Below are 72,089 nucleotides of genomic sequence, written 5' to 3'. Positions count from 1 at the left end.
GGCTACTGTATACTGTAATACCGGTGGTGACCACACCGGTATATAAGTGCTGTGTAAGGATTTATTGGGCAGTTCCGCCCTGACCTTCAACCAGTAAAGTCCTGTTAAAGTTTACTCTTGTGGTCTGTGTAGTAATTCGCAATATAACGCACAGACTTAACAGTGGCGACGAGTTCGATCTTACCCTGCGGCTGAGATACATCCAAGGCAGTTAACGGGCGTCGAGAAGAGGCATCCGCCCTCGTTATTCTGCTGAGAGAAGACTCGGGTCTGCAGAGCAAGGAAGAAGGAAGAATTCTGACACAAAGCCTTCCATCAGCAACAGGCAGTGATCGTCCCTTCTATCACGGTGGTGGGTGAGCTGATCAGCGACGAAAAGCAAGTCAGCCACGTTGACTGTGAGTAGGGGAGAAAATAAAAAAAAAACGGAGGATATAAGGGCGGAGAACTCGACCACGGCCGGGGGGAAAAGAGCCGGACAGAAGTCGGGGCCAGAGGCGCTGAGACTGGGGCAGCGTAAGGCACGGAAGCCGCGGTGCAGGCAAACGCAGCCGGTGTGAGAGACCGGGCTGCAAGCGGGCTGGGAGACGCAACGGCGTCGAGAGCAAGCTCGACCGCGACCGGTAAACAAGGCCGGGCAGCTACCGAGGCCGCGAGGTGCAGCGATCGAGAACCGCTTGCGCGGGAGAAAATAAAACAAATAAAAGAAAACCGCGGAGAACTCAGCCGCAGCCGGGGGGGAAAGGACCGGACTGCAAGAGGGGCTGGGAGGCGCGATTGAAAACCGCTGGGGAGGGCGAACGCAGCAATACGGCAATCACCATCACAGCCAGCGGGAAAGACAGAGCCCGAGCGAGCGGGAGAGACAGACTGAGCGAGCAAGGGAGAACGAGACCGAGCGAGCGAGGGAGAACGAGACCGAGCGAGCGAGGGAGACCGTGCGAGCGTGGGAAACCGCCATTTTCAGAGGCGGGGAAGAAGACAAGCGCGGGAAACCGCCATTTTCGGAGGCGGGGAAGAAGGCAAGCGCGGGAAACCGCCATTTTTGAAAAAAAAAGAAAGTTAAAGAAAAATTTCGTTGTTGTTTCTCAAAAAGATTGCGAAGATGCCTGAGCGTGGTAACATCAACGATTTTGATTCCGAGGTGGAAGATTGGGCCACGTATGTAGAACGCATAGAGATATATTGTAAGGCAAATAACATATCAAATGATGATAAAGCACTAACCTTACTAAACTCAATGGGTGCAAAGACATACGGGCTATTGAAGCATCTTCTATCACCAGCTAAACCGACGGATCAGACTTTCGCTAATATTGTTGCTGTCCTGAAGGATCATTTGAACCCCACACCGCTGATGTTAGCGGAACGATTTAAATTTTATGTGAGAACGCAACTGAAAGAGGAAAGCAACGCGGAGTATTTGGTTGAACTGCGTAGGCTAGCAAAATAGTCAGTTTGGGGAAAATCTGACAGAGGCACTGAGAGACAAGTTCGTGTGTGGGTTGTCGAAGGAAAGAACACAAAAGCGACTGCTCGAAGAGAATGATCTTACACTTGATAAGGCTGTCACTATTGCAGCATCGCACGAAGCCGCAGCGAGAGGCACTGCGGAAATGCAGCTGAAGGCAGCGGTACTCAGCGTAGATCAAATGGCTTCGGGTACAACGAAATGTTATCGTTGTGGGAAGACAACACATGATCAGAACCAATGCTGGTTTAAAAACCAGGAATGTAGAAAATGTGGCAAGCTTGGTCACATAGCTAAAGTATGCCGGTCAGGAAAGAAGACCAGCAACAAAAAGTCACCGCAGAAAAAGTACAGAAAGGTACATAAGGTGGCTGTGAAGAGTTCGGATGAACAGAATTCGGATTCAGACTCCAACAGCAAGGAACTGGGTAGTCTGAGAATTCACAATGTGAGTAAGGAAACTGACCGACAAACTATCTGGGTCACACTGCAGATTGCAAAAGTCCAAGTGAAGATGAAATTGGACACCGGATCGGCGTTGAAGGTCATGAATAAGCAAGATTACAAAAAGTTATTCAAACATATTCCCCTACGGGATACGAAGATAGTATTGCAGACATACACGGGGCAAAAAGTATACCCCATTGGAAAGATAAAAGTCAAGGGCCTAGATTTTCAGTATAGACAGTTTTGGGGCGCTAACCTTAGCGCCCGCCCGAAGTTAGCGCCCGCCCCAAAGTAGCGCCCCGTTGCCGGAAATTCAGTGGCTTCGCCCTAAGAGGTTGGTGGAGCGCTAAAAGAGGCGTTCCACTACTATCTTTAGGCGCTAAGCCGGCGGTGCAGAGCGCTGCGCACGGCAGACACTCTGGTGCCAGTGAGCTCTTAAAGGGGAAGGGTGCATGTGTTTTTTGCAAAGGCAGAGTCTGGGGGGGAAAAGACGAAGAAGAAGAAGATGGGAGGAGGAGGAGGAGGAGGAGGAGGAGGAGGAGGAGGCCGGAAACATAAATACACCATTCACAACACACTGGTTCCTTCCATTATAGTGCAGGAGGAGGGCCCTTTAATTTGCGCTCCCCAGGGTGTGTTGCGTTCCATTTTACAAACGCACTGGACGCCAGCCGCACAATCGGGCGGTCCGACTGAAGTTTGGATTCGGGGCGGCCAAAGGGCGTTGCACGAGGATGTGACGTCATTTTCTGCGCGCGCATCCGGGCGGCCGCTAAACTTTGCGCCGGCGCTAACGGGCAACTTAATTTGGGGCGGGGCGCAAACTGCGCTGCGCCCGGGCGCTACACGCATAGCGCCCGAAAATCACTTCTCTTAAGGCGCTAACTGCTGGCGCAAGCAACTGAAAATCTAGCCCAAGGTGTTACACAAGGGCAAAGAACACCAAGGAATGGACTTATATGTACTACCTGAGGGAGGTCCACCACTTCTGGGACGGGAGTGGATCAGGAAAATAAATATGGACTGGCACTCCCTAAACACAATAACGGTAGATCCCGGAAAGAAAGATGTCAAACCTGAACGATTGTCCAGAATATTGGATGAGGCTAAAGAGGTATTCCAACAGGGACTGGGAACACTGAGAGGAATTAAGGCAAAAATCAAGATTGCGGAACATGCAAACCCAAAATTTTTCAAAGCCAGACCGGTACCTTATGCGATATGACCTGCTGTGGAGGCTGAACTGGAAGAGCTTGAACGTTCAGGGGTACTGTCTAAGGTGGACTGGAGTGAGTGGGCCACGCCCATTGTTCCCGTCATGAAGCATTCATCAAGTAACAAGCCAGGGGAACCGGGGAAGGTCCGCATCTGTGGAGACTTCAAGATCACAGTTAATCCGGTGCTTCACACGGTGCAATATCCGCTTCCGCGGATTGAGGATATCTTTGCTTCATTGTCTGGCGGGAAACACTTCACCAAGATAGACCTGGCGCAAGCGTACTTACAGATGGAAGTTGAGGAAGAGTCGCGCCAGTATCTCACAATCAACACGCACAGAGGCTTGTATCGATATAATAGACTGGTTTTTGGAGTGGCTTCGGCTCCAGCAATTTGGCAGAGGGCCATGGAGCAGGTCTTACAGGGAATTCCAAGCACTCAGTGTTACTTGGACGATATCCTAATTACAGGAGAGGACGAGGAGGAACACCTCGCAAATTTGGAACTGGTGCTCACCAGGTTGAAGGAATATGGCCTTCGAGTTAATCGCCAGAAATGTGAGTTCTTTCAGAAACGGATCTCGTACTGTGGTCATGTCATTGACCAGGAGGGGCTGCACAAGTCACCTGACAAGATCGAAGCTGTTGTGAAGGCCCCCGCTCCGGAAAATGTATCCCAGTTGAGGTCGTTCCTAGGGTTGGTTAACTATTACCATAAGTTTCTGCCAAATCTATCCACGGTGCTGCACCCGCTGAATGCTCTGTTGCGGAAAGAAGTACCATGGAAGTGGAGCGAGGACTGTAAGAAGGCCTTTCGCAAAAGCAAGGCATTGATCACCTCAGAGGAAGTGTTGGCTCACTTCAACCCAACGCTACCTATTCGTCTAGCTTGTGATGCTTCCCCTTATGGTATTGGAGCAGTACTCTCACACAAGTTGCCAAATGGCTCGGAAAGGCCAGTCGCATTTGCATCCAGATCATTGACCTCCGCTGAGCGCAACTATGCTCAGATAGATAGGGAGGCTCTCAGCCTTGTGTGGGGAGTAAAGAAATTCAATCATTACCTGCAGGGCAAGAAGTTTACACTGCTGACAGACCACCAGCCGTTGGTATCTATATTCAACCCTAAAAAGAGTGGCCTAGAAATTGAGTGCCCTTAGCGCCGATTTTGCGGCGCTAGAGGGCCTAGCGCTGCATTTGGCGCCGGCGCCGAAATTGCCTGGGGCCCTTACGCCGCGGTAGACCGGTAGCGCTGCGCCGGCACCAATGACGTCATCGGTGTGCGCAGCGTCCCGGTTGCCATGCCGACGGGCCCCAGCGCCGAAATTCAGTTGCGGCCGCCTCGCCCGTGGCAGCCGCAACTAAGACTCTGGCAACCGAGTCTTCCCCGAGTTAGCGCCGGCGCATTAAGGTCGCGCGGCGGCCGGCCGCTTTCCCGTCGGCTGCCTGCCCGCACCTCCCTCCCCGGACTCCTCCACCCCCCCCCCGCGGAACAGATGCGTCTGGCCTGCAAGCCCGGCACTTGTCCGAGGTGCCGGGCTCATTTTTTCAATATTTGAACGGACAGCGGGCGGGTGCAGGCAGCTCCTCCTTAACTGAAGGAGGAGGCCTGCACTTCCCCAGCCTGCCGCACCGCATCGGGTGCCGCAGCGCCGGATTAGCGCCGCAATTCGGCACTCAGCGCCCATTGGGAGGCGCTCACGCCCGCCAGTAGCGCCGGCAGCCGTCTGGGCGCGGCGCTACTGAATTTTTGGCGCGCGCAAGGGAATTAGCGCCGGCGCTAAATTTCCGGCGCTAAAGCCCTGGCGCGGCGTCAACTCAATTTCTAGGCCAGTGTTTCCAGTATGACAGCGCAAAGGCTACAGAGGTGGTCCATTTTCCTAGGGGCACACCAATATGACATCGAATACAAAGGGTCAAAACAGCATGGGAATGCTGACGGGTTATCGCGCCTACCGTTGCCAACGGTAGAAGAGGCGCCTACAGTGGACCCAGTGGAGATGTTCCACTCAACCATAGTGGAATGTCTACCAGTAACAAATTCTACGATCGAAAAGGAAACAAGAAATGACCCGACTCTCTCACGAGTCTACGATTTAACGGTTAAGGGATGGCCAGCACATGGCGAACCAATGCTGCCAGCATTTTCGCAAGGAAGAGAACAGCTGTCAGTGTGCCGAGGAACTTTGATGTGTGGATCCAGAGTGGTGATTCCACCCAAACTCCAGCATAAAGTGCTAAAGGAGCTTCACGAGGGGCATCTGGGTGGAGTGAAAATGAAGAACCTAGCCAGAGCGTTTGTGTGGTGGCCAGGTATCGATGGAGACATCGAAGAAATGACCAAGAGCTGTCTAGGATGCCAGAAGGTCCAAAACGCCCCACCACAAGCTCCTCTGCATCCATGGGAGTGGCCCTCATCTCCATGGCAGAGGGTACATATCGACTTTGCTGGTCCATTTATGGACTCAATGTTCTTAATCGCGGTGGATGCACACTCCAAGTGGCCGGAGGTAATAAAGATGTCCTCCACCGCCACGGAAAAAACCATCACAGTATTAAGGACCATATTTGCCAGGAACGGGCTGCCGGAACAGATCTGTTCTGATAATGGACCGCAATTTGTGTCCGAAGAATTCAGGAAGTTCTTAAAAAACAATGGGGTTAAGCACTACACGTCCGCCCCATACCATCCCGCCACCAATGGATTAGCTGAAAGGTTTGTCCAGACCTTCAAGAAGGCCATAAAGGCCATGGGTAATGAAGACATAAATCTACAACATAAGGTAGATAACTTCTTGTTGGCGTACAGGAATGCAACACATGCGGTCACAAACCAAACTCCCGCCATGATGTTTTTCAATAGAAGACTAAGATGCCGGCTGGATTTGATCAAGCCAAACATCAGAAGGGACGTAGAGAACCGGCAATTTCAAGGCATGAATGAAAGGCCAACTAGAACCTTCCAGATAGGTCAACAAGTTTTGGCCCGGGACTACCGTACCGAGAAATGGCAGCCTGGAACCATTTGCAAATGACTAGGACCGCTGATGTATACCGTGGACATTGGTGAAAGCATAATAAGGCGCCATGTTGACCAGATCATAGAGTCATCCGAAAAGTGCCAACCTACTCCACAACTCTATACGCCTAATGTTGAAGCAGAGATACCCATAGCATCTACCTCCGATCCGGTAATACTGGAATCAGATGAACCTGACACTGGCCTTCAAGCCGAATCGACCTTGCCAGAAGAACCTACTACACCACCGAAAACTACTACACCACCGAGGCGTTATCCGGACCGAGTCAGGAAGCCTCCAGAGAGACTGAATCTGTGAACTGTTTTTACATGAAGTTGTGTATATATGTTATGATGTTATGTTTAATGGGAATATATACTGTTAACCTAAAAAGGGAGGATTGTAGTGTATGTAACGTTCCACCTTTAAGAGAACTATTTTAAGGGTTGCACTGCTTTATCTTGGCTACTGTATACTGTAATACCGGTGGTGACCACACCGGTATATATGTGCTGTGTAAGGATTTATTGGGCAGTTCCGCCCTGACCTTCAACTAGTAAAGTCCTGTTAAAGTTTACTCTTGTGGTCTGTGTAGTAATTTGCAATATAACGCACAGACTTAACACTGTGAATGTTCTCCCACATCTCTCTTTAATGAGAAAGCTAATCAGAATGGCGGGTAAAAGAAAGCACAGAAGCGGGTTAACCCATTCAGGATTGTGCTCGTGCCTCACCATAGAATCATAAAATCTTAACGCACAGAAGGAGGCTATTCATCCCATCATGCCCGTGCTGGCTGTTTGAAGCAGCTGTCCAATTTAGTCCCACACCCAGCTTTTTCCCCATAGCCCTGAAAATTCGTCCTCTTCAAGTACATGTCCAATTGCCTTTTGAAAGTTCCTATGGAATCTGTTTCCACCACCCTTTTCAGGTAGTGCATTCCAGATCTTAGCAGCCATCTACCCAAATTATTGCAAGACAATTATCAAGGGCAGTATCCTATAGAGAGAGGATACGAGTATAGCAGAAGATACTACATGAGTCAGAAAGTCATGGTTTGAAGACCCACTTCAGAAACTTGAGCACATAATCTAGGTGACACTCCAGTGCAGTAATGAGGGAGTGCTGCACTGTCAGAAGAGCTGTCTTTCTTTCTTTCTACAAAGGAACTTAATGTAAATGCGTTAACCTGTGCACTACCAAGAGGAAATTAAACCTTTTAATGTTTTACACCTGCACGTTTCCCTACATTACAACAGCGACTACACTTCAAAAGTACTTCATGGTTTCTTCCGATTAGGCACTTTACAGCCTTCCGGACTCAATATCGAGTTCAACAATTTCAGATCATAACCTCGGCCCCTATTACATTTTTACTTATATTTTTTATCCACCCCTTTGTTTTGGTTTTTCCCTCCCCCCCCACTTTCCTTTTTTTTCTCTCTCCCACATGGCAGCTGCCTCCCATTCTGCCAGCGCTTTTCACACCTAATCTAGAGCTGTCTTTTGTCTCCACTGGTCCTATCACCATCTCATCTCATTTTGAATACCTCTTAATGTCTCTTCTCTTTTGTTCCCTCCCAGCTCGGCCTCTTAATCTATTTCATTCCCTGTGCCTCTTTAGTCTTGATAAAGGGTTCACCAGAAACGTTGACTCTAATTTCTCTCCACGGATGTTGCCTGGCCTGCTGAGTTTTTCCAGCATTTTCTGTTGTTATTTCATGGTTTGCAAAGTGCTTTGGAGCATCATGAGGATGTCAAAAGCTCTATATAAATGAAAATTCCTTCTTTCTCTCCATTACATCTACTAAAGCCTCCCCATCATTTTGCTGTTTCTTCCTACTATTTTCTGCATCAGAGTTAATGACCTCATAACATTATGAGAGTGACCACCTAGGATGGGAATTTTCTAGCACAATATTTCAGGGGTACAAGCATTCCCCACATCCTGCTGTGAAAAATGTCCTGAAAAAGTCTTGATTGGCTATTTGCAAATAAGGAACAAATTGAAAGTTCACGTACCTTTGCCCTTGTTTGAATACTTGAGTGGTCCACTTCCACTCAGCAAACTAAAATGGTTCAGGGTATCACTATATTGGCAGCATTTCAAAATGAGATGCAAATGATATCTGCTGATCTCCGCCACAGTGTAAGGATTAAATCTGCAGTGTAATCACTGCTCTTTGTGAGGCCATGAAGAACATTGAATACAACTTTAGCACCTGAAGCTGCACTTGCAGTTTGCAAAAATAAATGGTCAATATAATTCAATCAAACGCATCTTAAAACAAAATAAAATGTACCTCTCAGTGATTTCCTCAGTGGCTCTGGTTACACCAGAATTCTGGCATATAGCCCTAGAATGGTCATGATGAGTTTTGCCATTTCTCAGCCAGATGACATGCCTCGGGGAAAGCATTTTCCAAATGGAAATGGGGCATGGAGGAAAACCTCACACGGCTATCTTTGACAGTGGTCATAGTGAATGGTAGACTGGGCTTCGTCCGTCCTACTTGGTTGCAGGTTCTGTTCTTCTTATTGCAAAAACACAGAGAAAGATCATTGGAAATAATACCAGAGTTTTGCACTATTGCCATCCCATTGTGTCATGACAGCTAAAGCAGTTGCCAATTGAAGTCACTGAAGACCAGAAGAAGGCAGTTATATTCATTAGTTCCATCTTCGATGTGCAATATCGCTGCAATTAATACATTTCCAAAGGTTAAGTAAAAGTTAAGCCATTTGAAAGGCTTCTGTATGGTATTCTCTTTAACTGAAGTGTCATCCGAAGATCAAACAGCATGTGCTTGTATTATTTCTGGACTTTGTGCATTGCTAGCTTCACCACACTTCCCATTTATTCCAGAAAGTCATTGTTCAAGAACTCCAATACTTATTTACTCTTCCTAGTGGAACTAGCATGCAACAAAGAAGGTCAGTAAGGTATCTGGATACTTTCTTCCATTTACTAAATATTCTATTTCCCCATAATCTTTATGAAGTTTCTATATATATATGTATCTACATTATAAGAGGCCAATATGATCTGCTCAGATTTCAATGCGAGTAAGGGTATCTAATTGAAAATGCTTCCAAATTGGACCTAATCCAGTAGAACAGTGTGATCTGTCTTTGCAGTCAGACATAAGATTGGCAAGTGGAGTGGGCAGTCTACTTGTTGAATAACACAATACTTCCTTTTTACTTTAGTGTTTACTAGTGGAACTTCAGAAGATATTCCTACATAATTTAAACAGGCATTCTCACTCAATTATAGGAACATATAAAGATGAATCTTCCAGGCTCGTAGTGCCTCTAACATGATTACATAGGATTACATTGGATATACGGCACAGAAACAGGCCATTCAGTCCAACCAGTCCATGCCGGCATTTATGCTCCACTCAAGCCTCCTCCCGTCTTTCCTCATCTAACTCTATCAGCATCATCCTCTATTCCCCTCTCCCTCGTGTGCTTGTCCAGCCTCCCCTTAAATGCATCTATACTATTCGCTTCAACCACTCTTTGGGTAAAGAAGTTTCTTCTGAGTTCCCTATTGGATTTCTTGGTGACTATCTTATATTGATGGCCTCTAGTTATGCTCTTCCCCACAAGTGGAAACATTCTCTCTGTATCCACTCTATCAAAACCTTTCATAATTTTAAAGACCTCTATTAGGTCACCCCTCAACCTTCTTTTTTCAAGAGAAAAGAGACCCAGCCTGTTCATCCTTTCCTGATAGGTATACCCTTGCATTTCTGGTATCATCCTTGTAAATCTTCTCTGCACCCTCTCCAGTGCCTCTATATCCTTTTTATAATATGGCGACCAGAACTGTACGCAGAACTCTAAGTGTGGTCTAACCAAGGTTCGATACAGGTTTAGCATAAATTCCCTACTTTTGAATTCTATCCCTCTAGAAATAAACCCTAGTGCTTGGTTTGCTTTTTTTAATGGCCTTGCTAACCGGCAGAACAACTTTTAGTGATTTGTGTATTTGTATTCCGAGATCCCTTTGTTCCCCTACCCCACCTAGACTCGTACCCTCCAAGTAATAAATGACCTCCCTATTCTTCCTACCAAAACGTAATACCTCACATTTATCTGTGTTGAACTTCATTTGCCAATTATATGCCCATTCTGCAAGTTAATTAATGTCTTCCTATAATTTGTTGCAGTCCTCCTCAGGATTGACTATCCCCCGGTAATTTGGTGTCATCTGCAAATTTAGAAATTGTGTTTTTGATTCCAAAGTCTAAATCGCTAATGTAAATTGTGAACAACAGTGGTCCCAGCACAGATTCTTTGAAGGGATAATTACAGTCCTAGCCCTTTTGGGCTATCCCAGATCAGGCGTATTCCCCAGACGTTCACCTTCAACTTAAGTTAGAGATAGCGGAATTCCATAAAATGCTTAAATGGGCCTAAAGGTTCAGGCTATCTCTCCCTAAAGGAAAGGAACGACTAACGATGTTACCATCCTCCGGATAGTACTTTTAATAAGTTGAACTAGACTGTAACCTTCCGGTAATTGAGAGGGTCTGGAATACCCCCCAGAATTCTGCAACTCCTTACAAAAGAGTGTACAGAATTTGTGGGTTCGCGAGTCTATACAGAATTACTCTTTGAGACAATTCATAGTTTTATTTAAGAGCCAACATTCAGTTAACATCTGTTGAATCAGTCGCAACATTAACAATTCAAAATACAATTAGCTTACATTTCTTATTTCGCAGAGATCCTTATTCTCAAATCTTTACTTCATTACATTTCTTATTTCTTACTTATTTCTAAATCCAGAACATCCACCAAAATCAATCTGACTTCCCGAGACTCATAGTTAAAGACTTACAGAGATGCCCCTGGAAAGTTGAGAAATGCCCTGCTCATTCAGCGTGTTCTGACTTCTGTTAAAAAAGGTCTTATTTTTATACCCTTTTGGCAGTGGTTTCTTCTTTGATGTTCTCTGCTGATGTCAGCTAATTGTCTTTATTGATACCTCTTTCGAATGCTTTCTATTTTACTATCAATTCAACTATTGCATGCATAATTATTTCTCTACTCTTAGGTGTTCCAAAAACCATCATAAAAACAATGACAGCTATGGTTTTTGTTTCATGTCATTCTTATCGAAGATTCTTCATTCAATTCTTAATATTGGCTTTACTGGTTTTTTGCAGACATTTTGACCCCGTTCTGCTCCAAGTTTAATACAAACACAATGCAATTGCTTGATGTCATCTATTGAAGTTATATCTTCAAAGTCTTGTTGGTATGGTTTTTACTATGTATATATTAAAGACACTTTGACTAGGGTGGTTCATGCATTTCTAGCTATCTCAATTGGTTGCATATTTAATCGTGTTTCCTGTCATCCCAAGCTTAACATAAAACTATTTGACCAGCAGATGTTTCTTTTACTTGATGTCATGTTTTCAAAGGCACATGCCTCTTTTAACGTTTGTGTTTCTGTTCCAACGTGTTAGCTCTTAACACTTAAACTGGGCATTCTCATTGTGTTCGTTGCAAACCATAGACCTTCGGAAGCGCCAATGGTTTGCTTCAATCTTTCATTGTTTTAGAATATTTAACTAATTCTCATTTCAAAGCTTGTTTACAGCTTTGTTTTCAACTGATCTTTTCTCAGAAGCCTGTATTCTGTTTACAGCCTGTGTCTGTTGAGACTTGTGTCTTTTAAACCCAGTATGTCCTTTATTAATATTAGAATTCTGTTCATAGTATCGTGTATTTCTCTGACTCATGGCTATTCCTTCACATCTTGTGGAACACCACTACCCACCTTCTGCCACTGTGAATAGCTACCTTTTACTCCTACTCTCTGCTTTCTGTCTTGAAGCCAGCTACCAATCCATTCTGCTGCTGGTCCCCTAACTCCGCATTCTATGACCTTGTTCATCAGTCTATTATGGGGTACCTTATCGAAGGAATTTGGAGATCTAGATAAATTACATCTACTGCATTACCATTGTCTACTCTCTCTGTCACCTCTTCAAAAAATGATCTTTCCTTATGAAAAAGGCAAAGAAACAAGGAGCGCGGAGCCTCTCAGGCTGTCATGGAAGATCAGCCATGTGTGATTTTCTGATAGGGAAGTTTGGGGTTAAGTGAACCCGTGCTACCAGTGATGACCTAAATCAAAATGAGATATTTATTTAAATTACATCCCTTGCCTTAATTCCCAACAGTAGGTGAGGGATAGCATACTAAGTACTACTTGCTTATTTTAGATGGGCACATCCAGTAATTTGGGCCTAGCTACGTTGCTACATCAGGCAGTCGACAGTTTACACCTGTATCAAGCAAGTGGCAGACACTATTGGCAACACCGTCATTGCTCACTCTGTGCAAAGGAGGCATCAGCTAAAATTCACAAGTTGGTATGTTTCCTTTGTGCGCAAGGTGTCAGAGATGGTACCCATGTAGTTCATCATGCCAACCCTAAGGTCTACATGCAAAGAAAGGGTTTGTATTTCATTAATATTCGGGCCACAGAATTATTATGCCTATCAATGGCTACTATTCAGAAAGAAGCCATGATATTATCAATAAGTAGTCGATCGTGGCTGAATGTTTGGATGGAGAAGAAGTATTGGCAGGGAAGTATTTCTTGGGAGACCAGAGCTAATCTTCATGTCCATGGCTGACGACCTCACTGAGAAACTTCCCAACAATGGAGGAGGACTATGGGCTGGAAACCTTAGCATCTAATTGCTGTTCCACATCCATCACCTCTACTAGCATGAGAAGTGTGCCACACAGCTTCAGGACAATGAAAGAGTCTGTAACAAAGGGCAAAGATTATGCACTGTGCTTGAAATGGTACCTCCCAGAGGGCATGGAAGTCGCCATCTTAAGTACGTGCCACCATTGATAAAGCCTCACAATAATTGTAACAATGAGAAGCTCACTTACCAGTGCCTTGCTCCTCATACCTGCAAACTTCCTCCACATTTGCAGCAAGGGACCTGGGCGACTGCAGGGATTCAGTCGGCAACTTCCTTCAATGCAGGTTGCGCCTGTGCTTTTACTGGGGGGGTCTTCACTGGACCACTCGCCGTTCACACCTCTTGCAGCAGAACTTCCTTCTGTTCAGGTGGAAAGTGAGCAGTGTTGTCCACAGGTCTTCATTGTGACACATTGCTCTACTTTTCTCTCTCCACTGCAACACAACTTATAATGGGCAGCTGCAGTCCTTCAAGAATTGCTCCCTTACTGTACTTTCTAAATCCCAGCCATGTATACGACAGGTAAAACTCTCTGGGCAACTCTTTCCCATGCTTTTAGAATATTCAAATTGTGGGGACCCCATCAGAAAATTGGGGCAGAGCCACCCTCTTTGTTGCAGGGGCTGGTGACCCTATGTATTGGGTCAGTCCAGCTCCATTTTTCCCACCATGGAAAATCAGGGCGTAGACATTCATTTATTTTATATGACAGGACATCTGCATATGTTCACCAAAATGGCCAATGCGTAAGGGATAACATTTATACGCGTTCTATTGGTCTTCAACCCTCTGAGATATCTGCGCTCCTCCAATTCTGGCCTCTTGCGCATCCCCAATTTCAATCATGCCACCATTCGTGGCCATGCCTTCAGCCCTGGAATTCCCTCCCTAAACCTCTCCACCTCTCTATCTCGCCTCCTTTAAGATGCTCCTTAAAACCTACCTCTTTAACCAAGCTTTTGGTCACCTGTCCTAATATCTCCTTATGTGGCTAGGTGTCAAATTTTGTTTGATAATCGCTCCTCGTCTTGGGACGTTTTACTACATTAAAGGCACTATATGAATGCAAGTTGTTGTTACTGACTTCCTTTTAACTGAAAGCATTCTCATACAGCAAATGCTCCCTAGTCACATGAACCAAGAGCAGGTCAGAGGTTGGGTATTCTGCGGCGAGTGTCTCACCTCCTGACTCCCCAAAGCCTTTCCACCATCTACAAGGCACAAGTAAGGAGTGTGATGGAATACTCTACACTTGCCTGGATGAGTGCAGCTCCAACAATACTCAAGAAGCTCATCACCATCCAGGACAAAGCAGCCCGCTTGATTTGCACCCCATCCATCACCTTAAACATTCACTCCCTCCACCACCGGCGTACCGTGACTGCAGCGTGTACTGTAATGTATTATCATATGGTTTGTCACATGGTTTAGTATGAGCATGCTCAGTTTGTTCTGGCCTAGTAAAGCAAGGACATGGACTAGCAACTCATTGGCCTAGAAATTCAGTTGGTAGCGCCAGCCGCTAGCGCCTTAAGAGGGCGATAAGTGGGGCGTGAAGCGGCTAGCGCCTGGGCGCAGCACGATCTGCGCCTCTCGCGAACTTGAGTGAAGATTTAATGGCGGCGCAAAACCGCAACGCCCACTGAGCTGCGCGCGCAGATCCTGACGTCATTTCATGGTGCAACGCCCTTGGTGCGCCCCGAACCGGAACTTCAGTGGCGCCCCCCTTCTTTCCGCCTGGCGCTCGCAGCGACCGGTTGAGTGGAACGGTTCCCAGTCGCTGTGTGGCTGGGGGGGCGCTATTTAAAGGGGACTCTTCCTGCATTCTTTGTGGTAGCCATTTTGGACCACTCCTGTGTGAGAGAGAGAGAGATTTGCAGAGAGACAAAGGGAGAGAGCTTTCTGCATTGACTCAGCGCTCGCACAGGTACTTCTGGCTTCAGCCCAGAGCTTTGCAGTTGGATTGATTTTTCAGTGCCATAGCCTTGAGTGGCCACATATAACGGGGGCTGCAATGGGTGGAAACGTTGGGTTTCTGCATTGCATTGAGAGGGCTCAGAGACGCCGAGAGAGAGTGCCAATCATGGCCAGACGGAGGAGGGCCAACAGGCGTCGGCACAGGAGGCCTTACCCTCCCAGGGTATACCGCCAGCACTTCTCCTACCTCAACATGTCTGAGGAGCAGTGCATTCGACATGTCTGAGGAGCAGTGCATTCGGAGGCTTCGATTCAGAAGGGAGGTGGTCACTGAGATCTGCCATCTGCTTCAGAGAGATCTGCAGCCTCAGCTGAGGAGCAGGACGTCTCTGTCGGTGGCAGTGAAGGTGACAGTGGCTCTCAACTTCTATGCCACCGGCTCCTTCCAATCCGCTACTGGGGACATTGCCAATGTCTCCCAGTTCGTGGTGCATTGCTGCATCCGCCAGGTCACGAATGCCCTCTTCAAAAGGAGATGTCAGTACATTTCCTTCCCCATGACCCTGGACAAGCAGCAAGAGCATGCAATGGGATTTGCAAGAATAGCGGGCTTCCCCATGGTCCAGGGCGCCATTGACTGCACAAATGTGGCTTTGCGGGCGCCTCTAGAGAATGCCGAGGATTACCACAACCGGAAGGGGTTCCATTCGTTGAACATGCAGTTGGTGTGTGACCACAGGCAGCTCATACTAGCTGTCAATGCCCGCTTTCCAGGCAGCAGCCATGCCGCCTTCATCCTGCGCCAGACTTCTGTGGCAGACATTTTCGAAGCCCCGGCTCACCCAGGAGGCTGGCTTCTCGGGGACAAGGGCTATCCTCTATGCACCTGGCTGATGACCCCGCTCCATGCGCCCACCACCCCTGCTGAAGAGCGATAAAATGTCAGCCATCAAGCGACCAGGAACATCATTGAGCACACAATCGGCGTGCTAAAGCAATAGTTCCGCTGTCTGGACCATTCCGGTGGAACCCTACAGTACTCGCCTGAGCAAGTCTCCCATTTCGTTGTAGTGTGCTGCATGCTGCACAACCTGGCTATCCTCAGGACTCAGCCACTGCCAGCAGACATTGGAGGACCACCAGAGGAGGAGGAGGAGGAGGAGCAACAAGATGGGAGGGAGGCACAAAGTGCAAGGGCCATCCGTCAGCAGCTTATTGCAAGTCGGTTCTAGGCCCCCTCTCAGGGAATGGCTTGTGCCATTGAAAGAACATGAATGGACCCGCTCCGCAAACCTTGAGCCGGTCAAGGCAACTAATAGTTCAAAGTGCAAACATGCACAATCTGAATAAAGACAATTATTTATTTAACAAACTCTGTGCCCTTCCCGCATGACAAACAAATACAGAGAAACCCCCCAAAAAATAGTCAGACACATAACTGGCTCGAACAACCTGGAGACAATGAACAAAAGAGTTAAACAAAAATGACGATGATCCTTGGCCTTCACAAAAAAGAAACACAACATTTTGCCACACCTCCTACTTTTTGGCCTGCGAGGGTGATCTGCCTCGTTTGCGAGATTGCCCCCTTCCCGGCCTGCAGCTCCTCCGCAATGGGACCCCAGTGGCTGCAGCAAGGCTGGGGGAAGGCTGCTGAGGGTCAGATGGTGAGTCGGCAGATGCCCTTGGGGGCCGGCCTGGACCAGCTCTGGGCCTGGAGGGTCCAGCTGCTGACTGCTCCAAATCTGCTTGGCGGCAGCAGTCTGTCCTACGGGTGGTGGCAGCTGCAGTGGAGGAGTGACAGTGTTGGCAGCAGGAATACTGCCAACCTGACAGAGCACAGGCACTCCCTGGTCGGACGAGACACTGGCACTCGCACGGGGCAGCACTGAAGCATGTGCAGCAATCTGCTGAAGCACAGACTGCTGGCCTGCTGTGGCGCGGCGAGGGCCCCGGCGAATCCTGGCCGATCCAGCGAGGGTGGCAGCAGTTAGTGCTCGTGTGGCCCTGATCTGTGTCTGCATCAGACCAGCCAGTGACTGCATGGCACGACTAAGCACTTGGCTGGAAGCCGCGTGTGCTGCACCGACGTCCTGCTGACTCCTTGCCTGTGCCGCCCCGAATTCCTGTACACTCCTTGCCAGTGACTCTATTGAGTCAGGCATCCTTGCCACTGCAGCCATGAGCTCAGTGTGCCTGCGCTCCGCCTGGGCGCTCATTTCACCAAGGAGCCGCACCTCCTCTGCACTCACTGTAGCAGGACTGGAGGCCACACTCACCCTCTGGGGAGAAGGCCGCCGAGCTTCCCTACCGCCCCCCCCCCCCAACCATGTTGCTGCAGCCTGCTAGGCCCCGGAGCTTCACCCTCCTCAGACCCTTCCCCCCCCTGCTCCCCTCTGGGGAAGACGTGTCCCCATCATGGCCATGGGCTGCCTCGGCTGAGGGTGGCACTGATGTTCCGGCTTCCTCTTCCTCTTCCTCGCCTTCCGATTCACTCACAGTGCCAGCTTGAGGGCCCGCCTCCTCACCTGGCGAATCAGCATCTGAAAGCAGGGAGGTACAAGAGTTGCTTTAGTGTGAGGACAGCGCGGCAGCGAGGGAGGCATGTGTGCTGCAATGCACTGCATTGGTTCGATAGTGGCAAAGGATGCTGGTGTGAGGCACAAGTGGAAAGAGAGAGGTCAAAAAGGTGATGACCTTACCATTGCTGTCCACAACGGGGTCGGCATCTCCAGTGGCGACGGGGCCAATCAGCCGGCCTGCTTGCTGCTCCAGATCGCTGAGGTCTTTAAGTTCAGGACGGCCTCCCCCGGTCCTTTGCTGCTGCCTCCTATTGTGGGCCAGCTTGCCCAGCAAGAGAAAGGACGGGCTCTGAGTATAGTGTGAAGGCCTGATCTTGCCTGCACTGCCTCCCATGGTGGAATAACCCTGACAGTCTCAAGCCCTGATCTTGCCTGCACTGCCTCCCATGGTGGAATAACCCTGACAGTGTGAAGCCCTGATCTTGCCTGCACTGCCTCCCATGGTGGAATAGCCCTGACCGTGTCAAGCCCGGATCTTGGCTGCACTGCCTCCCATGGTCGAATAGCCCTGACAGTGTGTAAAGTGGTGAATGTGCATGTGATTTTCATGAGTCCCACATCGGTGTTGGATGAGGGCTGGGCATTGGGGCTTTCAGGACCCTTTGGCCATAAAGTGAGGTGCACATGCAGGGATGAAGAGGATACTGCAAAGGGTACTCACCCTGACAACCCGAGTGAGGTCGTTGAACTTCTTCCTGCATTGCGTTGGGGTCCTAGGCACCATGCTGCTGGAGGTCACTCTGTGTGCCACCTCCCTCCAAGCTTTTCTATATTCGCTGGGCAGCAGCCTCCTGCCACTGTCAGGAAAGAGGATAGGTCACCTGCGCTCCACTGCGCCAACCAGAACCTTCAGGGCCCCCTCACTGAAGTGCTGCACTCGCTCCCTGGCCTTCTCCATGGTCGTAGGCGTAACGATGTTGCAGCAGGTCTGTCCAGGCCTAGAATCAGGGCTCCAATGTGCAGGGCATGGCTGCAAGCCAAATCGACCCTCCCCCTTTAAGAGGTGACTGGCGCCAGCGTGTCTGCCTGCAATCACTAACTCGCCGCACCTGCGCTGCACCCGCCCTCGGTGGTAGCGCCTCGGCTCGCCTTAGGATAGTCGTGCACCGCCTGCTTTAGCGCAGCAGCAACCTCTTGGGGCGATGCAACTCAATTTCAGTGAAGGTGGCGCTAAGTTGCGCCGGGCGCTAAATTTAGCACACGCTCGACTGTAGCGCCCCAAACGTGGCGATACTGAATTTCTAGGCCATTGCTCTCTGCCCTTCATCTGTTCTACCCACATATATTATATTTTGGCAATGAGATTGGGATTTCAAAGCCATTTTTAGGGATCATGGAAGGACACAGTGTTCAACCTTCAAGTGGACAAGTTTAAGGCAAATTTTGTGACACCTAAACTGAATTTTTGTGATGTTTTACTGGTAATGCTGATGCAGAATCATCTGTGCTTTGCCTTCGTGTGTATGTATACATAACATCAGCGGCCTTGGTTCTCACAGGTAGTGTGCTGAGTCACTGTTCGACGGGACAATCATGTCCGCGCCTGTGGGATTCATCGGAAGCCTCGACATGTATGACTGAGCTCGCGAATCATTCAGTTCTTTCATTGAGCAGATGGAGATTTTTTTTTAAGGCCAATAGCATTATTCAGACCGAAGGTGCAGATGAGAAGGTTCAAGCTCAAAATAAAGTAATTCGTGAACGAAAAAAAGCAATTTTTCTAACGGAGATCGGACCAGATGTCTATGAAAGACTGACAAACCTACTCGCACCAGGGAAAGTGAAGGATGCGTCGTTTCAAGATATTGTCGAGAAAATCGAGGACCATTTTGATCCAAAGCCGTTAGAAATAGCAGAGAGCTATAAGTTTGGTACCAGAAACCAAAACCAAAGTGAAACCAGCAGTGAGTACATTGTAGCTCTTAAGAACCTGTCTTTGCATTATAACTTCGGCACATTTTTGGATCGTGCGTTGCGAGATAAGTTTGTGTGTGGACTGGTGGATGAGCGCACAGTCCAAGTTACTGAACACTCTGAACCTAACGTTTGACATAGCATGCAAAATTGTCGTATCTATGGAGATGGTGTCTAAGAATGCTAGGGAGCTCCATCAAACTCAAGTGACTAGTGCAGCTGAGGTCTACAGTCACAAAGCCACCGGCAAACCTAAAGCTGTGAGACCAGGTCAAAAGCATGCCAGTGAGAGCAGTTCAGTGAATTGTTTTGCTGCAATGGAAATCACTCACCACAGTCCTGCCAATACATAAATGCGAAGTGTTTTCACTGCCAGAAGCAAGGCCATATTTCAACAGCTTACAGAGCTAGATCGAAAGCAGGAAGTAAGAACCATTCTAGTGACAATGCAAAGCGGTTACAACAAAAGGGAGGAGTTCACAATATTGAAGTGGACACACCTGATGTTGAAGAACTAGGCATCTACAGTATCTATGCCGCTAGCGGCAACGCTGGCAGTCGTGAGAAAGACTTCCATACAAAACTTTTGATCAATGACCAATATATTGATATGTGTGTATCGACATGGCGGCGGACTGCTCTATCATGAGTAAAGACACATATGAGAGTAAATTTAATCAAATACCACTTACAAAGAGTACTGTAGAGTTAAAAACCTACTCCGGAGAAATCCTAGAGACATGAGGACAAATGGAATGTACAGTTCAACACAATGGCCAGTCAGTAAAGCTGCCTATTATTGTAGCGAGCTACAACAACAGGCCAACTCTCATGGGCAAAGACTGGTTGAGAAAGTTAAAACTAGGCTGGAAAAAACATCTTGTGTGTAAATGCTTCAAACAAGCGACTCGACACAATGCTGAACAAGTACGAAAGCATGTTCACAGACAGTTATGAGGCATCACTGGGTATGACGTGCACACCCGCATCCAGTTTGGAAGCCTGTCTATTGTAAGGCAAGGCTGGTCCCCTATGCGTTGAAATGTCAGGTGGAGGAAGAGCTAGCGAAGCTCAGAGAGAACGGAGTGCTAGTAAAAACTGACAAAAGTGAATGGGCTACCTGATCGTGGTAGTGCCCAAAGCAGACAAAACTGTACGCTTGTGCAGTGACTACAAAGTTACTATCCACCAAGCAGTTGACGATGAGCAGCACCCGTTACCTACATCACAAGATTTGTATGCAGCACTCTCTGGGTCAAAGGATTTCTCCAAGCTTGATCTGTCACACCCGTACACTCAGCTGAATGTTGACAAAGAGAGTCAACAGTATCTCACCATCAACGCACACAAGGGACACATGTGTTGGGAGTGAAGGTGAGATTTTCACGCTAGGTGCAGTTGACAAAGACTTTCTTGTGAATACAACTGAGATTGCAGATGAGACTCAAAAGGACTCAATACTGAAAAGAGTGTATGAAAACACCTGGAATGGATGGACTGATCAGTGTATGAACACAGAATTGAAAGCATTCCATAACTGTCGTACTGAATTGTCCTGTGAGCAAGGTTGTATCAAGTGGTGAAACAGAGTGGTGGTACCTAATTATTTGAGAGATAGAATTCTGGCCGAACTTCATACTGAACATCCAGGGATCGTCAGTATGAAATCAATTGCAAGAAGCTTTGTTTACTGGCCTGGATTGGACAGTGATCTTGAACCACTTGATCATGAACTCATACATGTGTTTGACTCAGTTCAGACTTCAGTAACTGAAGTACCAGGTTCAAACAAGTCTGAGAGAGAAACAGGATCCCCTTTGAGTTCAGAACCAAAACAAAACAGCCTGAAAATTGGTTCAACGCCAAAACCTTCTTTAAGGAAATCAGGAAGGCTCCGCAAACCTGTTATTAAACTGCATTTGTAGTTCATTTTTTTAAAAAGCCAGGAGTTTTTATTGTGTGGTACATGTAATGCTGGGAAAGGTGGAACCACAGTATTTGTATTTGAGAGGGGAATACATATATTTTTTAAGGGGGGTGGGGGGGGGGGGAAGCAGTGTAATGTATTATCACATGGTTTGTCACATGGTTTGGTATGAGCATGCTCAGTTCGCTCTGGCCTAGTAAAGTAAGCACCTTGACTTGCAACTCATCCCGTCTCTGTCCTTCATTTGTTCTACCCACATATATTACACCCACTTACTCTCATCAAATAAAGAGGCGTTTGCATAGTAATATAGTGGTGTCCCAAATTCTGCCACCTGGTGGATTTACGTCATTGCAGCACGCTCCCAGGCCCAAGAATTTTGGGTCCACAATATCTCAAGACTACTTCTCTGCTTGCAAGACATGACGGGACATGATAATAAAAGAGACTCAAAGTGGAAGAGGGCCCAGAAGTTACAAGCCCTTGACTCCAGATGAGGATCTCTCCTGGATATTCGTGCCTTTACGGGCATTGCGAAAAGATGAAGCCAAAGGCTTACTCCAGGGTTAGTGCCATCCTGCTGTTGTTATGTCTTGTCCCTTACTCACTCACTGACGCATACATACAATCCCAGAACACAGTAATATTGCAAAGCAAGCTCGGTTTGGATCCAGCATTCTAACAAATGTTCCTCTTCTCTAATTGTAAGCCTGCAGGAGCAGCCTGCCTGCACAGCCATTGGCCCCAATCAGGTAAGCACCTCACAGTGCTCTGTGTCATTCACACCAACGTTTGCAAACTCTGATATGATAAAACAGTTGTGGATAACCAGGTCAGTTATTCTCCATGCAGCCCAAAATCAACAGAGAGGGACAGATTTGTGGCCTCACTGTTTTCTTGGTTCATCTCACTTTCTGCCCCACATCGCCAGTCTCCAGAAACAAGTACAGGAAACTTTCTGGTATCCGGCACTAACGGGACCGAGCTGGTGCCGTCCCATCAAAACTGCTGTAGAAACCAGCGCCAATGTTAAAACATACGGAGCTTCTGAGCTCCGTCTCAAGCAACAAACCCTGTTGCTTAGCAACAGCTTCAAAACAGTCGGCACAGCTTGCAAGCATCTCTGTAGCTAAGCAATAGCTTCAGCTAGACGCTTGCAGAGCCTGACTGGAGAAAAAAAGCGATGAAAAGTAAAAAAACTTATCTGCACCGACTCCTGAATTTTGCCGGTGGATAGAGCTTTCCGGACATTTAACCACCGGTTAAACGAAAGTTTCCTGCACAGAATTTCAACATCTATCAAGGGCAAAACCTGTTTCCAGACCACACTCAGTGGTGTAAATCTTGCTGAATTTTTGATTGCATTTTGTCATCATTTAAACAAAACTAGAATTTATAGGTATCTGTACAAAACAGAAGATAAAGGGGATACAACAATCAATCTCCATTGTTCCACAGTTCAACTTAAAGCATCAGGTCACTCAATTGGAAGCACTGTCAGTAATTTGGTTGAGGGTGACTATCCCTCAACCAAATTACAAAAAAAAAACCTAATTTTCTGGTCACTTTTGCTGTTTGCTGTGCGCACAATGGCAGCTGCGTCTCCTACATTACAACGACGACTACACTTCAAAGTTACTTCATTGGCTGCAAAGTACGTTGGGACCTCCTGAGGTTTATTGCGTCTGTCCCTGAGTGAGCTGACCTTGCCCGGTAATGTAACGTCAGCTGATTGTAATATTGGAATGTTGCTTCCAGCACGTACCGCATGATACGCTCAGAGTGCACTAATTCCAGGCGCCTGCAGCCAACAAGCAGCCGAGGCTGCCAACATATTTGAAGCATCTCTTGTGGGAGGGAAGGAATCTGGTGCAAAACTAATCTTTTGAGGTCAAGAGCTCCACATAAAAGTAAGCTGGGTGGCCTCATTGCCGGGTCGGACCCTCCCAGGGGAAAAATAATAAATTGGTCTATTTCTTCAGCAGCTGTTGTAAAAAAAAATTATTTGTTCACGGGATGTGGGCGTCGCTGGCAAGGCCAGCATTTATTGCCCATCCCTAATTGCCCCTTGAGAAGGTGGTGGTGAGCCGCCCTCTTGAACTGCTGCAGTCCGTGTGGTGAAGGTACTCCCACAGTGCTGTTAGGGAGGTAGTTCCAGGATTTTGACCCAGCGACGATGAAGGAATGGCGATATATTTCCAAGTCAGGGTGGTGTGTGACTTGGAGGGGAACTTGGAGGTGGTGGTGTTCCCATGCGCCTGCTGCCCTTGTCCTTCTAGGTGGAAGAGGTCGCGGGTTTGGGAGGTGCTGCCGAAGAAGCCTTGGCGAGTTGCTGCAGTGCATCTTGTAGATGGTACACGCTGCAGCCACGGTACGCCGGTGGTGGAGGGAGTGAATGTTTAAGGTGGTGGTTGGGGTGCCATTCAAGTGGGTTGCTTTGTCCTGGATGGTGTCAAGCTTCTTGAGTGTTGTTGGAGCTGCACTCATCCAGGCAAGTGGAGAGTAGTCCATCACATAATGAGCAGTTGCTGGAGTTATCTCTGGAATTCTCTCTCAAAACCTCTTCTTCTAACTACCTCCCTCTTCCTTTTTTAAGAACCTTTTCAAAATCCTTTTCTCTCAAGCCTTCAATCACCTCATCTAATTTCTCTTGGCTCAGTGTCTCCATTTCTCTGCTATCTCCTCTCTGAACTAGCTTGTGATTTTTTTGCATATTAAAGGCGCTGAATGATTGAAAGTTGCTGCTGTTGTTGTTGCTCGGGTGGTCCTTTATAGGAAGTAGCCCTAATTTACATCGGTTCTGCAGCCTCAGTGAGCCAAGTTGGTGCCCGGGCTCACAGTCTACTACGTGCTGTCCGGTTACATTGCGGTCCGCTGGGCACCTTGGATGTGAAGTAAGCCCGAGGTTTTCATGCATCGCACTTCAGTGCAATAAACAGTAGACAGCACAGTGCCAGAGCTACGGAACGAATGAAGAAAGAAAGCACCTTCCGCAACCTCAGGTCAACGGAAAGCGCTTTACTGCCAATGAAGTACTTTTGAAAGGTAGTCACTGTTGTAAGAACATAAGAAATAGGAGCAGGAGTAGGCCATACGGCCCCTCGGGCCTGCTCCGTCATTCAATAGGATCATGGCTGATCTGAATCTAGACTCACGTCCACTTCCCTGCCCTCTCCCCGTAACCCCTAATTCCCTTATCTGCTAGGAAAATGTCTATCTCCATTTTAAATTTATTTAATGTTGCAGCTTCCACAGCTCTCTGGGGTAGCAAATTCCATAGAAAAGGCGGCTGCCAATGTGCGCACAGCAAGGTCCCACAGACAGCAATGACCAGCAATGTTCCCTTTAAGCTGGGTGGCTGCGTGGCCTCGCAGCGCTCTGCAGGTCTCGTGCAGCTGGTGAGCCGGCTTTTTAAATAGAAAAAACCCCGCACGCGCGGAATCTTGAATGGCTCGCGCAGCTCGTTAAAGGAGCTGCGCGGGCCAGAACAAAATTAGAGGGAACACTGATGACCACATATTGGCCCAGATATTCCGATCCCTACAGGTGTGTACGCGCTGTGTACCCACCCATAGGGACATCGGAAATGCTGGTTTCAGGCATGCACAGCGCATAAGAACATAAGAACATAAGAAATAGGAGCAGGAGTAGGCCAATCGGCCCCTCGAGCCTGCTCCACCATTCAATAAGACCATGGCTGATCTGACCCTAACCTCAAATCTTCTATCACTCTGCATCCACCCGAACCCATGTGATCTCCCGGGAGAGGCAAAAAACCAGATAAAGACCCAATGGCCAATTTGGGAGAAAAAAATCTGGGAAATTCCTCTCCGACCCAGCTAGGCGATCGAAATTCTTCCAGGAGATCACTCTGTCCCTATATTTTCTACAGTACTTACCTTCTGTAAAGGCGATCTCCACCCCAGCCAGGAACAGGAATAAAACCATCTCCTGAAATCTAACACAGAATTAGAACACAGTAGGAGCAGAACCAGGCTACACGGCCCCTGGGCCCACTCCACTACCCACAGGGCCATGACCATTCCAAACCTAGACTCATGTCCAATTTCCTGCCTGCTCCCCGTAACCCTTAATTCCCTTTACTTCTAGGAAACTATCTATTTCTGTTTTAAATTTATTTAATGATGTAGCTTCCACAGCTTTCTGGGGCAGCAAATTCTACAAACCTACCACCCTCTGAGTGAAGAAGTTTCTCCTCATCTCAGTTTTGAAAGAGCAGCCCCTTATTTTAAGATTATGCCCCCTAGTTCTAGTTTCACCCATCATTGGGAACATCCTCACCGCATCCACCCGATCAAGCCCCTTCACAATCTTATATGTTTCAATAAGATCGCCTCTCATTCTTCTGAACTCCAATGAGTAGAGTCCCAATCTACTCAACCTCTCCTCATATGACCACCCCGTCATCACCGGGATTAACCGAGTGAACCTTCTTTGTACTGACTCGAGAGCAAGTATGTCTTTTCTTAAGTATGGACACCAAAACTGTATGCAGTATTCCAGGTGCGGTCTCACCAATACCTTGTACAACTGCAGCAATACCTCCCTGTTTTTATATTCCATCCCCCTAGCAATAAAAGCCAACATTCCATTGGCCTTCTTGATCACTTGCTGCACCTGCATACTAACTTTTTGAGTTTTGTGCACCAGGACCCCCAGATCCCTTTGTACTACAGTACTTTCCAGTTTCTTGCCATTAAGATAATAACTTGCTCTATGATTTTTCCTGCCAAAGTGCATAACCTCACACTTTCCAGTATTGTATTCCATCTGCCAAATCTCTGCCCACTTACTTAGCCTGTCTATGTCCCTTTGCAGGTTTTTTATGTCCTCCTCACTCACTACTTTCCGTCCCATCTTTGTATCATCTGCAAACTTTGATATGTTACGCTCTGTCCCCTCCTCCAAATCGTTAATATAGATTGTAAAGAGTTGGGGACCCAGCACTGACCCTTGCGGAACACCACCAGTTACTGGTTGCCAATCTGAGAACGAACCATTTATCCCAACTCTCTGCTTTCTGTTAGAGAGCCAATCCTCCACCCACGCCAGAATATTACCCCCAATCCCGTGATTGCGCTGAAAACCGGCATTTCTGATCTGTCAAGAAAGCTCTTGACAGATCCTCCGTCTGCCCTGGAGAAGGGCCTCTGCGGGGGGGCAGTTCTGCTTTTTGGAGACCCTCCGCCCACAGAAAACCCTTACAATTCTTGCACCCAGTAAAAGCAAGCGCAAGGCCTGCTTTTACCAGGATAAGAGTTGAAAAAAAGTTTTAAAAAAATGTTTTTCACTGATTTATCATTTTAAAATATTTTTTTTAAAAGGTAAGTTTATTTTTAGCTCCGTAAAAAAATATAATTATTTTTTTCAAAAAATTACATTTTTGTTTAAAATTCTTAATTTATTGTAATTTCAAGTCATTTTAAAAATGTGATTTTTAAAATGTATTTAAAGTTTTACTATGTTTTTTCATTGATCTCCATTCATATATTTGACAGGTCTTCCTGACAAATGTATGAAGGGAGATTCCCTTCTGTGATTGGCTCCCCATGACCCACGTGATCCCAGGGACGCTGCGAACTACCTGCGCCCCTGGGATTCGTGGGCCCTGCGCACTTCATGTTTGGAGAGGCCCAGGAGCAGAAGCGCATGCGTCCCGGGAGCCCTCAGTTAAGGGCGCAGATTTTTCCAGATCGCAGGTCTCCGCCCGCGGGAGGCCTGCGATCGGAAAATACGGGCCAATCTGTTTTAGTGATGATGGTTGAGGGATAAATATTGACTCGGACACCAGGGAGAACTCCCCTGCTCTTCTTCAAAATATTGCCATGGGATCTTTTACTTCCACCTAAGAAGGCAGACAGGGCCTCGTTTAATGTCTCACTCGAAAGACGGCACTTCTGACAGTGCAACACTCCCTCAGCACTGGACTGAACTGTCAGCCTAGCTTTATGTGCGTGCTCGAGTCCCTGGAGTGGGGACTTGAACCCACACCCTTCTGACTCAAAGGCAAGAGTGTCACCAACTGAGCCATGGCTGACACCTGAGTCTTTTGAGGGCAGCAACCAACCATTAGTAATTGTCCAAGAAAATAAAGCACTCTGAGATTGCTTCTAGCATTGTTATTTGTTCCTTCTCTGAGTGCATAATCTAAATTTAGTAATACCAGTTGCTGCCTTCCAACAACATGAGGTCACACTCTGACTATCAGAAAGTCTAAGTTTAGTTCCACTTATCCTTGCACACTCCTGTAATATAGTTAACTCTAGGGGTGGGTAATGTGCATCTGTTTTTTGAAGAATGGGATGAGCTTGGTCCAAAGGTGTCCAACTCAATCTCATTCCCAAAATGGCTTCTGTCTACCTCGCCGGCAAGTGCCATTTTGTATCATCATTTGTAGGGGTTTAATTTCTGTGTGTTCATTTCATTCATTAATCATTTTAAACATTATAATTAACAACTACATTAAATTAGCACAGACAGAAATTAGCCAGTGCATTAAACATAGAGAGGAAGAGAGAGAGAGAAAGCAAGCAAGGAAGATAGAGAGATAAAAAAGGAAGATAGGGAGATAAAGAAAGGAAGATAGAAAATTAAAGAAATTAAGGTGGAGAGAGAAAGAAAGAGAGGAAAGAAGGAAGGACACCAAGAAAACAATTCTGCTGTTCTTTGCAAAAAATGCCATTGGTGTCTTAAGTTCACCTGAACAGGTAAATGGATTTTTGGTTGAAAGTCTCATCTGAAAGATGGCATCTCTGACAGTGCAGTATTCCCTCAGTACTGTACCCCTATTTTATGCGCTCAAGGGTACAGAGAAAACTATACCCCAATATTTTCTACAACTGAACAGTTTGAAATACATTTTGTTAAAGATTTTGAATAGAATAGAATCAACCAGCCTTTCACTGCATGTACTGTATAAACAAAAAGCATTGATCATATCCTATTAGAGACACATCCCCAAGAATATACAAACATACGAATTTGATGAGCAGAGAAAGTCCAGCTGGTCCATCATGCCTGCTCCACTCCATGATGGTTAGAGCATCATGACCAGACATTTCCTTATCTACCCCTCCCCTTCTTAGAGGACAGTGAAGAGTCAGCCACATTGCTGTGGGTCTGGAGTCACACATAGGCCAGACCAGGTAAGGACAGCAGATTTCCTTCCCTAAAGGACAGTAGTGAAGCAGATGTTTTTTATGACAATCCAATAGTTTCATGGTCATCATTACTGATACTAGCTTTTTAAATTCCAGTTTTATTTAATTAATTGAATTTAAATTCCACAGCTGCCGTAGTGGGATTTGAACTCAAGTACTAGCGGGAATCATTAGTCCGGGCCTCTGGGTTACTAGTCCAGTAACATAACCACTATGCTACCGTACCCCATGAAGGCACGAGCAGGGCTAATTCCACATGAAATCAGCTAGTTATGGAGATGAGCCAATTTGTTCACTGTCGTATATATCCTCTAATCACAAACACCTCGTTTCCCCAAGTTACTCAGCACTTCGAATTATCGCCAGTTCTTGCTCCACAAGAAACTGTCAGGAGGAGCTCCAGCATAGAAGCCTGCCACATCATATAGTCTTCTTGTTACCCAACACAGAATGGAAACAAGCTTGATTAGCCATCAATGTTTGCCGATGTGGTGAATATTATTGGCTGGTCCGGTCAGCTGCTGATTTTCTTGGCTAAGATTCCAGTGAAATGATTATCGTAACGCCAGCAGTTTGAGGCTAAATGCCAAATAATACTCGATGAAATCTGGCAAGCCTCAGCCCCATTCAGCCTGCTGTTTTACACCTCCTGTTTGAGGGGCATTCAGCTGCCAGAGGAAGTACCAAAATAGCAAGGCTATTTTCTATTTCTTAAGATCTCGCCAGATGCATAGGCCAGCTTAAAATGTCTAATATCTTAGTAATATCCACCCTGTCCCATTACGCTTTTCCATTTGTAGAACTCTTACTCAATTTTCCACTGCGGCAGGGATATATTCTTATTAATCATTTCACTGTGCCTGGAGTCACAGATAAACACGTACCCTGATACATAAAGAGGTTTACTAGCAAAATAACCTGCTTTCATTATATTTATTACTTTACTGATATCAGAACTGAACGATGATTTGAAAATGTGAAAGGACAAAAATGAGATTCTTGTATCGTGAAAACTGACACTTCTTGTATGGCCCTCCCTGTTTTTCAGGAGGGCTCTCTCAAACACTCTGAGAATTGATCGTGGGCATAAGACAGGTGGCAGAAAAGTCCAAAGGGAGCTCGCTGGCCAATCTGCCATTTCCGCCCCCACCCAACCACTCCCCACGCCACACCAGGAACCGTGAACCACAACATTATGGATTGGCTGAAACACTGAGCGCAGGTTAAAGAAATACTCCTACAATTCATCACGATAATAGATAGGTTTAGCCTGGGTATCCAGTCCGTCATTGGAAACATTGGTATTGAGCACACGACAGGAGAAAATAGTTACAATGCAACCACTCAACTGAATGGATTCAATTAGCATGGCCACTTAAAATGTGGCTCTTGAATTCCCTTATACAATTTGCGGTGTGCCGCTTACAATTGCGAATTATTCTTAACATAAAGTAGCATGGCCGAATATTGCTCTAACGCCTGAATTAATACTTGCTTCTTCAACAAGTAGGCAGCAGCTTACGGATCTTATTGTAATTTTGTCCAGCCACTGCAATACAGACACAAATACAACCCTGCATTATTGATTGGAAGCAACACTCAGGTACCGGGATTTCAAAATACTGAAATCTGATAGCATGTTATATCACTGCTGTACTTTTCTCCGCAGATTGAATATGGACAGATTGCAAGCAAATAAAATAAAAGCATTCTACTCAGGTTGCTGTGAATTGGATACTTGTTTTCTTTCATATAAGCCGTCCTGCTTGCATACCATTGTAAAAACTGATATGGTATGCTGTTCATTATGATGAATGGGGCAGTATTATTAAAAGCATTCTCTTACACTGAACGAGCGGCCAGATTTTCTGTCGTTCACAATAAATGGGCAGAAATTGCAGCCCGGGTGCTGTCAACGCAACTCGCACTCAACACACACTAAATTACAAAAGCTCAAGATAAAGAAAACATAGTTCAATAACACCTGCCTTGCAGAGTGATTTGACGTAGTGGATTTGAAAAAGTATCTACGTAAGAGGCCGACCACAAGACGGATGTTCTCATGTTTAGATATCATGAATGCAATCTGGGATACCAGGTGCACCGTACTGCTCTCCTAATGCAGCTTGTTACATGGTAAGACAGGCTGGGATATTGCGTGTTCAACCATCTAGATCATTTAAACTCTTGTATCCAGCATGTGTCTGAGGTCTCACAACTTTCAAAGGCGCCACACCTGAAAGTGTGGCTTCAGAGGCATCGCACTGCCAAAGTATTACGCCTTCAAGTGGTATCACGCCTCAAAGCATCGCACTTCTACAGAGCACATCAATCACAATTGCCTCATTTAACCACTTGCCTCAAAAAGAACCAATCAAATATCTGATTGAGTAAACGAGAATAAGTCAAAAAGGAACCAATGAGGAACAAGCAGCCAACAGGAAATCGAGCAATAAAGTCCCTCATTTTTTTCAAAAACTGGCATTCACTAAATAGCAAGGATAACAAAACAAATCAACCAAATCGCACAGACAGCAGACGTATTGCTGATCTCCCAGTGATGTATTCGATCATTTGCAATATTTAAAGCATTCTGAAATGGGATCTTTCATTTCCTTTTTACTCATTTAACTAGATAGAAAATTGGAAGGGAAAGGATAGAAACATAGAAACATAGAAGATAGGAGCAGGAGTAGGCCATTCGGCCCCTCGAGCCTGCTCCGCCATTCAATGCGATCATGGCTGATCATCCAAATTCAATACCCTGTCCCTGCCTTCTCTCCATATCCCTTGATCCCTTTAGCCTTAAGAAATATATCCAACTCCTTCTTGAATATATTTAATGAATTGGCCTCTACTGCCTTCTGTGGCAGAGAATTCCACAGGTTCACCACTCTCTGGGTGAAGAAATTCCTCCTCATCTCTGTCCTAAATGGCTTACCCCTTATCCTTAGACTGTGACCCCTGGTTCTGGACTCCCCGACCATCGGGAACATCCTTCCTGCATCTAGTCTGTCTAGTCCTGTTAGAATTTTATAAGTTTCAATGAGATCCCCTCTCATTCTTCTAAACTCCAGCGAGTATAAGCCCAATCGACGCAATCTCTCCTCATACGTCATTCCTGCCATCCCAAGTATCAGCCTGGTGAATCTTCGCTGAACTCCCTCCATGGCAAGAACATCCTTCCTCAGATAAGGCGACCAAAACTGTACACAGTACTCAAGATGTGGTCTCACCAAGGCCCTGTACAACTGCAGCAAGACATCCCTGTTCCTGTACTCAAACCCTCTCGCTACGAAGGCCAACATACCATTTGCCTTCTTAACCACCTGCTGCACTTGCATGCTTACCTTCAGCGACTGGTGCACAAGGACACCCAGGTCTCGTTGCACTTCCCCTTTTCCCAATCTATTGCCGTTCAGATAATAATCTGCCTTCCTGTTTTTGCCACCAAAGTGGATAACCTTGTATTTATCCACATTATACTGCATTTGCCATGCATCTGCCCAATCACCCAACCTGTCCAAATCATACTGGAGTTTCTCGGCATCCTCCTCACAGCACACACGCCCACCCAGCTTTGTGTCATCTGCAAACTTGGAGATATTACATCTAGTTCCCTTGTCTAGATCATTAATATATATTGTGAATAGCTGGGGTCCTAGCACCGATCCCTGCGGTACCCCACTAGTCACTGCCTGCCACTCGGAAAAAGATCTGTTTATTCCAACTCTTTGCTTCCTGTCTGCCGACCAGTTTTCTATCCAAGTCAGTACCTTGCCCCCAATCCCATGTGCTTTAACTTTGCACACCAATCTCTTATGCGGGACCTTATCGAAAGCCTTTTGAAAGTCCAAATACACCACATCCACTGGTTCTCCCTTATCTATTCTACCAGTTACATCTTCAAAAAATTCCAGTAGATTAATCAAGCATGATTTACCTTTTGTAAATCCATGTTGACTTTGTCCGATCCTGTCACTGTTTTCCAAGTGCTCTGCTATTACATCTTTTATAATGGACTCTAGCATTTTCCCCACTACCGATGTCAGGAAGACCTGGGAGCCAAAAGCAGTGAGTGATAATTCAGGAGGAAAGAATTGTGAGAACTTTCTTTCTTCTCAATGTTCTCCAGTGCACTCGTGTGGGCGCTAACTTATGCTGGACTACAACTCGTTGGATGCTGCCTCCTTTCCCTGATCATTCTTCACATGTGAGGCTGGACAATGAGGGTTGGCAGGATATTCAATAATTGGGGACAACTTAAGCGGAGCAGAGAGGAGACATGGGGCTGGAATTTACCTGAGGAGGCGGGTTTGGAGGTGGCACTGCTGGGAAAATCCCCACCTCCAACCAGTCTTCCCGGGAGTCGGGTCCCCGATTTGCACAGGGACCCGACTCCTAGTGACAGGAAGAGGATTATAGCCACTTAACTGCCTGTTAACAGGTAGTTAACAGGTAGTTAAGAGGCTTTTTCCAATTTTTCCACTGCTGCTGCGGGCTTCCCGACGTTGGGAATCCCCGCCAGGGTAAGTGAGGCCTGCTGTGGGTCTATTGTTATGTTGGTGTTTGGATGACAGCTGCAGAAGTGGTGTGAAGGATGCATGGTTAGTATCAAAGTTAAGGACATGTTGTGAAAGTAATTTTTAATGTGGTTAGATGTTCCTGCAGGTGACAAGCTGTGAAGTGTTTGTGTAGCCTCATCTCACCAGGAGAAGTGACAGATGGCTTCTGCAATCACAGCTGCAGCTGCCATCTGTTTTATCCTAAGGAGAGAGTAATTGGAGAGCCTGGGTGAAAGGGTTCACCTTTGGACAGTGATTGTCAGTGTTTGACAGCACCTCAATGCTGTAAAACACTGTCAAATCATCTGTCAAGCAAGTGTGGTGCGCATATGCCTTTAAGAAAACCAGCAGATGAAGCATCATCAACTGATGTCATCTGACACCAGCTTTCCCTTAATTGGCTGGCTAGCCCGCAGGGTGGGCTTAACAAGGCCAATCAGGGCAAAATAGTGTCTGTTCGTCAGACGTCGTTGGGGGCGGGACTGGAACCCGAAAACCAGCAGTCCCGCCTCAAACTCGGCCTGGAAGGTAAGATTCCGCCCAGGGAGTACATTGGTCTTCAATCAAGAGAGGAATGCCTTGCATTGGTAGGGGGATGCACGGTGATGGCATGTGGATAGTAGACCATTGCCAGGCAAAGAACCCACCACTACTTGGAATAGGTGAAATAAAGATTTCAGTTAAGCGAAAAAGAAAGAACTTGTATTTATATAATACCTTTCATATCCTCAGGTCATCTTAACGTGCTTTACAGCCAGTGAATTAATTCTGAAGCGTAGTCAGTGTCGTTATGTAGCAAAGGTAATATAACCAACTTGTGCACAACAAGATCCCACAAACAGCGATGAGATAAGTCGATCAGATAAGTTGTTTTGATGGTGTTGGTTAAGGGATTAATGTTGGATTAGATTTACATTGGTTGGATAAGATGACTCTTTTCATATATTGCTTTGTGATTTCCACATGTATAGCAGCTGATCACTCTGTTCCTTCTATCCTCGTAGCATTCAAAAATTAATTCTGAAATAAACTGGCTACATTTTAGTTCCTAGAAATGATAGATTTAATGCAACTTACTAAAATAATGGCCTAGAAATTCAGTTGCGTCCGCCAGCCGTTAGCGCCATAAGAGGGGTAGATTTCCAACGCTAGGCACTTAGCGCTCGGGCGCAGGCCGATCTGCGCCTACGCCCAACTTCAGTTGACATTTAGCGCCGGCGCAAAGTGTTTGCGCCCGCTCAGCTGCGCGCGCAGCTTATGACGTCATTTCGTCGTGCAACGCTGTTTGTGCGCCCCAAACCGGAAATTCAGTGGCGCCCGCCCAATGTGGGCGTGGCGCTGTTAAGAACTGTGAAGTGGAACGCAGCAGAGGCCCTGCGGGCCTCGGGGAGCGCTAATTAAAGGGCACTTACACTGAACTATAAAGGCCAGCCATTTTGCTGCAATGACTTTAGTGCTTTGGATTTCTGGACAGAGACCAAGGAACAGACCTTCCTGATTTGGGACAACATAGGAGAGGTATTTTTGGCTTCTGGCCAGAGCTTGGAACTTTCACTCATTGTGATTTCACTGTTTGCAAGTTTATTATGGGGGCTGCATGGGGTTCCAACCCTCAGTTCCAGCATTATGTGCGAAGGGCTCGCAGACGCTGTGTGAGAGGACCAGCCATGCCTAGACACAGAGGGGCCATCAGGCGTCGGCAACGTAGGCCTTACCCACTCAGGGAATACCGGCAGCAGGTGTCCTATCTCACCATGACTGCTGCGCATTGTGTTAAGAGGCTGCGCTTCAGAAGGGAGGTGGTTGCAGAGATCTGCCAGCTGCTTCACAGAGATCTGCGTCCACAGCTGATGTGCAGGACGTCTCTGTCGGTGGAAGTGAAGGTCATGGTGGCTCTGAACTTTTATGCAAGCGGATCATTCCAAGCCGCTGCTGGGGATATAGCGAACATTTCCCAGTTCGCCGTGCATCGCTGCATCCGGCAGGTCACCGATGCCCTTTTCGCAAGGAGACACCAATTCATCTCCTTCCCCATGACCCTAGAGAGGCAGGAGCAGCGTGCAGTCGGATTTGCCAGGATCGCCGACTTCCCCATGGTGCAGGGCGCCATTGACTGCACGCATGTGGCTATGCGGGCACCTATCGACAATGCCGAGGATTACCACAACCGGAAGGGCTACCATTCCCTCAATGTACAGCTGGTGTGTGACCACAGGCAGCGCATCCTAGCTGTCAATGCCCGCTTTCCAGGAAGCAGCCACGATGCATTTATCCTGCGCCAGACTACTGTGGCTGACATGTTCAAGGCACAGCCTCCACCAAGGGGATGGCTTATTGGGGACAAGGGCTACCCTTTGTGTACATGGCTCATGACCCCGCTCCGCGCGCCCAGGACCCCTGCGGAGGAGGCATACAACGAAAGCCATCAAGCCACAAGGAACATCATAGAGCAAACGATTGGCATCCTCAAGCAATGGTTCCACTGCCTGGATCGTTCCGGCGGATCTCTACAGTATTCGCCGGATAGAGTCTCCCAGTTCGTCGTCGTTTGCTGCATGCTGCACAACCTAGCTATCCGCAGGACTCAGGCACTGCCACCTCACGTTGGACCACCACCTCAGGAGGACGAGCAGGAGGACCATGAGGAGGAGGAGGAGGAGGAGGAGTACCAGCCCAGGAGGGAGCCACAAGGCCCAAGGGCCGTCCGCCGGCGGCTTATTGAACGGCACTTCTAGGCCCCCTGTCAGGGAATGGCTTGTGGCAATGAACGCATCTGAATGCAGCCGCTCCGCAAGCCCTCAGCCGGTTAACGCAACAACCACTTGAAACATGACACCTGGACAAGCTGAATAAATAAAAAGCTTTATTTAACAAACTCAGGGCCCTTCCCACATGAAACAGAGAAACAGACAAGACCCCCAAAAAACAGTCAAAAACATATCTCACTCCCACAACCTGGGGAGGAATAACAAAACTTGTCAATAACATTTGCCTTCATCCTCGGCCTTCCCAAAATAAGCCCCCCCCCCCTCCAGAACACAACCACCCCCATATAAAAAAACATTTGCCTTCATCTTCAGCCTTCCCAAAATAAGCCCCCCCCCAGAACACAAACACCCCCATATAAAAAAAACAGTTGGCAACACACTCTACTTGGTGCGCCGAGAGGGCGAGTCCTTGTGCAGGCTTCTCCGGCCCCTGCCCGACCTGTTGCTCCGCCTCAACCTGGGCCCTGTGGGTGTGGCAAGGCTGGGGGAAGGCTCCTGAGGGGCACACTGCGTGATGGCAGATGCCCTTGGGGGTCGGCCTAGACGAGGTCCGGCCCTGGAGGGGCCGGCTGCTGACTGCTGTAGCTGTGGCTGGGCAGCATCAGTCTCTGCATCAGCTCGTCGCACCTTGGCTGGGGGAGTGGCAGTGGCGGCTGCAGCAATGGGGGCAAGCTGGCTGATGCCAGGCGCTCGCTGGTCGCCAGAGACACTGGCACTCGGCCGGGCTGGCACTGCAGCAAGCGCAGCAATCTGGTGGAGGCCAGACCGCTGTGCTGCAGCAGGGCGGCGGGTGCCCTGGCGATGCTTCCATGACACCGCGAGTGTGGCAGAAGTGAGTCCCTGAACTGCCCTGGTCTGTGCCCGCATCAGATCAGCCAGTGTCTGCATGGCACCACTCATGAACTCGCGACTTGCGTCCTGTGCTGCCGCGAGTTGGTCGACACCCCTGGCCTGTGCTGCCGCGAGTTGGTCGACACCCCTGGCCTGTGAGTCCCCGAAAGCGGCCACACTATGAGCCAGAGACTCAATGGCCTGAGGCATCTGTCCCACAACCCCCATGAACTCGTTGTGGCACCGCTCCGAGGCCACGGACATTTCATCAAGGAGGCGCACCTCCTGGGTGAGGACCGTCTCCGGACTGGAGGGCGGACTCTCCCTCTGGGGAGAAGGCCGCCGAGCTGCCCGACCCTTCCCGCGTGCCTGGACGCCACTGGGCCCAGCAACTGCCCTCCCCTGCAACACTTCCCCCCTCTGGGGAGAAGGCAGCCGTGCTGCCCGACCCTTCCCGCGTGCCTGGACGCCACTGGGCCCAGCAACTGCCCTCCCCTGCAACACTTCCCCCCTCTGGGGAGAAGGCAGCCGTGCTGCCCGACCCTTCCCGCGTGCCTGGACGCCACTGGGCCCAGCAACTGCCCTCCCCTGCAACACTTCCCCCCTCTGGGGAGAAGGCAGCCGTGCTGCCCGACCCTTCCCGCGTGCCTGGACGCCACTGGGCCCAGCAACTGCCCTCCCCTGCAACACTTCCCCCCTCTGGGGAGAAGGCAGCCGTGCTGCCCGACCCTTCCCGCGTGCCTGGACGCCACTGGGCCCAGCAACTGCCCTCCCCTGCAACACTTCCCCCCTCTGGGGAGAAGGCAGCCGTGCTGCCCGACCCTTCCCGCGTGCCTGGACGCCACTGGGCCCAGCAACTGCCCTCCCCTGCAACACTTCCCCCCTCTGGGGAGAAGGCAGCCGTGCTGCCCGACCCTTCCCGCGTGCCTGGACGCCACTGGGCCCAGCAACTGCCCTCCCCTGCAACACTTCCCCCCTCTGGGGAGAAGGCAGCTGTGCTGCCCGACCCTTCCCGCGTGCCTGGACGCCACTGGGCCCAGCAACTGCCCTCCCCTGCAACACTTCCCCCCTCTGGGGAGAAGGCAGCCGTGCTGCCCGACCCTTCCCGCGTGCCTGGACGCCACTGGGCCCAGCAACTGCCCTCCCCTGCAACACTTCCCCCCTCTGGGGAGAAGGCAGCCGTGCTGCCCGACCCTTCCCGCGTGCCTGGACGCCACTGGGCCCAGCAACTGCCCTCCCCTGCAACACTTCCCCCCTCTGGGGAGAAGGCAGCCGTGCTGCCCGACCCTTCCCGCGTGCCTGGACGCCACTGGGCCCAGCAACTGCCCTCCCCTGCAACACTTCCCCCCTCTGGGGAGAAGGCAGCCGTGCTGCCCGACCCTTCCCGCGTGCCTGGACGCCACTGGGCCCAGCAACTGCCCTCCCCTGCAACACTTCCCCCCTCTGGGGAGAAGGCAGCCGTGCTGCCCGACCCTTCCCGCGTGCCTGGACGCCACTGGGCCCAGCAACTGCCCTCCCCTGCAACACTTCCCCCCTCTGGGGAGAAGGCAGCCGTGCTGCCCGACCCTTCCCGCGTGCCTGGACGCCACTGGGCCCAGGAGCTACACCCCCCTGCAACACTTCCCCCTGGCTCTCCTCCAGGCAAGATGTCTCCCCTCCATTGCCATCCCCTGGCGCGGATGAGGGTTCCCCCGATGTGCCGCCTTCCTCTTGGTCCTCGCCGTCCTCCTCTTCCGAGGGACTGGCACTCTCAGCTTCATGGACCTCCTCCTCACCAGCTGAAAGCAGGAAGGCACAAGAGTAGCTTTAGAGTGAGGACAGGGCGTCAGCGAGGGAGGCATGAGTGGTGGCATTATGCGCATTGGTCGGACAGTGGCAAAGGATGTAGATCTGAAGCGCAAGGGGAACGAGAGAGGTCCAAACGGTCATGTCCTTACCATTGGGGCCCAGCACAGGGTCCGCATCACCAATAGCAACGGGGCCAACCACCCGGCCACGCATGAGTTGAGCCACGCGCTCCTCCAGCTCACTGAGCTCCTGGAACTGGGCACGGCCTCCCCCGGTGACATTCCGGCTCTTCATATTCTGGGCCAGCTTGGCCTGCAAGAAAAAGGACGGCCTCTAAGTACAGTGTGGTGCCCTGTTGTTGTGTGCACTGCCTCCCATGGTGGAATAGCTTGGCCAGTGTGGTGCCCTGTTGTTGTGTGCACTGCCTCCCATGGTCGAATAGCTTGGCCAGTGTGTAAAGTGCAGAAAGTGCTATTGATGATCATGCCAGTGCCATAGCTGCGGGAGGAGGGATGGCCATTAGGCCTTTGAGGTCCCTTTGCCCATAATGTGAGGTGCACATGCAAGGATGAGGAGGACACTGGAAAGGCTACTCACCTTGACCAACCGAGTGAGGTCGTTGTACTTCTTGCGGCATTGGTCACCAGTCCTGGGGACATCGCTGGTGGCTGACACCCTGTGGGCGATTTCCCTCCAGGCTCTCCTGAACTGCCTCCTGGGAGCCTTCTTGCCACTGTCCGGGCACAAGATCTCTCTTCTCTTTTCCAAACCCTTAAGCAGCACCCACAAAGCAGGCTCTGAGAAGCGCTGCGCTCGTTCACGGGCCTTCTACATGGCTTCAGGCGCTATTTGGGTCCACCAGCAGTGTTGAGGCCTAGCTGCAGGGCTCCACTATCCAGGGCGTGGCAGCAGACAAAGTCAACCCTTCCCCCTTTAAGAGCTGGCCGGCGTCAGGGTGTCTGCTGTCAATCAAAACATGACCGCACCTGCGCTGCGCCCGGCCTCGGCGTTATCAGTCCGCACCGCGGCTTAGCGCCTAAAGATAGGAGTGCAACGCCAGTTTCAGCGCTCGCCCAAACTCCTTGGCCAAATCTACTGAATTTCGGCGAAGTGGCCTACACTTTCCGGCGGGCGCTAACTTTAGCGACCACCCGACTTTAGCGCCCCAAAAGTGGCGCGACTGAATTTCTAGGCCAATGAGTTTAAAATTCCTTGAAATTGAATACTTTGGGACTTCTGCTGGTAATCAAGTGGCCTCTGGTTTCATTGGCAGAGAAAATCACAGGTAAAACAGAATGCTTGACATGCAGTTACATTGCAGGGCAACATGAAAATGGGAGGTAATTTGGGGAATCATGAAACTTTTAAAAGAAGTGCGCCTTTCACAAAGTCATGGAGGGTTTCAAACAATTGAGTCTGATTTCTTGGCAGTCTAGCAATGAGTTCAAGTGAAGCAATGACAAGCTCTACCCACTGAGAACTAGGCTGCTGAGCAACTAAGACAGATACAAAGGCAATCATCTGAGGAACTTGGTGGCTTGTCCATGTTTCGCGTTGTATCAGTCGATTCAAATTGCCCATGCTCCAGGAAGGTGTGGCAAATTTGAATTCGCTGATCACTTCAATGCATATGGCAACCTCCTTATATGGGCGAGTATGTTTCTTCATAGTCTTCCTGATTGATCACTTTTCTTCAGTATTGATGTCTTTTCTTCCAGAGATACCTCCAAATTTTTCAGATATATGGCCTTGCAATCAAGGCGATGGCTACCTACTTTCTGTTTATTAGTGGACTTCCCCTCCACATTTTTTTTAATTTATTCATTCATGGGATGTGGGCGTCACTAGCAAAGCCAACATTTATTGCCATTCCCCAATTGCCCTTGGTGGTGGGCCGCCTTCTTGAACCGCTGCAGTCCGCGTGTTAGGGAGGGAGTTCCAGGATTTTGACCCGGCGACGATGAAGGATCGTCGATATATTTCCAAGTCAGGATGGTGTGTGACTTGGAGGGGAACTTGAAGGTGGTAGGATTCCCATGCACCTGCTGCCCTTGTCCTTCTAGGTGGTAGAGGTCACGGGTTTGGGAGGTGCTGCCGAAGAAGCTTTGGTGAGTTGCTGCACTGCATCTCGTAGATGGTAAACACGGCAGACATGTGCACTGGTGGTGGAGGGAGTGAATGCTTTAGGTGGTGGATGGGTTGCCGATCAAGCGGCCTGCTTTGTTCTGGATGGTGTCAGCCTTCTTGGGTGTTGTTGGACCTGCACTCATCCAGGCAAGTAGAGAGTATTCCATCATACTTCTGCCTTGTAGGTGGTGGAAAGGCTTTGGGGAGTCAGGAGGTGAGTCACTCGCTGCAGAATACCCAACCTCTGACCATATGAAGCTTTTCTCTGTATCCTCCTGCCATTTACTACAAGCTGCAGCTTGTCATAGCTGGATCTGTGTTTATGCCTTCTGCACTCTTCCTATATTTCTCCCGAAATACCCCACAGCTGGTGTGGTCGACAGTTATCTTGATTAAGTGTCTTTTTAGCTGATTGAACAGCATTATTGCAGGTGCCTTCAGACCGGCCACTTGGTTGTGTGGTTGTTTTAGCATATGACAATGCACCCCAGCAGCCAGCATAAAGCTGTGCATTACCGGCAGGGTATTTCAAAACCAAAATTAACTTCCTTTTACACTTGGCTTTGCACTGGACTTTGCAAATCTAACAGGCACATGAAGGATTATTTTTGGCTCTCAATGCCTGCTGGCCTACTGGCCGGTTCAGCATGGCAACAGGCCAATTTCTGGCGCCCCCCCCACCCCCCGCAAACCCCACCGCCCCACAACCAGTGGAGTGCCCATTTGGCGCCCGCAGCTTGCCATCGGCATTCGAATGAGGCCTAAACCTGCAAACAGTTTGGTCTTCACGATGCTGGACTCAGGCTGGCAGTGAGGTCACTCCACTGACTTCCTGCACATTTAACCCGCCTCGCCACTATGGGCTTCTCAGCCTAAACCTTCTGGATTCACACCAGTGGCGAGGTATCTCACCTGCTGCCGGTGCGGATCAGAAAAAGGACCCGCAACTGGCAACAATCAATCACTATTTCCCGATTTGTTTATCTTTTCTTTCACTCTTTTCAGCCTTGGAGGCGTCCTGCACTGAAATAAGAAAAGTCCGGCCTTGCATTTAGTTTGCAGTGTGTAATATAAATGCTACAAGACAGAAAGATTCAATCTTAACAAAAATATATGGCATGTTTTTTTTTATATAGTATGACTCTCCCCAGAAGTCCAGTGGGCAAGCTAGGTCAAGAAGATTGATCGATTCTGCAAATCGTGCCCTATTTTAGTTTGAATGAAAAACTGTTTGAGAAAGAGGAATTTGTTACCTCTAAGGTATTAGCGGCAGATTATTCTTATCACTGAATGTTTGTTGTTTTGATTGATGTGTAAAGCCTGTTCTTACAATGTAAATCCATTTTTTCAGTGTAATTAAGGTTTTATCATTCTTTACAGAGGTGAAATATATCACAGCCCCATAGAAAAACTCAAAGGCAACAGAGGCTGTATGGAATATACTAATCTTTCTAATATTAATCCCCTTATCTCCAACTGAGTGTCTAAATTTAAAGTTAAGGATCAGTAAATGGTTTAGATTCAATTTGCCCTTTTAATGGATTTGCACTTAGATGTGGTCCCATTGATGTTTTCATCTGGTTTATTTCCCAAAACAGGATTACATTTATTCTCATTAAAAGTTCTCTGTACTTTTATAAGACTATTATTCTCTTTAAATTAACTCATTTTATCGCCATGGGAATTAATACAAATATAAGGATGTTGCTGGAAAAGATCACCATTTTAGTCATCTAAGATGTGTGACTGTGGGTTTGGCTTTTGCATGTGCAGCTGCACTCACACATATACATTCAGGCATGACTTTGAGATAAGAGCAGGTTCAAACTGTATCATAATACTACCAAGCAAAAAATACTCAAATTGCACTTTGGGGTATGGTAGCATAGTGGTTATGTTGCTGGACTAGTAATCCAGAGGCTTGGACTTAATGATCTGGAGATATGAGTTTAAATCCCACCACAGCAGCTGGGGAGTTTAATTTCAATTCATTAAAGAAAGCAGTAATGGCGACTATGAAACTATCAGATTGTTATAAAATCCCATCTGGTTCACTAATGTCTCTTTAGAGAAGGAAATTTGCCATCCTTTGATCGATATGTGACTCTAAATCCACAGCAATGTGGTTGACTCTTAACTGCTCTCTGTTGTATTCAACTTGTCAAGGGCAATTAGGAATTGCCAATAAATGCTGGCCTTGCCAGTGATGCCCACCATCCTGTGAATGAATAAAACAAAACATGTTTAGATTCTCTCCTCAACTGACTAATCAGAACATCACTTGAAGGAAGCTCTGAGGGAAGCAAGGACACAGAATGTACTTTGGATTTCAAGGTCTGACACCAAGAGCTCTGTCATACCTGCGCTGAGTACCATGGTGATGAGACTGTTAATAAGGGTCTGAATGATGCCTTTGGTCTATTCATGGAGGGTTCAATAGAAAGGTAAAGGAATGCTTTCTGGGAACTAGTGTTATAGGGCACCTTTAATGTATTAAAATTTCCCAAGTCACTTCACAGGAGCATTTTCAAACGGAATTTGACACCGAGCCACATAAGGAGATATTAGGACAGTTGGTCAGAGGTAGGTTATAAGGAGCGTCTTAAAGAAGGAAAGAGAGGCGGAGAGGTTTAGGGAGGGAATTCCGGAGCTTAGGGCCTTGGCAGCTGAAAGCATGGCCACCAATGGCTGAGCGATTAAAATCAGGGATGCTCAAGAAGGCAGAATTAGAGGAGCGCAGATATCTTGGGGGGTTGTGGGGCTGAAGGAGATTACAGAGATAGGGAGGGGCGAGATCATGGAGGGATTTGAAAACGAGGATGAGAATTTTAAAATCAAGGCGTTGCTTAACCGGGAGCCAATGTAGGTCAGCGAGCACAGGGGTGATGAGTGAATGGGACTTTGTGTGAGTTCAGACGGGCAGCCGAGTTTTGGATAACCTCACATTTACGTAGGGTAGAATGTGGGAGGCCAGCCAGGAGTGCATTGGAATAGTCAAGTCTAGGTGTCGTGACTAAAGGTTCCAGTGGATACCATGGGTGCAAGCCTTCCAACGTGTCCTCTCTGAAATATTCGTGGCACACTGTCTTGTCTAAAGATGTAAGCTTGATGAGCGCTGTCAGGAAAGCATTCACCAATGTGCGTCATTTTGAGCTGGTGGTTACAGATCCTTCCACACATTCATGGAGTGAAATCCCTTTCTATTGAAGTAGCCCGTTCACCCAACACCCCTGTGGTCGTTGGCCTACATTGGCACCCGGTCCCTGAACACCTCGGCCACGATTTTGCTGGCCTCGGCGGGTCCGTGGCAGGCGACATTGGTAGCGGGTCCCGACCCCACTGCTGTCTCCATCCCGGCCTCTGAAATGAATTTTCCTAGGCTTGTTAAGCCTGCCCAGCCGTTTGCCAGCCAATTAGAGGAAGCGAGTCTGGTGACGTCATTTGATGACACGTCATCAGCCGTTTTCCTTAAAGGGACCATGGCCAACTTTATTTTGACATTTGTGCTGTCAGTGCTCTACAGCATTGAGTTGCTGCAAACACTGACAAGCACTGCACAGAGGTGCAGGGCTGCACCCAAACTCTCCCATGACTCCCTCCATATGCTTATGGAGGGAGTCACAGCATGCAGGGTGGTCCTCTTCTCTTCCCATGAGCAGAAGAGACCTCCCCAGGAGATCAACACAGCCTGGTTGCACATTGCACAGGAGGGCACAAGCAGGGATGTGGTCAGGAGGACCTGGGTACAGTGCCACAAATGTTTCAATGATCTCAGTAGATCATGAAACATTTGTACACAGTCACACTCAACCTCATCCTGCTGTGCTTCTCATCACATCCCCATTACTCTGCCTTCCCAACCCTACTCCTGCACATCCTTACTCACGCCAACTTACCTTGCACCTCCACCCATCCCTCTCTATCTATATTATCACATCCCCATCTCACTAGCCACCCCTCACACACACCCTCATCCGAGTGCAATCATACCAACTAACAACATGCAAGGGGAAGCACTAATACAATAGCAAAATACTGCAGATGCTGGAAATCTGAAATAACAACAGAAAATGCTGGAAATACTCAGCAGGCCAGGCAGCATCCGTGGAGAGAGAAACAGAGTCAACGTTTCAGAAGGGTCCCAGACCTGAAACGTTAACTCTGTTTCTCTCTCCATGGATGCTGCCTGGCCTGCTGAGTATTTCCGGCATTTTCTGTTGTTATTGCAAGGGTAAGCACTTGGGCCTAGAAATTCAGTTGGGCGCGCCAGCCGTTAGCGCCTTAGGAGGAGTAGATCTCGAGCGCTAGGCGCTTAGTGCCCGGGTGCAGCGCGATCTGCGCCTCGCCCCAACTTCAGTACACATTTAGCGCCGGCGCAAAGTCTTAGCGCGCGCCCTGCTGCGCGCGCAGATCATGACGTCATTTACTAGTGCAACGCCCTTTGTGCGCCCCGAACCGGAACTTCACTCGCACCGGCCCATTGTGCGCCGGGCGGCCCTAACGACTGTGAAGTGGAACGGTACACAGCCGAGGCGGGCCGCGGGGAGCGCTAATTAAAGGGCACTTACCCTGCACTATAAAGGCCAGCCATTTTGCAGCATTCACTCTTGTGCAATGGTTTTTTGGAGAGAGACCAAGGAGGAGAGCTTACTGGTTTGGACCAACACTAGGACAGGTATTTTTGGCTCAGGCCAGAGCTTAGCAATTATCTTTGCCTTCATTGAGATCTCAGTGTTTGCCAGCATATAATGGGGGCTGCATTGGGTGCCAACGCTGACTTTCAGCCTTATGCCAGAAGGGCTTACTGTGGTGTATGTAACCTGTTCCACCTTAAGAGAACTTAAGCCTGGTCCACCTTAAGAAAGGTACTACTTTCTTTGGCTGCTGTATACGTAATACCGGTGGTGACCACACCGGTATATAAGCACAGTGTAATAATATTGTATTCAGTATAGTCCGACCTCCAACCAGTAAAGACCTGTTGAATTTACTCTTGTGGTCTGTGTAGTAATTCTCACTATAATACACAGACTTAACAGTGGCGACGAGTCCGATTCTTACCCTGCTGCAGTAATTTCCACGGCGACTTCGTCCACAGACAGGACATCGAAGAGAGGTTTCCACCCTCATCACCTACGGGAAGACACGTCGAGCGGCAGGCATTGAGCAACCGGAGTGCAGAAGACATCCTGACCTCGAAGCCTCCATCAGCGACTGTCAGCTTCTTCTACTACCTCGTGGTGGGTAAGCCGGGCAGCGACGCGACAGAAAGTCAACCGCGTTGGCTGTACAGACGGGGCTGGGAAGACGGAGGAATAAGGGCGGTGAGGTCGATCGCGACCAGAGATAAGGGCCGGGCCGCTTTCGAGCGAGAGGCGCAGCGCGGGACATCGATCGCGACCGGAGATAAGGGCTGCATTCGGGCTAAAGGCGCAGCGTCTGGGGAAACTGAAGGCGCGAGAGCCGCGGTGAAGCGGAGACAGCGTCGGGGTACGGGTGAAGACCGCCAAGCGTGGGAAAACCGCCATTTTGTGGGCGGAGGACGACGGCAAGAGCGGGAAGCCGCCATCTTAGATAACATTAAAAATACGATAAATTGCTACAATGCCTAAACATGGGAACATTAATGCCTTCGACAGTGATATAAAAGACTGGGCTATGTATGTAGAACGCATACAAAACTATTGTAAGGCAAATAAAATTCCTGAGACAGATAAAGCACTAACATTACTAAACTTAATGGGTGCGAAGACATACGGGCAATTGAAACACCTGTTATCACCAGATGAACCGGCGGATAAGACGTTCGAACAGATTGTTACTGTCCTAAAAAATCATCTTAGCCCCACGCTGCTGATGCTAGCGGAACGATTTAAATTTTACGATAGAAGACAGCTGCAAAATGAAAGCAATGCTGAATATTTGATGGAACTACGTAAGCTAGCAAAATATTGTCAGTTTGGAACGGGACTGACAGAGGCACTTCGAGATAGATTTGTGTGTGGTTTATTTAAACAGGATACACAAAGGCGACTGCTCGAGGAGAATGAGCTGTCTCTCGAGAAGGCGGTCACTATGGCAGCAGCACACGAGGCCGCAGCGAGAGGCACGGCAGTAATGCAGCTACGGCTACCGGAACTAGGTACAAACAAATTGGGTTTGAGTTCTGTCAAATGTTATCGTGGAAAGACAACGCACGATCAGAACCAGTGTTGGTTTAAAAACCAAGAATGCAGAACATGTGGCAGGTTTGGCCACATAGCTAAAGTATGCCGGTCAGGAAAGAAGACCAACAATAAAAAGTCACCGCAAGGAAAATATGCAAAGGTACACAAGGTGACAAAGAACAGTTTGACTGAACAGAAGTCAGATTCAGACGCTAGCAGTAATGAACTGGATAGCTTAAGAATACACAACGTTGGTAAGGATACAGACCTCCAGACAATTTGGGTCACTCTTAAGATAGCAGGAGTCCAAGTAAAAATGGAATTGGACACTGGATTGGCATTGACGGTCATGAATAAGAAAGATTACAGAAGGTTATTCCAACATATTCCCTTACAGGATACGGAGATTATATTGAAAACGTACACGGGGCAAAGAGTGTACCCCATCGGAAAAATAGAGGTAGAAGTGGTCCACAAGGGCGAAGGAAGCCAAGTAATGGACTTATATGTGCTACCTGAAGGAGGTCCACCACTACTAGGATGGGAGTGGATTAGGAAAATGAATATGGACTGGCACTCCTTGAAAGCACTAACGGTAGATTCCGGGGAAACAGCTGTCAAACCTAAACGATTGTCCAGAATATTGGATGAGGCTAAAGAGGTGTTCCAGCCGGGACTGGGAACACTGAGAGTTATTACGGCAAACATCAAGATTGATGAACATGCACAACCAAAATTTTTTAAAGCCAGACCGGTACCCTATGCAATACGATCTGCGGTTGAAGCGGAGCTGGAAGCACTAGAACGTTCAGGGGTACTGTCTAAAGTAGATTGGAGTGAGTGGGCTACGCCCATTGTTCCCGTTATGAAACGTCCTGCGAACAATAAGCCAGGAGATCCAGGGAAGGTTCGCATCTGTGGAGATTTCAAGATCACCGTTAATCCGGTGCTTCACACGGTGCAGTATCCGCTTCCACGGATTGAGGATATTTTCGCTTCACTGTCTGGCGGGAAACACTTCACCAAGATAGACCTGGCGCAGGCGTACTTGCAGATGGAGGTTGAAGAAGAGTCACGCCAATACCTCACGATCAACACGCATCGAGGGTTGTACCGGTACAATAGGCTGGTTTTTGGTGTGGCATCGGCTCCAGCAATTTGGCAGAGGGCCATGGAGCAGGTATTACAGGGAATTCCAGGCACACAATGTTACCTGGACGACATTCTGATCACAGGTGATGGTGATGAACAGCATCTCGCTAACTTGGAACTGGTGCTCAACAGACTGAAAGAGTATGGACTTAGGGTAAATCGGCAGAAATGTGAGTTCTTCCAGAAGCGGATCTCGTACTGTGGTCATGTCATTGACCGGGAGGGGCTTCATAAGTCTCCTGACAAGATAGCGGCAGTTGTAAAGGCTCCCGCTCCGGAGAATGTCTCTCAGTTGAGGTCGCTTCTAGGATTAATTAACTACTACCATAAATTTCTGCCAAATCTATCCACGGTGCTGCATCCGTTGAACGCTCTTTTACAGAAAGGGGTACCATGGGACTGGGGCGAAAACTGTAAGAAGGCATTTTGCAAAAGCAAAGAATTGATCACCTCAGAGGAAGTGTTGGCTCACTTCAACCCGACACTGCCTATTCGGTTGGCTTGTGATGCTTCTCCATATGGTATTGGGGCAGTACTCTCACATAAATTGCCAAATGGCACGGAAAGGCCAGTCGCGTTTGCATCCAGATCATTGACCTCCGCTGAGCGCAATTATGCGCAGATTGATAGGGAGGCCCTTAGCCTTGTATGGGGAGTGAAGAAGTTTAATGATTACCTACAGGGCCAAAAATTCACACTTCTGACGGACCATCAACCGTTGGTGTCCATTTTTAACCCTAAGAAGGGTGTTTCGGTGATGACAGCACAGCGTCTCCAGAGATGGTCTCTTTTCTTAGGGGCACATCAATATCAGATAGAATTCAAAGGTATGAAACAGCATGGCAATGCTGATGGCCTGTCGCGCCTGCCACTACCTGAAGATGAAGACACGACGGAAGTTGACCCTGTTGAGTTATTTCATTCGACCATTATCGAGTGTTTACCTGTCACCAACGCAAGTATTGAAAGAGAAACCAGGAACGACCCGACACTGTCCAGAGTCTACGAGGTGACAGTGAAAGGATGGCCAACACGGGGTGATCCTCTGTTACCGGCATTCTCGGCAAGGCGAGACCAGCTGTCCGTCTGCCATGGTACTTTGATGTACGGGACAAGAGTGATTATTCCTCCCAAGTTAAGGGAAAGAGTTTTAAAAGAACTACATGAAGGTCATCTGGGGGGAGTTAAAATGAAAAGTCTTGCTAGGGCTTACGTATGGTGGCCGGGTATTGACCAACAGATTGAGGAGTTAACGAAAAGCTGCGCTGGGTGTCAAAAAGTGCAAAATGCACCTCCGATAGCACCGCTACACCCATGGGAATGGCCTTCAGCCCCATGGCAACGCGTACACATTGACTTTGCTGGTCCATTCATGGACTCCATGTTCCTAATCGCGGTGGACGCACATTCCAAATGGCCAGAAGTCATCAAGATGAATACCACTACTTCAGAAAAGACAATTGCGGTGTTAAGAACAATATTCGCAAGGAACGGATTGCCAGAACAGATCTGTTCGGACAACGGACCACAGTTTGTATCGGAAGAATTCCAACAATTCTTAAAGAAGAATGGAGTTAAACATTATACCTCTGCCCCATATCATCCGGCGACAAACGGGTTGGCTGAAAGATTTGTCCAGACATTCAAAAAGGCTATTAAGGCCATGAATGATGATCAGATTCCGCTGCAACACAAGGTCGATAAGTTCCTGATGTCATATAGAAACGCCGATCATGCCGTGACTAACCAAAGTCCTGCTATGATGTTTTATAACAGGAGGTTGCGGTCCAAGTTGGACTTGTTAAAACCAAATGTGCGGAGGGAAGTGGAAAACAAACAGTTTCGGCATATTAACAGCAAGACCACTCGAACTTTCGACGTAGGACAACCAGTGATGGCAAGGGGCTATGGAAACGACAAATGGCAGTCCGGAACAATCCGGGCCAGACAAGGACCTCTGATATACACCGTAGATATTGGTCATAATGTGATAAGGCGTCATGCGGATCAACTGGTAGAGTCGAGAGCAAGGGTCGAACCCATGGTTGTGACAGAGACAGCTGTGGAAGATGTTCATGAACCTGAAGCATCTACCTCGGCCGAGAATGTATTTGATGATGATGACACCCAATACATTGGCAACCAACTAGAGGAGGCACCTCAACAACAAGAATCAGAGACCACTGAAAGGCGTTATCCAAGCCGAATCAGAAAGCCTCCTGAGAGACTGAACCTTTGAACTGTTATACCTGAAGTTATATATGTATATATGTTATGTTTATTTGGGGATATGACTGTTAAGCTAAAAAGGGAGGATTGTGGTGTATGTAACCTGTTCCACCTTAAGAGAACTTAAGCCTGGTCCACCTTAAGAAAGGTACTACTTTCTTTGGCTGCTGTATACGTAATACCGGTGGTGACCACACCGGTATATAAGCACAGTGTAATAATATTGTATTCAGTATAGTCCGACCTCCAACCAGTAAAGACCTGTTGAATTTACTCTTGTGGTCTGTGTAGTAATTCTCACTATAACACACAGACTTAACACTTACAGACGCCGTGAGAGAGTGGCAGCCCTGGCTAGACGCAGAGGGGGCAACAGGCGTCGCCAACTGAGGCCTTACCCACCCAGGGTATACCACCAGCAGTCCTCCTATCTGACCATGTCTGCCGCGATGTGTGTTAGGAGGCTGCGATTCAGAAGGGAGGTGGTTGCAGACATCTGCCAGCTGCTTCACAGAGATCTGCAGCCACAGCTGATGCGCAGGGTGTCTCTGTCAGTGGCAGTGAAGGTGACGGTGGCTCTCAACTTCTATGCCACCGGCTCCTTCCAATCCGCTGCTGGGGACATCGCTAACATCTCCCAGTTCGCCGTGCATTGCTGCATCCGCCAGGTGACCGAAGCCCTTTTCAGAAGGAGACATCAATTCATCTCCTTCCCCATGACCCTGGACAAGCAGCAGCAGCGTGCAGTGGGATTTGCAAGAATAGCGGGCTTCCCCATGGTGCAGGGCGCCATTGACTGCACGCATGTGGCTTTGCGGGCACCTCTGGAGCATGCCAAGGATTACCGCAACCGGAAGGGCTACCATTCCCTCAACGTACAGCTGGTGTGTGACCACAGGCAGCGCATCCTAGCTGTCAATGCCCGCTTTCCAGGCAGCAGCCACGATGCCTTTATCCTGCGACAGACAACTGTGGCTGACATGTCCCAGGCACAGCCTCCCCCAAGAGGATGGCTTATCGGGGACAAAGGCTATCCTTTGTGTACCTGGCTCATGACCCCGCTCCGCGCGCCCACGACCCCTGCTGAAGAGGCATACAACGAGAGCCATCAAGCGACTAGGAACATCATAGAACAAACAATCGGCGTCCTCAAGTAACGGTTCCGCTGTCTCGATCGCTCCGGGGGAGCCCTCCAGTATTCGCAGGAGCGAGTCTCCCAATTCGTCGTCGTTTGCTGCATGCTGCACAACCTGGCTATCCGCAGGACTCAGGCACTGCCACCTCACGTTGGAGCACCACCTCAGGAGGAGGAGCAGGAGGAGCATGAGGAGGAGGAGGACGAGGAGTACCAGCCCAGGAGGGAGGCACAAGGTCCAAGGGCCGCCCGTCGGCGGCTTATTGAACGTCACTTCTAGGCCCCCTGTCAGGGAATGGCTTGTGCCAATGAAAGAACATGATTGCAGCCACTCCGCAAGCCCTCAGCCGGTTAAGGCAACAAACACTTCAAAGATCAAACATGGACAATGTTAATAAATAAAATGCTTTATTGTACAAACTCAGGGCCCTTCCCACATGAAAACCAAAAACAGACGAAACCCCCAAAAAACACTCAAACACATTACTCGCTCCCACAACCTGGAGAGGATTAACAAAACAGTGCAACTAAAATGGCCGTCATCCTCGGCCTTCGTAAAAAACAAACATCACATCCTCGGCCTTCAAAAAACAAACATCCAATTCTCGGCCTCAAAAAACAAACACAACTGGCCACACATTCGACTTTTTGGGCCGCTAGGGCGATGCCTTGGCCATCTTTGTGTGGCCCCTGCCCGCCCTGCTGCTCCTCCTCAAAGTAAGGCCATTGGCTGCTGCAAGGCTGGGGGCAGGCTCCAGAGGGGCACATGTCGTGACGGCAGATGCCCTTGGGGGTCGGCCTAGTCGAGGTCTGGCCGTCGAGCGGGCGGCTGTTGAATGCTGCAGCTGTGGCTGGCCAGCATCAGTCGCTGCAGCAGCTCCTGGCAGCTCCACTGGGGGAGTGGCAGTGGCGGCTGGAGGAATGGGGGCAAGCTGGCGGATGGCAGGCGCTCGCTGGTCGCCTGAGACACTGGCACTCGCCCGGGCCAGCACTGCAGCATGCGCACCAATCTGCCGAGGGACAGACCGCTGTGCTGCTGCAGCGCGCCGGGTGCCCTGGCGATGCCTGGCTGACACAGCGAGTGTGGCAGCAGTGAGTGCCCGTGTTGACCTGTTCAGTGACCTCATCAGAGCACCCAGTGACTGCACTGCACCACTGATCAGCTGCCCACTCGCTGCTTGAGCTGCCCCGAATGCTGCCCGACTCGCTGCCTGCTCTGCCCCGAATTCCGCCAAACTGATGGCCTGTGAGGCCCCGACGTCGGTCACACTCCAAGAGAGGGACCCGATGGCCTCAGGCAACCGTGCCACTACCCCCATGAGCTCCGTGTGCCGGCGCTCCGAGTCCGCGGACAAGTCCTCGAGGCGTTCCATCTCCTCAGCGAAGACCATCTCCGGACTGGAGGCCGGACTCTCCCTCTGGGGAGAAGGCCACCGAGCTGGCCGACCCTTCCGGCGTTGCTGGACGCCACTGGGCCCAGCAATTGGACTCCCCTCTGACCCTTCCCCCCTCTGGGGAGAAGGCCGCCGAGCTTCCACCCCCCTCCCGCGTTTCTGCAGGCCGCAGGTCCCATGAGCTACCCTCCCCTCCGACACTTCCGCCACGCTCCCCTCCAGGGAAGACGTGTCCCCTACATTCACATGGGTTGCCGCGGCTGAGGGTTCCCCTGATGGGCCGCCTTCCTCTTGCTCCTCCTCCTCCTCCTCTTCTGAGCGGCTGTCACTGGCAAGTTCAGGGACCTCCTCCTCACCATCTGAAAGCAGGAAGGCACAAGAGTAGCTTTAGAGTGAGGAGAGGGCGTCAGCGAGGGATGCATGAGTGGTGGCATTCAGCGCATTGGTCGGACAGTGGCAAAGAATGTAGATCTGATGCGCAAGTGGGACGAGAGAGGTCCAAAAGGTGATGTCCTTACCATTGGTGCCCAGAACAGGGTCGGCATCTCCAAATGCAATGGGGCCAATCACCCGGCCACCCATGATGCGCTCCACGCGATGTTGCAGCTCGGTGAGCGGCTGGATCTGGGGTCGGCCTCCCCCGGTCGCAGTCCGGCTCTTCTTGTTATTGGCCAGCTTGGCCTGCAAGAGAAAGGACGGCCTCTAAGTACAGTGTGTAGCCCTGATCTTGTGTGCACTGCCTCCCATGGTGGAATAGCCTGGCCAGTGTGTAGCCCTGATCTTGTGTGCACTGCCTCCCATGGTGGAATAGCCTGGCCAGTGTGTCGCCCTGATCTTGTGTGCACTGCCTCCCATAGTGGAATAGCCTGGCCAGTGTGTAGCCCTGATCTTGTGTGCACTGCCTCCCATGGTGGAATAGCCTGGCCAGTGTGTCGCCCTGATCGTGTGTGCACTGCCTCCCATGGTGGAATAGCCTGGCCAGTGTGTCGCCCTGATCTTGTGTGCACTGCCTCCCATGGTGGAATAGCCTGGCCAGTGTGTCACCCTGATCTTGTGTGCACTGCCTCCCATGGTGGAATAGCCTGGCCAGTGTGTCGCCCTGATCTTGTGTGCACTGCCTCCCATGGTGGAATAGCCTGGCCAGTGTGTCGCCCTGATCTTGTGTGCACTGCCTCCCATGGTGGAATAGCTTGGCCAGTGTGCTAAGTGCAGAATGTGCAATTGATGTTCATGCCTGTCCCATAGCTGCTGGATGAGGGCTGGCCATTAGGGCTTTCAGGTCCCTTTGCCCATAATGTGAGGTGCACATGCAAGGATGAGGAGGTCACTGGAAAGGGTACTCACCCTGACAATCTGAGTGAGGTCATTAAACTTTTTGCGGCATTGGACACCGGTCCTGGGGACCTCGCTGTTGGCTGACAGCTTGCTGGCGACATGCCTCCAGGCTCTCCGGTAGACGCGGACCGGCGACTTCCTGCCATTGTCCGGGTACAAAATATGGCGCCTCTTCTCCACACCACCAACCAGCACACTCAGATCACGCTCTGAGAAGCGCTGCGCTCGTTCACGGGCCTTCTGCATGGCTTCAGGCGCTATTTGGGTCCAGCAGCAGTGTTCAGGCCTAGCTGGAGGGCTCCACTATCCAGGGCGTGGCAGCAGACCAAGTCGACCCTTCCCCCTTAAGAGCTGGCCGGCGCCAGGGTGTCTGCTGTCAATCACGAGATGGCCGCACCTGCGCTGCGCCCGGCCTCGGCGCTCTCGCTCAGCACCTCCGGCTTAGCTCCTAAAGAGAGGCGTCCAGCGCCAGTTTTAGCGCTCGAGCAAACTCTGAGGGCGAAGCTAATGAATATCGGAGAAGTGGCCTTGATTTGGCGGCGGGCGCAAACTTTAGCGGCCGCCCGACTTTACCGCCCCAAAAGTGGCTACAATGAATTTCTAGGCCTTGGTGTTTTATGCAATGTTCATGTAAAGTTTCTGTTAATGTGGTGTCAAACATTAAAAACGTTATTTTCAACAATTTCAGTTCTTGGACAGATTTGTGTGCACCTTTGGAAGTGGCTTAGTGAGTTGCAGTGAATGGTGAGACATAATGGTACCCCTTGCAATGCTGATGAGTTTGAAAGGAATGGCTTGGGCATTGTAGGGATGCTTTATGGTGTTGGTGTGGGGTGGTGCCAACCTGGTGCATCATGTGGCAGCCAGGGTGTACAGCGTCAGGTGAAGTAAATCTGGCCATGGTGAGGCCATCCCTGGCCTCCCAGACAGCAATGTGGTCGGGTCAGGTGCTGATGCCCTGTGTCCTGTGCAGCATCAGGTGATTGCAGAGAAGGTTGGTGTTGTTGTTGTTGGTGCTGCTCGTGGTGGGATTCTGAGGACCAAGGTCAGAAAGTATAAAGGACACTAATGCTGATGGAATAGATGGCAGGTGAAGCAGAGATGACAGAAGCAATCTGTCAATGGTGGGATAGGTAATGAGGTCAGACTGGATGGAGACTTGTGTAAAGACTTGCAGCATGGCGAATCTGTTGTGGAAATGCAGTGAGGAAGAGTTTGTGGCTGAGGGAAGTTATCTCTGTAAGATGGGAGCTTTTACGATATATTTGAAGCTGTCAACTCAACAGTTGACACAATGGCCATGGAACTCCTGTCTCAGCTTGACAGACTTGGTCCATGACCAGCGTGGACCCTATGGGGGAGCTGTCAAATGCAGAAGGTGAGCTGAAATTAATTTGTGAGTTGCAGTGAATGGTGAGACATAACGGTACCCCCTGCAATGGTGATGAGTTTGAAAGGAATGGCTTGGGCATTGTAGGGATGCTTTATGGTGTTGGTGTGGGGTGGTGCCAACCTGGCGCATCATGTGGCAGCCATGTGGCTCTAAACAAGCCACTAATCACCTGAATTGGGTCCCCCGCTATGAACCCGTCGCTGCGTGTTGGGTCTGCTCAGCGCTGACAGACCCGACATCGGGGAAAGGCGCGTGACAATGGGTTCACAGCAGGGTCCTGACCCGCAGGGGAAAAAGAATACTTTCCTACGCGACTTGCCACCGATCGCGCCCGCTGATCCCCCCCGGAAAATCCAGCCCCTCGATTTTAAAATTCTCACCCTCGTTTTCAAATCCCTCCATGGCCTCACCTCTCTTTATTCCCGTAACCTCCTACAGCCCTCTGAGAGCTCTGTGCTCTTCCAACTCTGTCCTCTTGTCCAAACCCTAGCCCTCTTCCTTCGACCCACCATTGGTGGCCGTGCCTTCAGCCGTCTAGACTCTAAGCTCTGGAATTCCCTCCCTAAATCTCTCCACCTTTCAATCCTCCCTTAAGACCCTCGATAAAACCTACCTCTTTGACCAAGCTGTTGGTCAGCTGCCCTAATGTCTCCTTCTCTGGCTCGGTGTTGATTTTTGCCTGATTACACTCCTGTGATGCATCTTGGGACCTTTTGCTACATTAAAAGTGCTATCTCAATGCAACTTGTTGTTGTTGCATGGCACTGATTGTATGAGCTGCTCGGATATCTACATATGTACTTGTATTCTGGGGAAGTCATGCCTTGTATTCTGGGGAAGCCACAACAAAAAGCTTGCTGCTGTTGATTCTTGATGAATTTGATAAAAATCAGAAGTCGATTGCTGTGAACTCCCTGAAACTGCAATGGGTGTATTCTAGGTCACACCTGCTATAATCCCCTTGGATAAGCTTGGAAGAGGCCAGAGGTGTAAAAGTTCAGTGCGATTATCATTTTAATTGTCACAGTGAAAGTAGTCCTGGTGATCGACCAGGTCTTCAGGTCTAACTGCGGGAGCTGGCGTGACTGTCTCCCTGTTGAGCCTCTGTCTTTGCAGCAGAGCTCCTCTGAGATACCGAGGTATCATGTATGAAAACATAAATCAAGCAGAACGGATGAGTTAGTGCAGGCTCCTCCAGCGTCCTCTTTCCTCTTGAGGTGCCCAGATTGAAGTTTGCTGAGACACTCACACTCACACTCACACCTGGTGTGGACCAAGAGAAAAAGGAGACATTAAAAGAGCCACAAAATATTGAGAGGGAACTTGAATAGTCATTTAACACACTCAATACGTTTTTCATCTGAAGAAATAGTGCAAGTTTATGGGGCTAATTCTAGCACCAATTAATTCTTTAAAAATTAAATGTTCATCATGATTCCTCAACTTTTTTTTAATTCATTGATGGGATGTGGGCGTCGCTGGCTAGGCCTGCATTTAGTGCCCATCCCTAATTGCCCTTGAGAAGATGGTGGTGAGCCGCCTTCTTGAACCGCTGCAGTCCATATGGTGTAGGTACACCCACAATGCTGTTAGGAAGGGAGTTCCAGGATTTTGGCCCAGCGACAGTGAAGGAACGGCGATACAGGTCCAAGTCAGGATGGTGTGTGGCTTGGAGGGGAACTTGTAGGTAGTGATGTTCCCATGCGTCTGCTGCCCTTGTCCTTCTAAGTGGTAGAGGTCGCGGGTTTGGAAGGTGCTGTTGAAGGAGCTTTGGCGAGTTGCTGCAGTGCATCTTGTAGATGGTACACACTGCAGCCACAGTGCGCCGGTGGTGGAGGGAGTGAATGTTGAAGGTTGTGGATGGAGTGCCAATCAAGCGGGCTGCTTTATCCTGAATGGTGTCGAGCTTCTTGAGTGTTGTTGGAGCTGCACTCATCCAGGCAAGTGGAGAGTATTCCATCACACTCCTGACTTGTGCCTTGTAGATGGTGGAAAGGCTTTGGGGAGTCAGGAGGTGAGACACTCGCTGCAGAATTCTCAGCCTCTGGCCTTTTCTTGTAGCCACAGTATTTATATGGCTGGTCCAGTTCAGTTTCTGATCAATGATAACCCCCAGGATGTTGATAGTGGGGGATTCAGCGATGGTAATGCCATTGAATGTCAAGGGGAGATGGTTAGAGTCTCGCTTGTTGGAGATGGTCATTGGCTGGCACTTGTGTGGTGCGAATGTTACTTGCCACTTGTCAGCCCAAGTCTGAATATATATCTATGAGTAGCGCCTTGCTCAATTCTGACCCTTTCATTATTTCAGCATTCCTACATGCAGGAATCTCATATTTGACAGTCGTTCTCACTCCGCACTTCCAATTGCATGAAGACAAATCCCACGCATTTACAGGATTTTGCACGGTGGTTTCCATGCCGGAATTTTATGATGGTCACCTAGAAGGTGTAAGTTAGCTGCAGAGATTCTCCACTGAGTCTCTTGCACATAGTGGCTGGAATAGAACCTCCAATTCTGCAAGTGGTGTGGCAGCAATAATTTTGCCTTGATGCAAATTATAATTTTACTAATGTACCCAAACAAAATTGTCAACCATGTATGGGGCACGATGATTCACAGCACAGAGTAGACTCTTTATTGCTCAATTTCTCTTTGTATTGGCACAAAAGCGTCACAAAAACACATGGCCTAAAACACTGACTAGAACTCGTTCTATCCAGTTTTGTAATGAGCAATGCATGTGCTTGACTTTCTTCTATTGCAGCTATTTAACTCTATCAGCTATAATTGTACATAATGTTCCCCAGGTGCCTGTCTATCAATCTCCTAATTATACTCGCACTGTTACATGCACTCATGGACCATTCATCCTTTGCTTTATTGAAAAATAAAACTGAAGGGCCATGACTTACTATTCCACAAACCCTTTTGCTAAAAGTAAAAGAAGTATGCTGTATATTTTCCAACCTCGTACACTTGTACTAAATCCCTCTGTCTGCTTTTCATCATGGGTGTTAACCTGCATTAAGCTTTTGTACGGGAGCAGCGCACAGTTGGAAAATATACCTCACTATTCTATGTTGTCACGTGTCTAATTAAATCAGCTGTACTGGAGCGGGCTCTTTCATACAGATCCTTTTCTTTTATAGAGCAAGTTTTTATCTTTACTGCTCCTGGCTTTTTGTACCGAGAGTGCATTTCAGAAATTCATGCCAGTCCCTGCACCTTGGAACCAGAACTTCCTACAAAAAAATTACAACACAGGAACAACAACAACAACTTGTATTTATATAGCGCCTTTAACATAGTAAAACTTCCCAAGGTGCTTCACAGGAGCATTATCAGACAAGTTATCAGGAAAATATTAGGACACGTGACCAAAAGCTTGGTTAAAGAGGTAGGTTTTAAGGAGCGTCTTAAAGGAGGAGAGAGAGGTAGCGAGGCGGAGAGGTTCAGGGAGGGAATTCCAGAGCTTAGGGCCCAGGCAGCTGAAGGTCATTCAGCCCAACCAGTTTGTGATGACGTTTTAGCAATACACAAGCAATAGTCCTACTCCCATATGCCCGCCCTGTTCCCATCGCCCTGTATCTCCCTTTTGTTCAGCTATCTATCTTACAATTCTTAATTGTTGACATGGTCTCTGGTTCAATCACTAACTCCAGTAGTGCATTCCACAGTCTCACAACCTGCTGTGTAAAAAAAAAAGTTTGTTTGTCACATCTCTTACATTTAAACTTATATCTGTGCCCCAGATTTATAGACCACTGGAAACAATCTGTTTCTATCTACTCTGTCCCATCTCTTCATAATTTTAATCACCCTGTAATCTCCTCTGTTGTAATGAAAACAGCTCCAACTTTTAAATCCTTTATTTTTATATGTCCTCATACTAGCAACCTCATTGTCTCCTGCTTTAAGACGCTCCTTAAAACCTACCTCTTTGACCAAGCTTTTGGTTATCAGTCCGAATATCTCTTTATGTGGCTCGGTGTCAAATTTTGTTTGATAACGCACCTTTGGGATGTTTTACGACGTTAAAGGCGCTATATAAATGAATGCTGTTTTTATTGTAATGAATCTGCACTGTACCCTTTCTATTGCATCAATGTAAGAAGTCATACAACACCAGGTTATAGTCCAACAGCTTTATTTGAAATCACAAGCTTTCGGAGCGCTGCTCCTTCGTCAGGTGACTTCACCTGACGAAGGAGCAGCGCTCCGAAAGCTTGTGATTTCAAATAAAGCTGTTGGACTATAACCTGGTGTTGTGTGACTTCTTACATTTGTCCACCCCAGTCCAACTCCGGCATCTCCACACCATTTCTATTGCATCAACATCCTTCCTATAGTCTGGAGCCAAAACTGCACACAGTACTCCAAGTGTGGTCTTACTAAGGGTTTATATAGCTTCACTATTACATCTCGACTTTTATATTTTATAATTCTTGCCATAAAACCCAATTGGGGGAGAAATTGGGTATAGCCCCGTTTGGGGCGTTAGAATTGGCGCTGCGCAAATTTTATCGGCAGGCGCAACTTATCGCCACCTCGTGCGATATCGGGTTGCTGCGCCTCTAAAGGTGATTGCGGCATTGATTCAGGCGCTGCACGGGAGTCTTAAGGCGCTAACCCGGCGGCGCTACTCAATATGTCGGCGGCCGGGCGTAGCGCAGGTGCTGTCAATAATCGATTACCCCGAGACATGCTGGCACCGGCCAGCTCTTAAAGGGGCGGGTCAATTAGGAGCAGCAGCCACACTCTGCGCCTTGTAGGCCTCAAAATCGGCGCTGTGCTTTCTGTGGCGTTCCAAACTTTGAACATATGGAGAGGGTGAGGCAGAGAGCGGAGCGCTTTACCGATGGGGCATTGGATGCTTTGGTTGGCGAAGTGGAGCGCCGGCGAGCTGTGCTGTACCCCCGACAATGGCAGGAGGCCTCATCAGAGCGAGTACCACAGGGCTTGGAGGGAAGTTTGTCAAAGAGTCACCTCAACCAGCGTGGTGGCCAGGGCTCCTGTGCAATGCAGGAAGAAGTTCAACGACCTCACTCGGGTCGTTAGGGTGAGTGCCTTTTTCACCATCTTCTTCATCCCTCCATCTGCACCTGACATTATGGCCAGAGGGTGCGCAAAGCCCCAATGGCCATCTGTCAGCCAGCACCCATGGCCCTTTCTGGAAACACACACGCACATTCAGCTCGATGCATAATGGAAGGGCTATTCTACCATGGGGGGCATGTGATGTCAGCTCAATGCATAATGGAAGGGCTATTCTACCATGGGGGGCATGTGATGTCAGCTCAATGCATAATGGAAGGGCTATTCTACCATGGGGGGCATGTGATGTCAGCTCAAAGCATAATGGAAGGGCTATTCTACCATGGGGGCATGTGATGTCAGCACAGGCCAGCATGTTTCATCACTTCCCGTCCTTTCTCCTGCAGGCCAAGCTGGCCAGGAACTGGAGGGAGCAGCTTCGCACCGGAGGAGGCCCTCCTCAGCTGCAGACACTGACGGACCTGGAGGAATGAGTCCACCAGATTGTTGGAGGCCGGATGACTGGTCCTGTCACCACTGGAGCTGCCGACCCCATTGTGCACAGCGATGGTAAGGTCATCACCTTTTTGAACTCTCTCCTTCCACTTCTTCCCCCCACCAGCATGCTTTTTCACTCTGGACCCATGTCAGAGCATTGCAGCACTCATGCATCCTTTGCTGCCACCCTGTCCTTTCGCTAAAGCCACTCTTCAACCTCCCTGCTTTCGGATGCTGCATCACCAGCTCGGGAGCCGGGCCCTCAAGCTGCCACTGCCACTGACTCCAGAGGCGACGAGGAGGAAGCTGGACCATCCCTGCCACCCTCAGGCGAGCCAGCCCCTCTGCAGACTGGGGAGACTACTTCCCTGGAGGGGAGCGGGGGGGATTGCTCTGAGGAGGAAGCACTTCCAGGAACCAGCGGGCTGCAGCAACGCAAGGGGGGAGTAGGGAAGCTCGGGGGCTGTCTCCCCGGAGGGCAAGTCAGGCCGTGAGTACTGCTGCACAGAGCGCAGAAGAGGTGCGTTCCCTCGCAGAAATAAGTGCCCAGGCTCGGCTCAGGCACACTGAGCTCATGGCTGCAGTGGCAAGGATGCCTGAATCCATCGAGACACTGGCAAGGAGTGTCCAAGACTTCGGGGCAGCACAGGCAAGGAGTGCGCAGGACTTAGGGGCAGCACTGGAAAGGACTGTCCAGGACTTCGGGGCATCACTGGAAAGGACTGTCCACGGCTTCGGGGCAGCACTGGAAAGGACTGTCCAGGGCTTGACCAAAGCAGTGGAAAGGACTGTCCCGGCCTTCAGCGAAGCACTGGAAAGGACTGTCCAGGGCTTCACCGAAGCACTGGCACCTGCCACGCAAGTGCTGAGTGCTGCCACGCAGTCACTCGCTGGTCTCATGCAGACGCATATTGAGGCCACGCGACCAATGACTGCTGCCACCCTCGCTGGATCAGGCAGGATTACCCGGGGCCCTTGCAGCACCACAGCAGGGCATCAATCCGTGGACCAGCCGATTGTTGCGCATGCTGCGGTGCTGCCCCGTCAGAGTGCCAGTTTGTCGTTCGACCAGGGAGCTGCTGTCCGCTCTCAGGGTGTCAGCATTCCTGATGCCACCGCTGGCACGTCTCCACTGCAGCTGCCACCACCTGCAGGACAGACTGCTTCCACCCATTCACAATTGGAGCAGTCAGCATCCGGGCCCTCCAAGGCCAGAGATCGTCCAGGACGTCCCTCAGGGGCATCTGCGCTTTCGAACAGCCAGCAGGCCTCCCCCAGCCTTGATGCAGCCACTGGGGTCCCATTACGGAGGAGCTGCAGGGAGGGAAGGGGCCGATCTCGCAAGAGAAGTAGATCACCATCAAGGGGGAAAGAGTAGAAGGTGCAGCTGAGACGTCTTATTTGTAGAAATCAAGGCCGTGGATGCTGGTCTGCATGTTAGTAATGTTTTGGATAGTCTCCCGGGTGTGCGAGTCACTTATGTGTTAGCATTCCATCAGAGGGGCCGAGAAGCGGCTTGTTATCAGCCTCTGACGGACGGCCCTTCCAGTTTGTACCTCCCTCCCGTCTTGGTCCTCCTCCTCCTCCTCCTCCTCCTCCTCCTCCTCCGCTGGTGCTTCAATAGCTGGTGGCATTGGCTGGGTGTGTAGGATGGCGAGGTTATGCAGCATGCAACAGACTATGACGAAGTCGGAGACTCGCTCTGGTGAGTACTGCAAGGCGCCTCCGGAATGGTCCAGACAGCGGAACCGCTGCTTCAGCACACTGATTGTGTGCTCCACAATGTTCCTCATCGCCTGATGGCTCGCATTGAAGCGCTCTTCAGCAGGAGTGCTGGGCGAACGGAGCGGCGTCATCAGTCATGGGCACAGAGGATAGCCCTTGTCACCGAGAAGCCAGCCTCCTGGGTGAGCCGGGGCCTCGAATAGGTCTGCAACTGAAGTCTGGCGCAGGATGAAGGCGTCGTGGTTGCTGCCTGGGAACTGCGCATTGACTGCGAGGATCAGCTGTCAGTGGTCACAGGCCAGCTGAACATTCAAGGAATGGAACCCCTTGCGGTTGCGGAACTCCTCCGGATTCAAAACAGGCGCCCGCAAAGCCACGTGCGTGCAGTCAATGGCGCCTTGCACCATGGGGAAGTCCGCTATTGCTGCGAAGCCCTCTGCGCGCTCCCGCTGCTTCTCCAGTGTCATAGGGAAGGAGATGTACTGCCGTCTCCTTTTAAATAGGGCATCTGTTACTTGACGGATGCAGAAATGCACCGCAAACTGCGATATGTTAGCGATGTCCCCAGTTGCAGCCTGGAAGGAGCCGCTCACATAGAAATTCAGGGCAACAGTCATCTTGACAGCCACCGACAGAGAGGTCCTGCACCTTATCTGAGGCTGCAGATCTGGCTGAAGCAGGTGGCACAGCTCAGTCACCACCTCCTTTCTGAAGCGCAGCCTTCTAAGACACTGCTCCTCTGACATGTTCAAGTAAGAGAACTGCTGTCGGAAAACCCTGGCAGCGTAAGGTCTGGTGTGGCGACGTCTGTTGGCCCTCCTCCGTCTGGCCATTCCTGGCCCTCTCTCCCTGCGTCCCTGTGCCCTTTCCAGATGGTTCAGCAGCAGGACGTTCCCCTCCAATGCAGCCCCCATAATAATAGCGCACAAGAAATTGTAAACGTTGTAAATGCTCACCAGCAGCAAGATGATGGTCAGAAGGCTGAAGTTCCTCTGGCCAGCGCTGGCTCACTGGTGCAATGGCTCTCAGAGTGCAGCTCAGCAACTCTGTGAAAGTCTCGAGGAAGTTGTGCTCCCAAAATGGCTGCCGCTTTTATACCAGTGCAGTCCCCTTTAAAGAGCGCCCCCCTAGCCCGAGAGCGACTGGGGAACGTTCCAGGTAAGCAGTCCTTATTAGCGCCAGGCGGAACGGAGGGGCACAACACTGAATTTCTGGTCCGGGGCGCCCAAAAGGCGTTGCACACTGAAATGACGTCATGATCTGCCTGCGCCCGCGAGCGGGCACTAAGGTTTAGCGCTGGCACAAAATGCCCACTCAATATGGGAGGAGGCGCTGGGTTCACTGCGCCTGGCCGAAAATTGGCTAACGCCCCACTTCTCGGCCTCTTTAGGCGCCAATTGGAGGCGCTGCCAACCGAATTTCTCCCCCAATATTTCTTTATGGCCTGAAGTTTGACTGATTAATTCAGGCATGCATGCCCCAATTCCCGATATGTACTCTCGGCATGAAAGAAAGAAGAAAGCTTTGCATTTATATAGCGCCTTTCACGACCACCGGACATCTCAAAGCGCTTTACGGCCAATGAAGTACTTTTGAAGCGGAGTCACTGTTGTAATGTGGGAATCACAGCAGCCAATCTGCGCACAGCAAGGTCCCACAAACAGCAATGTGATAATGACCAAATAATCTGTTTTTGTTATGTTGGTGGAGGGATAAATATTGGCCAGGACACCGGGGATAACGCCCCTGCTCTTCTTCGAGGTAGTGCCATGGGATCTTTTACATCCACCTGAGAGAGCAGATGGGGGGTCTCGGTTTAAAGACGGATGAGTGCGTCAAGAGTGTTAAAGATGAAAATTTGCCCTGCATGCTTGTTCATACCAAACTTGGTCGCCAAAATAATCAAATAACAATATTTTGCTTTATTTTTCGGTGAAGTTTTATGGCTGTCGGGGATAGTTCCAGTGCTTTTCATGTTGGTGTAAAGCATTCTGATATTCAACACACAATAGGTACAGGATAAAGCTCCATCTAATTTTCCTCAACAGCATTCCTTAACCTGTCCTAGAAGAGAACTATCCATTGCGCCAGCATGATATTTCCTCTCTCATACTGACCAACTTTGTGGTCTTCCTGAAGGAAAATGCCAATTTTGTGCCAATTTGCACCAAATTATGGGCAGTTTCACACTGCCAACTCACACTCACAAGGAAATGGGCTAAAATTCCTTCATGTTATTTAAAGGCATTTTGAACCAAATAACATTTGGTCTCATAGACAAACATATAACAGCCAAACTTTGCCATATTGATCTATGTCACCACTTCGTTCTTCAGTAATATTTCTTCAAGAAATCAATGGGAATTTTAACACCACTAAGAAATACAAATAGCAATATTCTACAATGCTGTTCTTTCATTTATTTTGACTTTTAAAAACGCATTGCTCACAATGATTTTTTGCTGCAATCAATTGTACTCACCAAAGTAAGTAGTTCTGGCAAAAAAAAAAGAACTTTAAATTAATTTCTTTTTGAGATCTTGAAATGGAAGGTTTGCTAAAATGAACTGAGTGTGATCAAACAATTCGATGTTGTAAGCCATTGACACTGGCCTTCCATACATGATAGGGAATGTGACTGTGTGTGTGTTAGCCATTATTAAAATACAGTGTCGGATTTATGCACAAAAGGTTCAACAACAACAACTTGTATTTATATAGCACCTTTAACGCAGTAAAAAGTCCCAAGGTGCCGCACAGGAGCATTGTAAGACAAAAAATTTGACACCGAGCCACATAAGGATAAATTAGGGCAGGTGACCAAAAGCTTGGTCAAAGAGATAGGTTTTAAGGAGCGTCTTAAAGGAGGAAAGAGGGGTAGCGAGGCGGAGAGGTTTAGGCAGGGATTTCCAGAGCTTAGGGCCTAGGCAACAGAAGGCATGGCCGTCAATGGTTGAACGATTATAATCAGGGATTATCAGGGCTCAAGAGGCCAGAGTTAGAGGAGCGCAGATATCTTGTATAATCCAGCTGTTGTGAAGCAGAGCAATGTTTTCTGGGTCGCAAACATGGAAATAATGAAGCATAAGTTGGCATAAAGCATAGAATGAAAAATAAGACCATTTGGCCCCTCGGGCCCATTCCTGCTAACAGATCATATCAATTTGCACCATTATGGACGCTGCACAACTTGTGCTATTTGGACATGAGCAACCAGAGGTAAAACTTTGAAGGAGATAAAATTCTGTGAAGTTCATCCTTGACCCCCCAAAAGTAAGTGGATGAAAACTTTCAATCTACACTATTCAAGGTTAACCATTTGCATTTCACAGCTGACATTCCCCTTGGTCCAGCGTGACCAGAACTCGAGTGTTCTGGTAAGTATTTAATCATCGACAGTTATATTTACTCCTATGACCTTTATTCCTTTTAATAATGATAATTTTAAAAGGAATTCATGGAGACTGCATTAATGATTTTTAATGGCAGTCTATTCCAGCCTTCTTAACATTGGTCGTTTTTTGAGGACCACTAATTTCATGCTCTTGTCCTCCAGTCCTGCAATCACAGTTCAAGTGAAATAACTAGGTGTATTACTTTACATTTTCCAGATTAAATTTCATCTTCCCTTTCTTAGCCCATCTACTTAATGTGTCTAGATCCCTTTGATTGTGATCAATCTCCCCAACACTAGTCAGACTACAACTGAACTCCACTAATCACTGTGCTCACTCATTGCCTTGTCCATTTATCATCACCTTGTGGTTGCTATTGTCAAGTGGATTTTCAATCTAGCTTTAACTAACGTGCTATTAATTCAATATACTTTACCTTCTTTAAAAGCCTCAGATGCAGAACCCAATCAAAGGATGCAAGTATATTAAATTTACTAAGTAATTCAACATCCCTAACGGAGCAATTTTGTGAGATGAGACTTATTACTTTTAAATACCTTTCACGAAGTCTAAACTTTTTAGATGAGTACTGATGATGTCCCATAAAATGAACTTTCCCTTTTCTAACGTTAGTGCAATTGGTCTATAAGCCTTAATTCATGCCTTATTTCTTTTTGAATATTAAGAATCGGAAGAGTGGCCCTCTCCAGTTTAACAGGTGCAGCCCCTACATTAATTGTCAGCTTCGCTCAATTGGAAGATTTTTCCTCTGCATCAGATGGTTGCAGGTTTATTGACTGAAGCATATAATCTTGGCTGACACTTTAGTGCAGCACTAAGGGAGGTATGTTAAGCAATGAGGTATTGGCCCAGAAATTCGGGTCTCCACGGATGAGTACCAACGAAAGTGCCGGTTTCGTGCTTGCACTGCGCATGCGCGGGAAACCGGTGCTTCCGTTCCCCTGAAAGAAGAGATTGACAGGTGGAACGCGTGTGCCGGAGAGGCAGAGCGTGCGCATCAAACTTACGTTTTTTTCCCAGGTTTTCCCGGGAGGGTAAGCCTCCAGCAGTTACACTTTTAAAAAGCAGGCGCAAGGCCTGCTTTTAACAAGGTAAGTGGTGAATTAATTAAAATTAAAACATTTTTTCCACAGGTTTATTATTTTTAAATACTTTAAAGAAAGGTAAGTTTATTTTTAGCCCCGTTAGAAAATGTAATTAATTTTTTCAAAAATTTAAATTATTGTTTAAAATAGTTATTTCATGTAATTTATAGTTATTTTAAAAATGTGTTTTATTTTAAATTTATTTGAAGATTTAGTGATGTTTTGGGGCTTATAGTATTTATAGGTTTGACAGCTCTTCCTGTCAAACTTATGAATGAAGCATTCCCTGCTACCATTGGCTCTCCATGGCCCACGTGATCCCAGGGGACGCATCGAACTAACTGCGCCCCTGGGATACGCAAGCACTGCACGCCAGCAGTTGGAGGAGGCCCAGGATCGGAACCCCACGTGGGCCCACAGCTCAACGGCCGGCACGCTGGGTAAGTGCAGGTCAGGGGCTTGCACCCGCGGGAAGCCCCCGACCCGAATTTCTGGGCCATTAAACTAAGGCGCTGCCTGCACAGCTGGAAGTAAGACTTTAATTTTATATAGGACCTTTCATGACCTCGGAACGTCCTAAAGTGTTTTCCAGACAACAAAGTACTTTTGGAGTGTGGTCACTGTTGTAATGTAAGAAACGTGGCAGCCAATTTGCGCACAGCAAGGTCCCACAAACAGCTACGTGGTAATGACCAGATAATGGGCAGGATTGTCATTGGGCCGTGGAGGCGGGATTTGCGGCATGTGGGGGGTTAAAATCGCAAAAATTGGCGTGCGGGACCCCCCCCCCCGCCTGGTTCCCGACGCCGAGCAATTTTAACTCAGGCGTGTCTGATGGTCCCGACTCCGTCCCGCATCCAACAGGCGGGACTGGTCGTTAAGGCCCTTAACAAGCATTAAATGGCCTCTATAATCCTATTTTAAAAGGCCCCAGCGATTTTAACCCTTTTCCCACGTGAAACACACCTGCTGGGAAACAGAACAGTGAAACCTGGCGGGAGCACTATTGGATTGCTGACTATCAACTGCAGGTCAACCATTAAAGAGGAGATTTGATTAGCCATCATTTGCAGGTGGCAGGACTTAGTGGTCTCAGGTCTGGGGCAACTTTTACAAGGCTTAACCACATCTGTGGAAGGTTGGAGCCTCACACCCATCTCCAGTGTGACCTCCTAGGAAACCCCTCTCGCCACCTTCACTCAGCGCTTCCTCAACTGAGGCATATACCAGAAGCATGGGAGCCATTTTTTCCCTTCCCATTTGGGCATTAGAGGAGCTCGAGCAACAGCCGTGGCACCAGCAGAACCAGGAACAACAGCAGCACCAGCAACAGCAACAGCAGGAGTGACAGGTTGCTGCTCACCCACCTGAGGCTGCACAGGCCAGAAGGGGCCAGTGCCTGGAAGCCCGTCGGCACAGGAGATGCCCCCCAAACAGAGTCTACAGACACAGGGTCAGCTATCTTAACATGTCTGAGCAGCAGTGCCAAAGGCGGCTCCGACTTTCGCGAGAGGTAGTGAGTGACATCTGCGCAATGCTACAGCAAGACCTGCTGCCCAGAGGACCAGGTGGACAAGCATTACCAGTGGCCGTCAAAGTCACCACCGCACTCAACTTTTTTGCCTCAGGCTCATTCCAGGGATCAGCAGCAGACATCAGCGGCATCTCCCAGGCGGCCGCACACACTTGCATCACGCAGGTAACCGATGCCCTCTTTTTCCTCGTGCGCAATCACATCCATTTCACCAAGGATCGAGCAAGTGTCACAGCGCGAGCGGTTGGATTAGCTCATCTGGCAGGCTTTCCAAGGGTGCAGGGTGTCGTTGACTGTACACATGTGGCCCTTAAGGCACTCCATCGCAATCCAGGTATTTTTGTCAACCGCAAGGGCTTCCACTCCCTTAATGTTCAGCTGGTGTGTGACCACAAGAAGGAAATTTTGCATGTTTTTGCCAAGTACCCTGGCAGTTGCCATGACTCCTTCATACTGCACCAGTCTAGTGTGCCTCCGCTATTCAGTCCGCCAGACCAACTTAACGGATGGCTACTTGGAGAAAAGAGCTATCCTCTGAGGGCGTGGCTAATGATGCCGTTGAGGAGGCCAGCCAACGAAGCTGAGGAGAGCTACAACTCCAGCCACATGTCCACCAGAGCCATAATCGAGCAAACCATCGGTTTGCTGAAGATGCGCTTCAGATGCCTGGATAGATCAGGTGGAGCCCTGCAGTACTCAGCAGCCAGGGTCTCCAGAATCGTCGTGGTTTGCTGTGCACTTCACAGCATGGCACAGCGTCGTGGCTTGCAGATTCCTGTGGACCAAGTGGCTCCTCACATATCCTCCTCAGATGAGGAGGAGGAGGAGGAGGAGGAAGAGGAGGAAGAGGAGGAGGGCAAAAACGAACATCCTGCAGAGGCCCATCAACCAGCGGTAGAATTACGCAAGAACATTGCTGCCCAGGATGCAAGGAACGCACTCATTCTGGACAGATTTGCTTAGCCTAGTCAATCAAACACTTTTGCCTCACAGCTTCTTACCAGAGCATTGACAATGGCCAAGAACCAGAGGATTCCTAGAACTCTGATCACCATACTGACAGTTGCAAATATGCCTAAGCTCTCAATGTGGAAGTCCCAATAGCGAAATGACAGATGATACAACTGCAACATTTGCCATCAGAAATTTTATGTACAATAACGAAGTGATGGCATTTTTACAGTAAACACAAAATTGCACCCTAGTGACTACCCTTGTGACTATTTGTGCAGAATTTTCCTCTTATGCTTGCTCCTACGTGGTGCCTCCCCTGTGGCTTCAGTAGATGTGGAGGCCCCTTGCTCACTTTCCTGCTGCTCCTGTCTCGACACCTTTGGCGGGTGTCCTCTGGGGTGGCAAGCCTGTGAGGGCTCATCAACAGTCTGCTGCTCCTGCGGCTGTGCAGGGGTTGAGACGCCTATCTCACTTGGGTGTGGACTCCGGTGGGGCTCTGACCGAGGGCTCTGCAGTGGCATGGAAGTGTGAGCGCTTGGAGAGGAGCCCCCACTTCCTTGAGGTCTGCCACCAATCTCTCTCTCATGGGTCAGGTCCCCCTCAGCGCCTGCAAGTGGCTTGAGAGCACCTTGCTGCACATCAGGGGGGCCATGGGGACCTGCACCTGCAATGGCAGTCCTACTCAGAAGGACTTCCATGAAGGTCTGGTTTCTATGTTCAATAGATGACCATCGCTCCTCAAGAGATGTCATTCTATTCTGAACAATGGCCAAGTTTCCCATACCCTGGTGACTAAGCTCCTCCATGGCCGTAGCCCTCCTCTCCTCTACCGTAGCCATCCTCTCCTCTACGGTAGCCATCCTTTCCACGGAGGTTGCCATCCTTTCCGTGGTGATGCGTTCATGCGCCAATGACTCCACAAAGGCTCTGGTCATGTTTGCTATGGACTCCTCCATTCGCTGCACACTCACAGTGACCCTAGAGACAAAACCTGCCAGAGACTCCTGCATCTGTGCCTGGAGTTCCATCACCACTGATCTCATGGATGGACCCAGAGGCAGAGGGCTGACATGCTGCTGAGCCGAGCTGGCAGAGTCCTGCACCCTCCGACTAGGACTCTCCACTGCTGTCCCTGTCTCCACAATCTGCTGATGCTCACTTGTGAGCTGTGATACACCAGGTGACAACACTGCTCTATGTCCCGAAGGTCCCACCGAGGTGTGAGTGTCTGCGCTGGTGCTGGGTGCACTGAATTCTGGTGATGCCCTCAGAGGTTGCAGCTTCCTCTTAGGAGACTGGCTGCTCAGCCTCTTCTTCCTGGCTAGGGGGGACGGATGCTTGTGATGGTCCTGTGGGGGAGTAAAGGAAAGAGTCAGAGATGTGATGCCAAGGCTACATGCACATTGGTTTTTGCAGATGCTCATAAGTGCATCTGTTACAGCTTCACAATCATTATCAGTGACTCATACATTGCCAAAGAGAGAGATGGGATACTTTTCTGTCACCAGCTTGCTGTGTTGCACCCATCTGTCCATCCCCCACATGCGCATCATCCTCCAGTCCCACTATTTCGAGTGCCGCCTCCTCCCAGGGGGTCAGTTGGACTATAGAGGCTGTCACTCCTGTCCTCGCTCGCTCTCTTTTGTTGTGAGCTCTTTTCCTGCAATGAGGGAGACAAGTGGAGGTTGAGTGAGAATGAAGGCGTGAGTGTAGAGATTGCATAGCATAGATACTTAGAAGGAGACAAAAATGGAGTGAGGTGGCAAGACCAAGGGCCCTCCCTGTGTGTTGTCAGTTGTTTTCATTGCATCAGAGTGATAGGGAGTGTGAGGGCTGCATAGTCGAATAGTTATGTGAATGTGAGCATAGAGAGAGAGGGAATGGGTAAGTGTGCATGGATGTCAGTGTCAAGTGGGATGTGGAGGAAGAGATTGCTAAAGCTGAGTGCTGGTGAGGAAAGGCAATGGGGATCAGATTGAGGGTGATGGGAAATTCATACTCACTTTTCCAGTGCGCTGAGGGTCATGAAATCTTTTCCGGCGCTGAATCCAGGTTTGTCGTGTTACTCCCAATGTGTTGACCTCCTCAGCCACTTGCATCCACACTGCCTTAGTCTGCTTGGGAGGCCTCTTCCTCTCTGAGGAAGGGAAGAGCACCTTCCTGTTGGCCCTAGCTCCATCCACCAATGCCTGCAGGGCCACCTCGTCGAAATGAGGAGCTGATCTGGGCCTCCCGCTTGTCATGTTTCCTGCAGGTCCCTCTCACACCAAATGGAGAAAGCTTGGAAGCCTGCAGAAGAAGCAAGGCTTGCTGTAGACCTTAAATGCAGCAGTAATGATGACGTCATCGGAGGCGACTTTCAGTCATGATAAACCCATTTGCAAAGGCTTCCCACACGTTGGAAATCAATTGGACAATTAAGTTAAAATTGCATCAATCTCCCACATCCATTTAGATTTGGGTGGATAACATGAAATGCAGATAAAACAACACCATCCCGCACCTGAGTTTAAATCCTGCCCAATGTGTTTCA

Source organism: Somniosus microcephalus, chromosome 16, assembly GCF_052327205.1.
Source record: "Somniosus microcephalus isolate GS21.2 chromosome 16, FLI_Smic_1.0, whole genome shotgun sequence".
Classification (NCBI taxonomy): domain Eukaryota; kingdom Metazoa; phylum Chordata; class Chondrichthyes; order Squaliformes; family Somniosidae; genus Somniosus; species Somniosus microcephalus.
The sequence above is the reverse complement of the archived record's forward strand: the minus strand, read 5'-3'. Positions refer to the sequence as shown.